Source organism: Mustela lutreola, chromosome 11 (genome assembly GCF_030435805.1).
Source record: "Mustela lutreola isolate mMusLut2 chromosome 11, mMusLut2.pri, whole genome shotgun sequence".
NCBI classification, from domain to species: Eukaryota; Metazoa; Chordata; class Mammalia; order Carnivora; family Mustelidae; genus Mustela; species Mustela lutreola.
Window position 1 is genome coordinate 68,111,512 of NC_081300.1, and position 69,749 is coordinate 68,181,260.

At 46.2% G+C, this 69,749-nt stretch overlaps 1 protein-coding gene and 1 pseudogene across 1 annotated transcript; one reads left to right on the plus strand and one right to left on the minus strand.

Moving 5' to 3' along the window:
- Window positions 1–32,714: 32,714 nt before the first annotated feature.
- Window positions 32,715–45,154, minus strand: YWHAH (tyrosine 3-monooxygenase/tryptophan 5-monooxygenase activation protein eta). The gene is made up of 2 exons (XM_059139754.1): window positions 44,847–45,154; window positions 32,715–34,188 (listed from the first exon to the last, which is right to left on the minus strand). The coding sequence occupies exons 1-2, from the start codon at window positions 44,931–44,933 to the stop codon at window positions 33,535–33,537; spliced, it is 741 nt and encodes a 246-aa protein (XP_058995737.1). The 5' UTR covers window positions 44,934–45,154; the 3' UTR covers window positions 32,715–33,534.
- Window positions 45,155–46,322: 1,168 nt separating this feature from the next.
- On the plus strand, window positions 46,323–53,251 carry LOC131810990 (putative uncharacterized protein YWHAH-AS1; annotated as a pseudogene).
- The last annotated feature ends 16,498 nt before the right edge of the window (window positions 53,252–69,749 follow it).

A 69,749-nucleotide genomic window follows, 5' to 3' on the forward strand; every position in this document is an offset into this window, starting at 1 on the left:
GAATAAACAGCAGACATGACCAGGAGTCAGGAGGCCCTGTTCTGGGGCTCCCTTGAAGTACTTAGAGGCCTTCCTTCTTCCTAACATACTTCTGGCAAGATCAGAACAATGATCAGAAAACCTGAAAGACTTTTTTGAAATGGGGACAGACAGAAGAATAGCATAATGCCAATGACATCCTTTTATGGTACAGTGAGGTATATTGATTATCTATGAGCTTCAGACCCTCTTGAAAAATAACTTAATCTTTTTTCTATAAATAACTGACTGATAACAGAAGCAAGGATTACCAGCTACAGATGGCCAATAGTCTCAAATGTCAACTTCAGCTACATGATGGCTATTAAGTAGGATTCTAAGGCAGAGTTTGAATTCAGTGGAAAGAAGGCCACTAATGATTAATATCTGTCTCATTTATGGGAAGGAGGAATAATAACATACCTATTCTAGGTAAGGTTCTATTGCTATAGATCTCTACATAGCTCTAACTTCTCTGAATCTCAGTTTTTCTCATTATAAAATGAGGATAATTTATGCTTTCTAGGCCTACTTCACAAAAAGAAAGGTCTTGAAACATCTAAAACTATATGAGATAGTACAAGTATTTCTGCTAACTTGTCTGGATGAACAAGAAAGCTAATGATTCCAGAGTTGCTAGTTGGCTTCCCAACCTAAAACTGAAGGAACTAAAGGACATTGTTTGAAAAATGTTAGGGTCTTGACCAAAAAAATTGGGTAAGCTGGAATCTAAAGAATTTAAATCATTAGCTGGGAGGCTGGTGCTGCAGTTTATTCGGGGCAAGAGAATGGAATGAATTGAAAGCAAACAGCATCATTGAAGGACACTTATAATAATCCACCCAATAATTACTTATTAGGTTCCACTTAATAAATTCATTTGCTGATTTTACAGATATTCATTGAACATCTACAGATATTTATTGAACACCTATTATGTGCCAGTTCTGTGTTGAGGCTAGAGATACTGTTGAGAATAAAACAGTTAGTTATCTGTTCATATGAAGTTCAAAGCCTAGTAGGAAATGCTGTAGTAAGAGCTACTGGGTGGCTCAGTCAGTTAAGCATCTGCCTTTGGCTCAGGTCATGATCTCAGGGTCCTGGGATGAAGCCCCACGTTGGGCTCTCTGCTCAGAGGGGAGTCTGCTTCTCCCTCTTCCTCTGCCCCTTCCTCCTGCTCACTCTCTCTCTCTCTCTCTCAAATAAATAAATAACAAGAAGAAAAAAAGAAAGAAAGAAAGAAGGAAGGAAGGAATAAAGGAAGAAAACGAACAAAGGTTGTAGTAAACAAGTAATTACCATAAAATGGTAAGTGTTATGAAAGGAGAATGTGGGGCGCCAGGAGAGCCTTGGGAAGAGGCTTTATATATCTATAGGCCAGAGATTGCAAACTCATGGTGCCTGGGACAAATTCAACCACAGATAATTTTTTTAACTAGTGCCATGTTTTAAAAGTACCTGAATAGGGGTGCCTGAGTGGCTCAGTCATTAAGCGTCTGCCTTTGGCTCAGGTCATGATCCAGGATCCTGGGATCGAGCCCAACATCAGGCTCCCTGATCCATGGGAAGCCTGTTCTCCCTCTCCCTCTCCCGCTGCTTGTGTTCCCTCTCTTGCTGTGTCTCTCTGTGTCAAAAAAAATAAAAATAAAATCTTAAAAAAAAAGGAACTGAATAGCTTCAATGGGACATGCACTCTCCAGTTTTCCACAGTCCTCACCACTTTATACTGTGTTCTGCTCACTATTCTTACACATTGAGGAAGCCTGGACCCTGAAAAACATGCCCTGAAGGACTGAGCCAGGTAAGTGGTGTAGGAAATGGGGTGAGGGAGTGTTCCAGGTGAGCAAATGCCCACAGAGATTATGGTGTGTCTGGGGAGTGGGAAGGTCCACATGACCAACGCAAGGAAGAGACCAGAGGGTTAAACTCTCCTCTGTTATATATAAGGAAACTAATGCTCAGAGAGAAGGGACTTTGCTCAAGTCACACATCTACCAAAGCAAGCAACAGTGTCGGGACTAAATCCATTCCTCCTTCTCTCCAATAACCTATTCTTTCCTTGTAACCCTTTCCTCTTACCCATTAGGCCTACTAAGTGAAGTCCCAGGGAATGTCCAGGAATCCAGGCCCATTCACACCAGCGGCTCACAGGGGTTCAGACCAATCAAGCACAAGTCCTTGCTCTACAAGATTGCTCCACAGCGTCCTCCACCACTTCCTTGAGTATGAGTCAGGGCTGAAATTAGGAGCTGGCAAGTTTCAGGGGCTGGGTTCAGGACCCAGCTTATCTGTACTTTCCCAGGTGGTTTGTTGACATAGAAATACCTCTCCCAGCAACAAAAGGAAACCTAGCATTCCACAATCGGCCCTTCCTTCCTCTGGCTTAAGGTTCTCTTCTGCTTTAAATGCAAATGCTCTTGGAAAAATAATACCATCACCTTTTGATGTATGGCGTCCAATCTGGAATGCTAAAATTGGAACAAAACCTAAAAATTAGCCAAGCCAAACTTCTTATAATACTAATGAGGAACATGGGCATGCTGATGAGAGTGGCCCATCATTATCCTGTGTCAAAGCCAGGATGAAACCCTGGTCTCCTGATTCCTGGCTCAGGGCTCTTTCTACTGTTTCTACTCATTAGGTCCTGCTCTAAGAATGTTTTCCTGGAGGAAGAGAGGAGGGAAAGAAAAGGTGGCATCACACAAGTGGAGAAAGGAATCAGAAAAAAAAAATAGAAGGAAACCTGGCTTGATTTTATAATTTTTCAACTCCAGTTTAGTTCATTCTTTGATTCAAAAAATATTTCTTGAGGGTCTTCCATGTTCCAGGCACTGTGTTAGAAGCTGAAGGTAAGACAGTGTACTCCCTGACCTTGAGAACTTCCACACTAGTGCCTCTGGCTGACCTACTTGCTCAGATCCTGTATACACACAACCTCCAGCTCCTTTGCTAATCCAATCAGCAAAATCATAATAATCACTTAACTTGATGCCTTTTTCTTTTACAGGGTACTCTACATTCATTGCTTCATTAATTTTCACACACCCACACAAACACACACACAACATGACAAAACATTCCCACCTATTTTACAGATGAGGACACTGAAGCTCAGTTTTTCCTTGGTTCAAGTTCCCTTGCTTCTTACTTGAACCATGTTCCCCCAAACTGCTGGGCATTTTGTAAAAAGGAGAGGAGAAAATAACTCACCACCTTCTCCCCTAAGATTCTCCCCTCCTCCAGCCCACAAACAAGTATGAGCCAAGAGGGATAATCTATCATCTCATATGTTTTCTAGGAAAATTTGGAGCCTGGGGCTTGAGACTGGGTGCCCTCAGTGGATAAAATTGGAGATATCAGAGAAAAAGCCATCTATTTGGTTAACAGACTTGGTTCCTACAGAAACACAATATTCTACATGTGTACAGGAAAACTCCTTTTGCATCTCCAATTTCTTTTTTTGTATTCTTTGTTTTTTATTTTATTCTGCTTTATTTTATTTTATTTATTTTATTTTATTTTTTCAGTTTTCCAAAATTCACTGTTTATGTACCATACATCTCCAATTTCATCTTGGTCCTCACAACAGTCCCTGTGGCAGTGTCCTCTGTAGATGGAAACCAGAGCTCAATGACAGGAAATGTCAGAGATCACACAGTGAGGAAGGAGGGAGCCAGACAGAAGCCCTCCTCTTCTGTTGCTATTTTCATTACATCACAATGACTTCTTTGTGACTCCAGGCAACCTCCAGCAAGAGTCAAATTCTTGACCAGACCCTCCCAATTAATAACAGAAGCCTATCAGAGTTGGAACAAGGAGTAGCACAGAGGTTGTTTGGGGCAAAGTCTTCAAGCCAGAGATCCAGGGGAAAACCTGGATATCCATCTTGTGATCATCCTTACTCATGAACACCTTCCCCAAACCTCTTAAATCCCTTTTTCTAACCGGTTCAGGAATGCTCAGCCATGCTGTATCTGAACCCACACTGAATCTGTTTGATTTTCTGACTATAGCATCACTTTAAGATAATGTTCTCTCTGTGAACTCTTTGCCCAGTAAAAGAAGACATCTTTCTGGCTTTTGATTTATCTTAAAGCTCTTCCTTCTAATTCTGTTATATGCTACCATATAAGGGAATCTTGAAAATATTCAACATTATGTGAGGTACCCAGAATAAGTAACTTTGTAGAGAAAGAAAATAGAAAAGTGTTTACCAAAGGGTTTGGGAAGAGGAGTAACAGGGCGTTTAATTGCTTACTGGGTGCAGACTTTCTGTCTGGGGTGATAAAAATTTGTGGAAACACAAAATGCTGATGGTTGCACAACTTCATGACTGTCCTTAATACCATTGAATTACACACTTTAAAAAGATTTAATACAAGGCACCTGAGTGGTACAGTTGGTTAAGCAACAGGCTCTTCGTTTCTGCTGCGGTTGTGATCTCAGGGTTATAAGATCCAGTTCTTCTGCACCAGGCTCCATGCTCAGAAAGGAATCTACTTAGGACTCTCTCCCTCTCCCTCCACCCCTACATGTTGTGCATGCTCTCAATCTCTCTCTCTCTCTCTCTCTCTCTCTAATAAATAAATAAATAAATCTTTAAAGAAGTGATTTAACAGGTAAATTGTACATTCTATATATTTTGCCACAGTTTTTGTTTTGTTTTGTTTTGTTTAAGTAGCAGCTCCTTCTTTGGAGAACAGTGTGGAGATTCCTTAAGAAACTAAAAATAGAGCTTCCCTATGACCCTGCAATTGTACTACTGGGTATTTACCCCAAAGATACAGATGTAGTGAAAAGAAGGGCCATCTGTACCCAATGTTTATAGCATAAATGGCCACGGTCACCAAACTGTGGAAAGAACCAAGATGCCCTTCAATGGATGAATGGATAAGGAAGATGTGTCCATATGCACTATGGAGTATTATGCCTCCATCAGAAAGGATGAATACCCAACTTTTGTATCAACATGGATGGGACTGGAAGAGATTATGCTGAGTGAAATAAGTCAAACAGAGAGAGTCAATTATCATATGGTTTCACTTATTTGCGGAGCATAACAAAAAACACGGAGGACATGGGGAGATGGAGAGGAGAAGGGAGTTGAGGGAAATTGGAGGGGGGAGATGAACCATGAGAGACTATGGACTCTGAAAAATAATCTGAGGGTTATGAAGGGGTCAGGGGTGGGAGGCTGGGGGAACCTGGTGGTGGGTATTATGGAGGGCACGCATTGCATGGAGCACTGGGTGTGGTACAAAAACAATGAATTCTGTTAGGCTAAAAATTTTTTAAAATAAAACGAAAAAAAAGTAGCAGCTCCTTCTAAGGTGAAGATGATGTCTCATGCTGCTATGCAGTAAAAATTAAAGCCATGTTTCTTCTTTCTGTCCCTGTCATTGAAATACAGACAGATAAGATCTTAGTGGTTATGAACAAAGATTTTGTAGTCAGAACACAGCTGCATTCAGGGTTTGCATCTATGATTTACTAGTTTTCTGACCTCAAGTAACCTATGCAACTTTGTTGTGCATACAAACCCCTGGGCCATCTAACCATTTCCAGAGCCTCAGACTCCTGTGGAAAACAAGGGGATCCTCATAGCTATGGCCAGCCCTCTTGACCATGCCCTTGTTGTGGAGATTAGGTAAGACAGTATATATAAAATGCTTAACTTGGGGCGCCTGGGTGGCTCAGTGGGTTAAGCCACTGCCTTCGGCTCAGGTCATGATCTCAGGGTCCTGGGATCGAGTCCCGCATCGGGCTCTCTGCTCAGCAGGGAGCCTGCTTCCCCCTCTCTCTCTCTGCCTGCCTCTCCATCTACTTGTGATTTCTCTCTGTCAAATAAATTTAAAAAAAAAAAATCTTTAAAAAAAATAAAAAAATAAAATAAAATGCTTAACTCAATCCCCAGCACTCAGCAAGCACACAAAACGATCGGAAATTAATATTCTTATTTTTCTACCTAATCACTGTCTTTCCAAGCTAGAGAGTCATCTCTGGGTTTGTGTGTGTCTGTCTGTCTGTGTGGTTGTTTTATTTTTTGCTATGTGTGCACAATTGGATAGATAGGAGCTCTTGCACATGCAGCAAATTCCTTGGAAGATTATGTTCCCAGGAGAATGTGGACACACGTCCTGGGAGGCACGTGTTTACAGCTGAGCAGTATATACATGTGTATTTGTGTATATATAAAACACTGTTTCCTTATAAGACTTTCTTGTCAATCAACAATTCAAAAGTCATTTCCTGTTACTTGTCATGATATCAACTGAGGTTAATGACTGGAAAGATAATTAGATTGATTGGTCAAAGGGAAAGATCATGTTTTAGTTAAAATCTCTTATCCAAACCAAAGTTTCAGGTATTTGAGAGAAATGTGATGACTATTTATAAACATTCTGATCTCTAGGTTGGTAAAGCTATAAATGCCACAAGGTGTCAAGTCCCCTGCCCAGCCTTCCAGTCAGAGGTATGAAGACTGATCTTGGGGGCACCTGGGTGGCTCAGTGGGTTAAAGCCTCTGCTTTCAGCTCAGGTCATGATCCCAGCATCCTGGGATCGAGCCCTGCATTGGGCTCTCTGCTCAGCGGGATCCCTTCCTGTCTCTCTCTCTGCCTCTCTGCCTACTTGTGATCTCTCTCTGTCAAATAAATAAATAAAATCTTAAAAAAAAAAAAAACCTGATCTTGGAGTGTCCCTTGTGTTGAGATAGTCTTTCTATTGCCCTTCTACAGAGGCCCTCTACAGGCACAAGATAGCTAACATCTAGGAAGCAGAACCCCTGAGTTCTGATCAGCTTCTGCAGCCAGCTCCCTTGACCATGCCAGAATTTCAGGGTCACCCTATATGGTGGGGCAGTATATGTAATGGTTACATGTATGTAATGTATACATATACATATATAATGATTAACGCACCTGCATTAAAGTCAAATAAACCTCGGCTTAAGTCCCAGTGCCTCAACTACCCAACAGGTAAATGTGTGATTCAGTAATTTTCTCTTTCTGAGTCTCCATTTCTTCAACTATGGAAACTATTTTTTAAAAGTAAGATTCCCATTTCACCAGGTTATTAGAGAAATTCATTAAGAACTTGCATTGAACGTCTTGAGCATAGTGCCGGATATAAGGTAATGTCCACTTAATAATAACAGCTACTATTTATTGAACACTTACTCTGTCCCTATCTACATAGGCATCACCTCATTTAATCCTCACAACAACCCAGAAAGTTAGGTACCCTTATTATCCCCAAAGGAAACCAAAGGAAACCAAAACAATGTCCCAAGGTCATATAACTAGTAAGAGAAGAATTTGAACCCAAGCACTCTGATACTGTTATTTTTAATATTTTTGTCATTAACAAAAATAATAACCCAGAAAGGATTCCATTGTCTCTCCTCCATCTGTGGAGGGAATAGCTCTGACCTCAGATTCCTCAAAGATTTCTTTAATATTAATGTGCCTCCTTTCCCTCTATTTCATTCCCTGACTTTAGCTATGGTTCACTTATTCATTTAACAGACAATCATTAAGCAGCTACTGTGTGCCATACTCTGTGCCTGCCTCTGGGGATATGGCACTGAACAGAACAGTTGATGTCCCTGTCTTCATGGAGTTGAGGAGCCAGCTGAGAATGAGAAGCTGAAGAATGAGAGGAGCCAGCCACGCAGAAAACCAAAGAGTGAAATGAAGGCAGGGAGGCAGGAATGAGTTTGGCTAGTATGATTTAAGAAGTGAGAGGAGGAAAGTATGGCTGAAGCAGTGACGAGGAAATGACATAAGATGGTCCCTGCCCCTCTCTGGAGCTCCAGACCTACAATTCGCAAGCTGACTGCACAGACATGTCTGGGTGGTCCTCAGACCTCCTAATGCAAAATGTCTTAAGACAAAAGTCATTACTTTCTCCAGCCAAACTCCCCTCCTCTTCCCTGGCCAGACACTGCACAACCCAAAACCCAGTGGCCCAAACTAAAGATTTGTTAAATATCTCCTGAATTTGTCCTCTCTCTAACATCATAACCCTTGCTTTGGTTCAGTCCTCATCATCACTGGCTGAGTTGTTGGACTGGTCCCTAACTGTTTACCCTGCCTCCAACATCTTCACCTCCAGTACCAGTACCTCTGACAGGCTGCTGTCAGAGAGATCCCCCAAAACAAACATGTAAATATATAACTTCTTCAGTGTAAAACCTCTCGTGGTTCTTCCTTTGTCTCAGGATGAAGTCTAAACTACATAGCCTGGCAAATAATATCCTTCATGTTGTGGTCTGAAGCCATATTTTCAGTCTTGTCTCCCACTGGTCATCCACAAATCTTAGAGCACCACCATATCAAATTACTCTTTCATAATACCAGGAGCAGCACAAGTTGTTCCCTCTACTTAGAATTCCTCTTCTTGCCCTCTCTTCTTGTAGAACTACTATTCAACCTTTAAGATCGAGTTCATTTCCTCACTAAAACCTTCTCTGACGCCAGGCAGAATCATCCACCTAACTCTCTTAAGGACCCACAGCACATGACATTTACAACATAGCTACAGTACTCATCAAATGTGTTTCTGATTATATCATTATATATTCGCCTCCCCACCAGACTGAGTTCAGAAAGTCTGTGATCATGTCCCATTGAATGCAATGGGTAGTGTACAACAGATGCACAATAAGTGCTTGATAGACTGATTATTTAATTAATGCAAAATTGATAAAGCACAAAAAAACTCAATGAGTCCCTCAAAAACCAGATTCCCAACCTTGATCTCATTAGCACAAACCAAAGGTCTGTAAGAGAGCATAGAAGCTGAGACCTAACCAAAAACTAACCCTTATCTTGCTACCTGGGAATCAGAGATTGCCAGAAATAACCAAACACCAGGGAGATACTAAGGTCTCAAGATAGTGATTTATCCAAGATCCCTAGGTCAGATATCAACACACCAGAACTAGAAGCCAAAACTGCTGCCTCCTAGTTCTCGAAGCTCCTATCTAGGACAGCTTCTGTCAAAAGTTGAAAGACAAAAGAAGCAAGGTCTTCTTGTATACAGGGCTTCCAAGAAGATGCCCATTGGCTCTTGCCAAATACATAGTCCAGCTTTGCTCTGGGTTGAACTGTGTCCTCTCCAAAATTCATATGTTGAAGTCCTAACACCTAGTAGCTCAGAATGTTATCTTATTTGGAGATAAGGTCTTTGTAGAAGTAATCAAGTTAAAATGAAGCCAGTAGGGTAGGCCCTAATCTAATATGACCGGTGTCCTTATAAAAAGGAGGAGTCCAGACATAAAGACACATATACAAGGAAAATGTCATGACATCATGAAGACAGCTGTCTATAAACCAAGGAGAGAGGCCTGGAGCAAATCTTTTCTACATAGCTTTCAGAAAGAACCAACCATGCTGACACCTTGATTTCAGACTTCTAGTCTCCAGAACTGTGAAATGATAAATTTCTTTTCTTTAAGACACCCAGTTTGTATGGCAGTCAGAGAAAACTAACAGAAGCCTTCTAGAGCAGTGGATCTCAAAGTATGGTCCCTGGAAAACCAGGTCAGTATCACCTGAGATTTGTTAGACAGGTAAGACCTACCAGTCAAACTCTGGGGAGGGGATCCAGTAATTTGTGTCCCAATAAAGCCCTCCAGGTGATTCTGATGCATACTACATTTGAGAACCACTCTTTAAAGCTGGTTTATTTAGTGTTCCCTGAAATTTCACAAATACCCAAAACCTCAGAATGTGACCTTATTTGGGAATAGAGTCTTTGCAGATGTAATTAGTTTAGCTCATAGTTGATTAGGGTGAACCTTAAGTCCAATGACTAGTATCAGTATAAACTGAGAAAACAGAGAAGCAGAGACAATACTTAGGGAGAACACTATGTGACAACAAAGGTGGAGATGCATCTACAAGGTGAGGAGTGCCAAGGTTTAGAGGAGTTACCAGAACCTCACAGAGAAGCAAGAAAGGATTTTTCTCTAGAACCTTCAGAAGAAGTAAGACTCTGCTAACATCCTAACTTTACACTTCTAGTCTCCAGAACTGTGAGAAAATAAATTCCTGTTGTTTTAACCCACTCAGTTTGCGGCAATTTGTTACAGCAGCCCTCAGAAAACAATACTCTGTCCAACAAAAGTCTTAGACACATGTAGCTATTTAAATTTAAATTAGTCAAATTAAATAAAACTGAAAATTCAGTTCTTCAGTTGCAATGGTCACATTTCAAGTGCTCGGCACATGAGGTTCATGACTACTATATTAACATAGAATATTTCCATCAGAGCAAAAATTCTATTGGATACAACTATCCTAGCTAGAGGCCCATGGGCTAAATTCAGTCCATCTCCTGTTTGGTATGGCCCACAAGCTAAGAATGACTTCTACATTTTTAAGTGGTTGAAAAGTTAAAAGAAGAGAATTTTGTAATGCAAAAATTATATGAAAGACAAATTTGTGTCTCTAAATAAAGTATTATTGAAACACAGCTGTACCCATTTGTTTACATATTGTCCATGACTGATTTTATGCTACCACGGTGGAGTCAAGTACTTGTGACAGAGACCATATGGCCCACAAAACAAGGTATTTACTCTCTGACCTTCTACAGAAGAAGTTTGCCAACCCCTTGCTCTAGAGGATAATGAAAAGTGACAAGGAGAGGATATTAGAACAAACTGGCAACATGGTTAAACACAAAGACATCTGTTTTGAGATGCTGATAGGCATGTACTTCCCAGATCACAGTGAAATCAAGGCAAGTATGTATTATCTCTAATTGATATGAACACAGTATACATATACAGATGATCCTTGAAAAACACAGGTTTGAACTGTGTGCATCTACTTACACACAGATTTTTTTTTCAATAAATACAGTACAGTATTGTAAATGTATTATCTCTTCCTCGTGATTTTCCTTTTTTTAAGATTTTATTTATTTATTTGACACAGAGAGAGAAAGAGAGAAATTGCACACACGAGCAGGGGGAGTGGCAGAGGGAGATGGAGAAGCAGGCTCCCTCTGGGGAGCCTGGGGCTTCATCCCAGGATCTGAGATCATGACCTGAGCCAAAGGCAGGTGCTTTTTTTTTTTAATTAACATATACTATATTATTTGTTTCAGGGGTACAGGTCTGTGATTCATCAGTCTTACACAATTCACAGCTCTCACCATAACACATACCCTCCCTGACGTCCATCACCAAACCACCCCATCTCTCCCAGTGCCCTCCACTCCAGCAAACTTCAGTTTGTTTCCTGAGATTAAGAGTCTCTGATAGTTTGTCTCCCTCTTTGGTTTTGCCTTGTTTCATTTTTTTCCTCTCTTCCCCTATGATCCTCTGCCTTGTTTCTCAAATTCCACATATCAGTGAGATCATGTGATAATTGTCTTTCTCTGACTGATTTATTTCACTTAGCTTAATACCCTTAATACCCAAATGGCAAGATTTCTTTTTTTGTTGTTGGTTCAAAGGCAGATGATTAACTGACTGAGCCTTCGGGGTGTCCCCCCTTATGATTTTCTTAATAAGATTTTCTATTCTCTAGCTTACTTTATTGTAAGAAAATGGTATATAATAAATATAACACAAAAAAACATGTGTTAGCTGACTGTCTATGTTATCAGTAATGCTTCTGGTCAACAGTAGGCAATCAGTAGTTAAGTTTGGGGGGAATCAAACGTTATACATGGACTTTCAACAGTGCAGGGGTTTGGTGCCCCAACCCTGGCATCATTCGAGAATCAATTACAAATAATATCCACATATATACACCCAGAAGATCCATAGAGAAGGGAATGGAGGGACATATACCTAGGTATTAATGATGATCACCTAAGAGGGAACGGGTAAATGAGGCTGGAGTTTATGCCTTCTGCTATTATTGCCCTCCATGTTTTCTAATTCTTCTGTAGTAAGGGGATACTGCTTTTTTAATTTAAAAAAAAAAAAAAAAAACCTGCCTGATTGTAAAACAAAGCTTCTAACCTCTAGATTGTGAGGGCTGGGGGCACCTGGGTGGCTCAGTGGGTTAAAGCCTCTGCCTTCAGCTCAGGTCATGATCCCAGGGTCCTGGGATCGAGCCCTGCATTGGGCTCTCTGCCCAATAAAAATCTGTAGATTGTGAGGGCTGAGTCCTCCAGGCTGCCCTTATCTTTATGTAGCTCTGAATACCTTAATGGTTTCTTTCCCCACCGTTATTGGCTCTCAGGAAAGGATCTGCTCACCCCATTTACACTGAGATATTGTCAACTGACTCACAGATTATTGTGTATGTTCTTCCTCCCAGATCCGAAAAGCCTTTCAAAGAATTAAAGCCTAGCGCTATAGACATAAAGGTCTACCAGTGGAAGGTTAGCTTTCAGTTAACGAGGTAGGAATACAGAGAGCCTTTTGGTCATCCCTGAAATTCCCAAGCACAAGAAACAGTCTACCCCAGTTACTTTCACGGGCCTAGCCAGTGTGCAGTCTTGGATTCTGTACCCAGAAACAATTAACAAATACATACAGCTACACTTACAAACCAGGATCCAAACTTGCAGGCTGAAACAAAACTTGGTAAAAGCCTCCCAAACCCAACCCATTTTTAAGATCTAGGTGATGATGACTTAGACTCAGAGATCTAAATTCACTGACCCCCTAGGAAACCTCAGTCCCTCTTTTTGTCATCTCCTGGCCTCAGTTTTGTCCCAGGAAAGGGAGTAAGGCTTGGACAGAGTGACTTCCAAATTCACCCTCAGCTTTGCTCTGGGCCACACTGGATTCTCCAGTTGTATTATGTATGCCTGGGACAGGGTCCAGGTAATTCCTAAAGCGTCAAATGATTAACCATTGAGCTGGGCCAGTTCCAGAAAGGACTCAAAAATTAACCTGGTTACTCCTGTTTTCCTTTTTAATCTTTACCATTAGTAACTCTGGTGAGGCATTATCTCTCTCTAGCCTCAGTGGCCCGTGTGCCATCCCCAGACCCTCTACCCAGAGTGTTCCATTCCCTTCTCCCAACTTTCCTCTCTTGCTGACTAAACTCTGCCAACAGTCACTTCATTCATGAGACCTTTTCTGATTCCCCAAGGCCCAATGACCACAACATCCACTGACTACCTCACTGTACTATACTATATCCTAGTATAAAGCACCAACTGTCATGGGTTTTAGTGACCTTTCCTATGGATACTTATTCCTACTTGGCTACTCCCCTTAGGAGTAGAAATTATGCTTATTTAAGGTTTTATACAGGGGATCCAGTGTCTAGATCAATGCTAAAATTCATGAATGCACAGGTTCATTGGTTGAGGATGCTGAAACTCTTGAAATGCATTTTACCAATCTCAGAAATAGCCCTGACCACTAAGAAATGTTTTTAACTCTTCAAAGCACCTGTAAGCTCTCTTAGCTCCTTGGATCCTCACAAGAACCCTGTGAGGAGGGAGACCACTAAAGTGGAGTATAAAACACTTAACATGGAAGTGAAGCAATCTCCTAAGGCTAGCTGGCAAGTAAGAGATAGAGCCTGAACCACACACCTGAGTTCTTGCCCTACATTCCTGGACTTTTGAGTATATGGCATGCAGTGAAATCAAAGCCTCACCCTCTTTCTAAGAAACTGCAGTCTGTTGCCACCTCCATATCAACACATGAACATGCATACATTTATGTTTTATAAATACTTTCATGCTAGCTCCACATTTATAAATCTAGGACTGTTTTTCTCCCATCATTTATCATCATTCTTAAGGGGAAAACAGCCCAGTACAGGACCCAGTCAGATCAATATTTTTCTCAAAGAGATTAAAAGGAGCCAGAAGACACTGAACTTGATCCTACTTGCTCTAGGATGCTCCACTCAGGCCCTTCCCTCCTCCCGCTGTGTTCCAGAGGAGAAAAGACCTGTGAAAGCTGTTAGTGTGGCCAATCATCCCAATACATAACCTGGAGATGGGCTTCCCAGCCAGAATATAATCTTTTCCTGTCCAGCATCTGCGGAACCATATTCTCTCATCATAGCCACCTTTGCTGCTCAGCAGGGTCAGTCACAAACCTGTAAATATATGCACAAATTAATGTGCAAATGACTATTAGGTGCAGGTATATATGGAAGTGTGTTTATGCTATTGTGGTGTGTGTGTGTGTGTGTGTGTGTGTGCGCGCACGCTCATGTGTGTGTTGTTCTGATATAATGTGAACCACCACATGTATCTGTAGGTACTCTTCTGGAAAATGTGTATATGTGCAGATGAGTATGTGACCGGGCATAAATATTTGCTCACTCACCAGTCACCAATCAGTTCTACAAAGGTGTACTAATATTGCAGACACTGTGCAAGTTTCTGGGCATGCACAAGACACAGAATGGAGGGGTATACATCACAATGCATGAGTGGTAGATGTTTTTTTCAGTACTATGTAGCTGTCTATGAAATCACTATATATATGTATGTGTATATCAGGGCCCACATCAAGCTAGGGAAGTTCCTGATCATATAAGTGAGGACACATCATCTGTTGTTGCTGAAAAATGCTGTTGTGTTCTCTCCCCAAGCCCCAGGGATCAGATTAAACAGGACTCACCTGACCCTTGGGCCATGGAGGCATCCTCTATACTCTGCCAGGGTGGAAGTCTGAAGTATTGCCTCCCCTCATCATTACAGTCACTCCACTTTCCACCCCCTTAGGGAGGGAAGGCAGAACCTGATAACAGGGCAACAAGAGTCCAGCCCGCTGGAAGCCACCTGAGCTTCACATGTATTTATGGTTTCACAGTTAATGTTTGGCCCTGGGTTATTTTTACTTTAGGAGGTAAGCCGGAAAAGGCAAGGGAGATAAGATGCCAGGTCACCTGCAGCAGGCACCTGCTCAGACAGCCACCACTGGCACCGTAGTGTTCCAGGTCCTACCAAAGGAGGAAGCCACCCAAATAGAAGGCAAAGGCTTTTGGGAACAGGAGTAGAAAAAGAGAGCCCTTGCAAAATGTCCCTTAGGAGCCCAGAATCTCCTCTGCAGCTTTCTAAGGGGTACAAGAAGCCTCTCTACTAACAAATCAGCCAGTCTCTACTTACACACCTCTAGGACATGAGGATCTCCCTACCTCCAAGATGCTCTCTTAAGAATTTCACTTTTATACTAAGACAAAAATATACCTCCTGGCAACTTCCATTCATTGGTCCCACTTTCCCTTTCAAAAAAGATTAATCTTCCTGGGAATAACTGTCTTTGATTAATGCCTCCAGAAGGTCCCTGTTTTAATTGTTAATAACATAACTGAAAAAAATATAGTATTATTTTTTAGTTTATTTGAATACCTTTCTCTCCTATTTGAAGTGTGTAAACTCCTTAAGAGTAGGGAGGTTTTATATGTGTGTGTGTGCGTGCTCACACTGTGTACATATTATATATGTACATTCTACAAGTGTATATATAATACACTGTATATGTATATACTGTATATATCACCATTTAATCCATGTTTGCCATATCAGACACCATGCTCAGTGTGCTTACTATCTTACTTAATCTCTACAACACTATAAAGAACTATTATTCCTATTTTACTCAAGAGAAAATTGAGAGCTTAAATACCTTAAGTGAGGTCTCCCAACTGTGGATAAAATTCAAATTCAAACTCGGGTCATTCTAATTTTAGTCCTGCCTATTAAGCACAACACTGTAATCACTTGTATGCCTTGCATATAATAAACCAAAATAAATACTAGAAGAATGTATTATTTATTTAATTGATAAGGCCATCCATTTCCAGTAACACTTAGAATGAGTGAGTTTCTCACATCGGTTGGCTGTGTATAGAGTGGGTGGGACATAGGACAATTTACATGGAAGCCCCAGAGATGGTCTGAAACCTGGGCCACTTCTTTGGAAGACAGGGTCTCTTTTTTTTTTTTTTTTTTAATTTTTATTTATTTGACAGAGAGAGAGAGATCACAAGTAGGCAGAGAGTCAGGCAGAGAGGGGTTGGGGAAAGCAGACCCCCTGCTGAGCCGAGAGCCTGGGCTCAATCCCAGGACCCTGAGAGCATGACCCCAGCCGAAGGCAGAGGCTTAACCCACTGAGCCACCCAGGCACCCCAAGACAGGGTCTCTTGACTTCAAGGTTTGCCCAGTACAGCTGAAGAGAGACACACAAAAAAAGAAATTCTGTGGGCTTCTGAGCTTCCCCCAGAATCATTCTTGATATGAATCTATGCAAAGAATCCTTGAGTCGTTTACCTAGAATGTCTTTCTCCCCTATATCAGCCTCTCCTCCTTCAGGGCCTAGCACAAATGTCACATTTTCCCTGAAGCTTAAGCTACCCATTCTTTTTCTTTTTCTTTTTTTTTTTTTTAAAGATTTTATTTATTTATTTGACAGAGAGAGATCACAAGTAGACAGAGAGGCAGGCAGAGAGAGAGAGAGAGAGGGAAGCAGGCTCCCTGCTGAGCAGAGAGCCCGATGCGGGCCTCGATCCCAGGACCCTGAGATCATGACCTGAGCCGAAGGCAGCGGCTTAACCCACTGAGCCACCCAGGCGCCCTACCCATTCTTTTTCTTAAGGCCGAAGTATTCTTCCTTCAACTGTGTTCCCACTGTACTTCACACACACCTCAATTATAACACACATCACATCATACTGTATTTATAACTACCTCCCTAACTATGAGGTCCTCAAATGCTGAGCTTTCTAGTCTCTGGGCCTAGCAGAGATGGCACTCAGTAAACATGTTAAGAATGAGTGAGAGATAAGAGAACATGAAAGCCATCCTGCAGAAAGAAGGAACCCCTGTACCCAAAACAAAAAACCCCACAAATGTTACCCCTTGAGGTTGATACAGCATCCGATGCCTAAGACAAGGACTCAAATGAGGCCACATAGAGACGGGGTAATCAGAACACAGGAAGGACACTTAAACTGCACATCTAATGTCTAAGTCTCACTATTCCCTTTAGGGAGCCCTTTAGGGAACTCCCACAGGGCAAGGTTTTCATGTAAGACCTGGGAGGGAATTTACCAAGCTTCTACCAAAAGAATCCCAAACTGTGCCACAGACAGATCTAAGAAACTCCTCTGGATGATACAGTTCTATCCATCAAGGCTTGACTCAGCTCAAGATAAGAGTGGAACAAATGATGACAAGCACCATGAAAAAATGCTCAACATCACTAGTCATTAGGAAAACACAAATCAAAACTACAATGAGTTACCATTTCACACCCACTGGGATAGCTATAATCAATCAATCAATAACAAGTGTTGGTGAGGATGTGGAGAAATCAAACTCTTGCACGTTACTAGTAAAAATGTAAAATGGTACAGCCAGTGCGTAAAAACAATTTGGTGGCTCCTCAAAAAGTTAAATACAGAATTACCATATGATCCAGCAATTCTACTCCTAGCTTTATACCCAAAGAGTTGAAAACATTCATACACACAAAAACTTGTACACAAATGTTCATAGCAGCCCTATTCACAACAGCCAAAAGACGAAAACAACCCTATGTCCATCAATTGACAAAAGAATAAGCTAAATGGGGGCTCCTGGGTGGCTCAGTGGGTTAAAGCCTCTGCTTTCAGCTCAGGTCATGATCCCAGGGTCCTGGGATCAAGCTCCATATCGGGCTCTCTGCTTAGCAGAGATCCTGCTTCTTTCTCTCTCTCTGCCTGCCTCTCTGCCTATTTGTGATCTCTGTCTGTCAAATAAATAAATAAATAATCTTTAAAAAAAAAAAAAAGAATAAGCTAAATGTGGTATATGATGGAATATTATTCAGCTACAAAAAGAAATGAAGTATTGGGGCATCTGGGTAGCTCAGGTGGTTAAGCACCACACTCCTGATTTCAGCTGGGGTCATGGTCTCAGGGTCATGAAACTGAGCCCTGCATTGGACTCCACACTCAGCAGGGAGTCTGCTTGAGATTCTCTTTCTCTCTCTCCCTCCCCCACTTCCACAGACACACTCTCTCTTTCTCTCAAATAAATAAATAAATCTTAAAAACGGAAAGAAATTAAGTACTGATACAACATGAATGCACCTTGAAAACATTGTGCTGAGTGAAAGAAGCCAGACACAAAAGGCCACATATTTATGATTCCATGTATATGAAATGTCCAGAACAGGCAAATCCATAAAGACAGAAAGTAGATTCATGGTTGTCACAGACTCAGGAGAGAGGAGAATGAGAGTGACTGTTAACAGGTACTAGATTCCCTTTATGAGTGATAGAAGTGTTCTGGAATTAGATAGCAGTGATGTTTGCACAACATTTTGGATATACTAAAAACCAACAAAATGTACATTTCAACTGATCGATTTTATTTTATATAAATTATATCTCATTTTTTAAAAGATTTTATTTATTTATTTGACAGACAGAGATCACAAGTAGTCAGAGAGGCAGGCAGAGAGAGAGGAGGAAGCAGACTCCCTACCGAGCAGAGAGCCCGATGCAGGGCTCAATCCCAGGACCCAGGAATGACCTGAGCCTAAGGCAGAGGCTTTAACCCACTGAGCCCCCCAGGCGCCCCAATATCTCAATTTTTAAAAAGAAAAATTAATTGTGGTTATGGTTGTATGACTCTACAAATATATCAAACACCATCAAATTGTGTATTTTAAATGAGTGAATTGTGTGGTATATGAATTATATCTCAATAAAGCCACTTACAAAAAAAAATTTCAAGACAGTGGTTCAAATCAAGGTCTTTCTTTTTTTTTTTTTTTTTTTTTTTAGCAGATGGGGAATTTAATTTTTTTTAGTTGTTTTTTTTTTTTAAGCTTTTGATGTAGTGTTTAACTATTCATTAGTTGTGTATAACACCCAATCCAGGTCCAAAGACCAATGCTTTTAACCACTATACCACACTGCCTTATTTTCAGGGTAATCCCAGAAGGGCCCTTCAGCTCTCCTCACACAAGCTCTCTTTGCCTTGTGTACTCTGAGAGACAAAAGCTCCAGGCAAGTGGTTTCCTCTTCCCAGTGTTGTCCCACCTCAATAACTCCCAAGTGCCTATAATCTAAAGCCACATCTCCTTAATCTGAAAATCAAGGCCTCTCAAGATCTGCAATCAACTTTCTTTTCCTAGGATCTGCTCCACATGCCCAACATCCTAACCAAATATTTCTCCCTGCCTTTTCCTGAATCATGTCCTCTCCTGCTGTCCAATGTGCCTGGAAAATCCTCTCTCCACCCCTCCACATCATGGCCAAATCCTGCCCATATGCTCTGATATACCTGGCACCATCTTTGAGTTCAAAGTTACACACACACACACACACACACACACACACACACACACGGACCTTAATTTTGCTTTTTGCTTCCTCTGAGCTCTTGTGCATCTCTATTTCTCCATGCATTTATCCCTATACAGAGGTATTTTGGACATATATTCTTTAAGGACGATGTAGAGAGACAGAAGCAGAAGCCAACACCCCGCTAAGCAGGGAACCCAACACGGGGCTCGATCCCAGGACCCTGGGATCATGACACAAGCTGAAGGAAGATGCTTAACTGACTAAGCCTAAAGGGCAGAGTATTAAACAACCTGAAGCACCCAGCACAGCATCTGACACACAGTAGTACTCACAAAATCACATCAAATTAACTGAAGTGAATTCAATCTCTCATCATCTCACAGCTCTTTTCCACTAATGGTAATTATCCTGCCAGCTAGAAACACTACAGGCACAGTTTGAACAAGGTGTTTAGAATGTTAATGGATGAAAATGGGTTGCAGCCACATTTATTTCATAAAAATTATGATTGAGTTTTATGGCCTCGGTTCCCTTGACTACCCAGCTGTTGGTTGGCATACCCTGCTCAGCCCAGGGGGTGGAAATATTCCCCTGGCAGAGTGATATTAGGCAGGGGTGATATGAAGAGGAAGAGAATTCAGCATTTGAGGTACCAGTACCTACTGAGTCCTTCATACTGTAACCATATTAGGACCCCATCGGCCCCTTCCTCAACTCTGAGATAGCAAAGGGGTTGGGAAGTCCAGAGGGGTGTGCTGCAGTTCTGCTCTGGCAGGGTCCCAGGAAGAGGGGCAAAGGAGAACCAGGCCAATAGGCCCTATGCTGGCTTTTATGTAGGATTGCTTTCTATGGTGATGCCCACCAATTTCCTAACCACTACAGCTCCCTGGTACCCTGACTAGCCATAGCCTACAATGTCCCACCAGCCCTACCCTCTTAGAGGAGCACAGCCCAGCAGAAATATAATGCGAGACACAAGTGTAATTTCAAATGCCCTGGTAACCACATTCAAAAGGGTAAAAAGAAGCAGGTGAAAATAATTTTAATAATATATTTTATTTAGCCCAATAGGCCCACAATATTAGCATTTTAACATGTAATCAAGAAAAAAATATTTTTAGGATCTTATTTGTTTATTTGTCAGAGAGAGACAGAACAAGCAGGGGGAGCTGCAGGCAGAGGAAGAAGCAGACTCTCAGCTGAGCAAGGAGCCTGATGCAGGACTCAATCCCAGCACTCTGGGATCATGACCTGAGCTGAAGGTAGACACTTAACTAACTGATATACATATGTATATATATATATATATATATATATATATATATATATATACTAATGAGATACTCTCGATCCTTTTTCCATACTAAATCTTCTAAATCGGGTGTGTATTTTACACATGCGAGACATTTCAGTTCAGACAAATCCTATGTCAAGTGCCCAGCAGCCACATATGGCTAGTAGCCACTATACAGCACAGCTTAGCTCTAATTCCTTGAACAGCACTGCCCCTGCTGGCCTGACCAGCACTGTCCTGTGCCCCAAACCTAATACTACCTGTAGACCAGTCCTCTTCCCTGAGCTCCAGGCTCTTGCCAGCTGCCTGCTTGTCATCTCTACTTGCCTAACAGAAATCTTTGTGAGTTCCCCAAAACTGTATTCCCTTTTTCCACCCCAAAACCTATCCCTACAACCCACTCCAATTTAGTCAATGGCATCACTGTCAATCCAGTTGCTGGAATTAAAATCCAAGAAATCATCCTTTTCCTTCACCTCTGCCTCACATCCAAACAGTCAGCAAATCCTTTCAATCCAGCCCATGGATTTATCTGTTCACTTGCCTCCAGCTCCATGGCTACTAGCCTAGTCTAGGCCAACATTATCTTGCCTGGACTATTAGAGTAGTTTCTTAACTGCTTCCATTCCTACCCTCCCACCCCCTCACTCCACACCCACACAGAGCAGCCAGAGGGCTCAGATCTCTCCCCCCACCCACATCCCTCCACCAGCTTCCCAATGCCTTCTAATAAATCCAAACACCTAACCTAACTTTGCATGTCCTTCATTACCTGCTCCCTCCACCCACAGCCCATCACTCTCCCACCAGCCCTATGTTTCAAACCTGCTAAATTCATTCCCACTTCCCGCTCCCTCTGTTTAGTATGTTCCTCCTCCAGACCTTCACATAGCTGGCTCTTTCTCACCATTCAGTCTCTGAGTAGCCTTCCCTTACCACCCTATCTGTCATAATCCTCTCATAGTCATTTTCTATTACCTAAACTTGTTTTCATTTTCTTCAGAGCATTCATCACTCCCCAAAATTATTTTCTGTCTCCTTCCACTATAACATAAGCTCTATGAGAGAAAGGATTTCTCTTCTACTGTTCATCTCTCTTCCTCTAGCAACTGGAAAAATACGTGGCATATAGCAACAAATGAATGAATGAATGAATGAAGGGTGGTATTCACTCAGTCTGGAACACTCTCTCCATTCCATGGTTGGCTCCTTCTCTCTCAAGTCTTATAGTAAGTGTCACCTTCTCATTTTCTGCCTCAGCGTCCTCTTTGCTACCCCCAAATTTTACAATTTTAACTACAGCTAATTTATTGACTTTTTCTCTTCTTTTTTGTCTTCCTTTGACTGATCTGAACACCATTCTATACACTTCATAAACAGGGGCAACAACATTCCTGCCATCCACTGCTTAGCACAAAGCCCGGCACATGATACCTGTTGAATGATACCAGCTCTTCCTGGTGGTCCCAGTCATGCCCAGGTAAGCGACCTAGTAGGGGTGTCCTACCAGATCCCTACAAGAAGCCTGCCTTGCCTGGTCTCCTCCCGCTTCCAGGAACTACATCTCCCACCTCACTGGACCACTGAGGAGGCTCAGGCATGATGTGATCTAGGTACCCAGTTTTGAAATAAGGGAGAGACTAGAGCAGAAAGAAGGAAGACCACTGTCCCCCAGGTATGGCTGAGGCTTGACTATTTCCTTCCCTTCCTCCCCCAGGGTCAACAAGGCTCTCAAAAGCTCATCCATGTTGGGCTGAGGGAAGGTTTTTGACTCCTGAAACCCAGCTACCACATTCCCCAGTAGCTACTCTCAACCTTTGCTGCGCACAGGGCCAGACACCAGGACACCGGTGACAAGGACACCGTGATGGCCCACTCACCTCCCAGCGAGACATTCACTCACCGCTGAGGGAGTGAAGGAGAAACTGGCTGTGGCTGTGGGTCTTGACTCTCTGCTGATGGACACACCCGACTGCCATACAGGACAGCGCATGGGACCGACGGACTGACAGCCTGACGGACAGGCCAGTTGTACTGGCTGAAAGGATAGCCAACAAGAATGACTGACAGGCTGGTTGCACTGGCTGACAGGACAACTGATGGGATTGACGGACTCACAGGGCTGACAGGCTGACTGGCTGGTTGTACGGGCTGAAAGGACAGGGAATAGGATTGACAGGCTGGTTGCACTGGCTGACAGGATGGTGGACGGGAATTGACTAGCGGGCTGGTTGACTGGCTGACAGGCTGGCTGTACTGACGCTCCCGCCAACTTGACTGGCAGGTTGGCGGCTGCGAGTGTTGCGGGCAGCCGCCAGACTCTCAGCCTCGCCCTCCACCTCCAGTTCACTCCACGTCAGCTCACCCCGCCGCTCCTCCCGCCACCCCTCCCGCCACCAACCAGTCCCTACGCGTCTCGCTACAGGGATCGAGCTGAACCCCCTGAGCGGCATGTGGCGCCCCCTGGTGGCCGTTCCTGGAAGGAAGGGGCGGGGAGGGGCAGGGAGAGGGGCGGGGAGAGGGGCGGGGAGAGGGGCGGGGCGCGGGTGGAGAGTCTGGAGCCGCGGGAACCCGCGTCTGTCACCCGGCGCATCAGTACCCACTTTTCTGTATTTCGCCCCTCTTATCCGCCGCCTTCATTCCCCTGTTGGGTCTCCTTGTCCTCCTTTCCAGTCGGAATGGGCGGACCCCCCTCTGGACCCTGTGTCGCCCTGAGGACCTGTCCAGTGACCTGATGGGGTGAGAAAAGTTCACGGCTGCCCCTCAGATCCTCTAGAAGCCTGGGCATCCCGACGGCTTTAGAGCCTAACTGGGGTGAGGGACAGCGGGACCCTTCCGGGGCCAGGCGGGCAGCAGAGCACGTCAAGGGTTGAAATCTCATACTCCCCCCTGGGGGGCCCCAGAAATCTTTGAGGATTCAGCGGGCCTGGGGGCACTGAGTGAGGAGGTGGGGGCAAGAGCCAGTGGAATTTGCGATGTCTGTGTTTATTGGACCCAGAATTGCTCCTCTCCTCCACGTGCCCCCTCCTCCCATCCCGGAGACCTCCACAGCCTCTACGCACGTCACCCACCTTCCAGAGGGCGACTTCTGGAGAATGGCTAACACTGTTAAGCCCCTAGGTGGCAGCAAAGGCCTGAGAAAGTGGTCCCAAAAATGGTACCTCCATTTCGCAAGAATACTAGAAAAGCTGGGAAGGATCGAGTCACTTCAGAGAGGAAGAAACTGAAGTCCAGACCGTCAGGAACATGCTCACATCACGAAGCGATTTGAACTCCAACTTCTTACCCCCAAGAGAAGAGGAAACAAGGCAGAGAAAGGAGAGGCTAACAGGGAAAGTCTGTAGAAAGTGATGACTCGAAGCACAGAAGCACTCTGACTTGACGTCCAACGGTGTGACCGTGGCAGGCTCCTCACCTGTCTGAAGCTCCATTTCCTTTCCTGTAAATTTAGGAACAAAAAGGGCCCCCGCTTCTTGGTTTGTTTTGAGGATTCACTGAGATGCATGGAAATCACAGCACCAGTCCTGACACCTGGTAAGCACTCAGTAAATAGTCAATAAATGAATGCAGTAAAGCAGTGTTCCACAGGCCACCCAGGACAACACCTAGCTGGTATCTGAGTGTGATGCTCTTTTTTAATGTGTCAGCTTGGCCACACTACACTCCTGTTAGTCCATCAAACACTAATCTAGATGTTCAGGTGAGGTATTTTGTAGATGCAGTTAAATAAATTCACTTTAAAGGAGATTATCCCAGATAATCTTGGTGGGGCTGACTCAGTCAGTTGAAAGACCTTAAGATCAGAGCTGGGGTTTCCCTGAGGAAGAAGTTCTGCCTGTGGACAGTAGCTTCTGCCCTTGGCAAGAGTTCCAGCCTGTACCCAATGATTTCAGACTTGCCTAGCCAGCCCCACAATAGCATGAGCTAAATTTATTTTTTAAATTTTTTAAAGGCTTTGTTTATTTATTTGACAGAGAGATCACAAGTAGACAGAGGCAGGCAGAGAGAGAGCGGGAAGCAGGCTCCCCGCTGAGTAGAGAGCCCGATGCAGGGCTCACTCCCAGGACTCTGAGATCATGATCTGAGCCGAAGGCAGAGGCTTAACCCACTGAGCCACCCAGGTGTCCCCCTTGCAATAAATTTCTTAATATGTACCTCCTACTAGTACCATTTCTCTGGCTGAACCCTGAGTAATACCCAGAGTAAGTGAGGGATGTGTGTGTATGTGTGTGTATACTGGGATCACAGAGACCAGTCCTCATGTTTATTTACTCCTTGTTAAGCCCAGGGTGGTTTGTGCCTTTGAGTCCTGTGGTTGGAGGCTATAGCAAAACCTTGGTTGTATAATGTTGGGTCTAAGATAAGTCTAGGAAGTGAGGTAGGGGGGTGGGAATGCAAGGCCCAGGTGTAGCACCCTTACTCCCGTCCACCAGCCATGTCCCAGGTTTCAGCTTCATGGATGCCACCTGCTTGCTCCTGGGCTTTCTCTATAGTCCCCTTTTCCCAGGGGTGACCAGACTCATCCTCCTCCCCCTGCAGCAGGTGTGCGATTAGGAACAGGGGGTACAACCATGCTGTCTCCCTGAGAGCCAGCTGGTGAGGAGGAGGCTTCTCCCTTAGCAACAAACTGGTCCACATGTCGCTGTACCCTGCCTCTCCCGCCTCCATCCACAGACCGTGTGTGTCATACACACATCCACACTTCTGCCCTCCTGCCCTGATTCTAACAGCCACTAACATTCATCGATTACGATCTATGTTGGAGCACCATGCCAGCCAATTTCCTCATCTCATTTAACCTCAGCACAAACGTTTGGGATGGTAATTAACGTTGTCATTGTCCCCATTTTTGCAGAGGAGGAGGCTGAGGCATAGAGCATGGTCTCAGCCTCCCACCTGTTCCTCCTCCTAGGGAGACCTGCCCAAGACAAAACCTTAAAGGTCAACTGAGAACAGCTGTGGTGGAGAGAAAGCGACTCTGATGGTGAAGCTCCACTGTGCTGCAGGGTCCCATCGCTCCTCAGACACTTTGCTCCCTAGCACAAATGGTGGGCGAAGATAAAGGAGGTGGGCCGCCTGAAAACAGTTGGTTTTCCCCCTCCCCTCCTTCCCTCCCTCCCTTCTTTCCTTCCCCCCTTCTACCAGGAAACTGGAGCTGGAGAGGCTAGGAAACACGGTCTGGTGGAAAGAGGATGGGCTTAGGGGTCAGCAAGCCTGAGTCTGAGATTGGGTGGAGCTACTTGTAAACTGCAAGGCCTTCAGCAAATTTCGGCAGCCTGAGCCTCAGTTTCCTCATCTGTAAGGTGGGCCGGTGAGGAGCTCCCTCACTGGACTCCTGTGGGGACAGTAAAGCAGCTGGCATGCATTGGCAGTCAGTTCTCAGACCTACAGCCTGCCCTCTCCACAATTATTAGGGGGTTGGTGAAAATGAAGGCTGAGTGCCACAATAGCACCCTACCCCCTAAAAAACAACAAAACAAACACTTCTCCTTCCAGGGCTCAGCAGTTAAGGAGGCACTCCTTTTGAAGGCTGTCCCTGACTCCGCCTGCCTCCTTAAATGCTGCACCCTGCGTTCCCCTTTTTCCTGCTCTGCTTCCTTATTTGAAAGAAAGCAGTCACACCCCTATCCCAAGTCACTCACGCTATCCCAAGTACCATCCCAAGTCCTTCCTCACCCTCATGGTTTGTTTAAGATTTTATTTATTTGAGAGAGAGAAAGAGAGATCACACAAGCAGGGAAGGAAGGGGCAAAGAGAGAGAAGCAAACTTCCCACTCAGCTGGGAGCCCACTGTGGAGCTCTATCCCAGGACCCCAGGATCATGACCTGAGCCAAAGTCAGACACTTAACTGACTGAGCCTCCTGGGGTGCACCACCCTCACGTTTTATCTAGTCCTTCAGCAAATCCTGTCAGCTCTACCCACTGTGTCTCTCCATCTCATTGCCACCACCCAGGTCCCCACCACCCAATCTCCCTCTTTGGCAAACCACTTTCCCACTCTGCCCCCACACAATAGCAAGCAAGATTTTTTTAATGCAAACAGGATCATGTCTCTCATTCCTCAAAACACTTCTATGGGGCTTTCCAATACTTCAAGGTCCTATGAGGCCTGGTCCTTGACATCCTCTCTGTTGACCCAGCTCCCTCCAATGCCACATTGACCATTGCCTTTCAGTTTCTGGTGTTCTGCATGCTTCCTTTGCTTATGATGTTCCATCTGCCAGAACATCTCCCCACCCCATCCCAACCACACTTAGTGAACTCCCCTCCTGCCCAGGCTGCTTTACATACTTTTGTTAAACAGGTCTCTAGTGTTCTACACCTTCCCTTCCCATTCACTGGGTAACTGCAGGATTAGCCCCAGCCCCAGCACACACACCTACCTCTGTGAGCTCCATTAGGCCAGGGACCCTGCTGGTTTTCTCACTGTGGTTTCACTGGTGCCCCACACAGAGTTGAATCAATGCTTGTTCGATGAACAAAAGTTGAGGGAGTAAGGCACCTGCCTGATTATGGGTAAGGGCCATACTCCCTGGTTTACTTGGAGAGGCTCAGTGTTCACATGTCATTCCAGTGTAATAATAATAATGGTGCCCATGTTCCTTCTCAAGTATCCCAGTTTGGCAATACATTATATGTATCTAGTTATTAGAAAGGAGAAGAGGTTTACTCTAGAGCTTCTTTCCCAACCCCACACTGGTTTCCCATTTTCCCCCTACAAGCCCAAAGTTTTTTCTTCTTGCTCCTGAAATATTTCTCTTCTTTTAATATTCTCCCTGCATTGCCCCAACCTCCAGATATACATAAGAATTCTGTTTGCCCAGGGGCACCTGAGTGGCTCAGTGGGTTAAGCCTCTACCTTTGGCTCAGGTCATGATCTCAGGGTCCTCGGATCGGGCTCTCTGCTCAGCGGGGAGCCTGCTTCCCCCCCGCCCATCTGCCTGCCTCTCTGCCTACTTGTGATCTCTCTCTCTCTGCCAAATAAATAAATAAAATCTTTTAAAAAATTAAAATTTAATAAAAAAAAAAAAAAGAATTCTGTTTGCCCATTTCACTGCAGGACTGTCCTCCCAGGGGTTGCCATGGTGATTGAATGATGTCACTGCCATGGAAACAGTTGCCTAAGAGATGAGTGATGTCATTTCCAGGAGGGGGTTGCCATGGTAACCATCTCAGTGAAACTAGGGGGTGGCCAGGAAAGTGAAGGGGGTGGAGGGCGGATGCAGAAGGGACAGATGTGAAGGGCGGAAGGAAAGGGGGGGAGCCACAGGAAAAAAGGCCAGGAAGAGGACGCGGACCATCCCAGAGCACTTGAAAATAACAGAATTTCAGAAGTGAAAAAACACACAGACCACCCAAAGCACTCACCTCGTTTTTAGAGGCTGCTGAGAGGCCAGGACTTGCTCAAGGTCACACCACCAATTTATGAGTGAGGCATCATGACCCTCTGTTTCTTATGTGGCCCATTGATAGACTTGGGCAGTGAAATAAAGGATTCCTTTTGGTTGTTTCTCTTTAAAATTTCTGGTTCAAATTGATCAATTGTTCATGAATTCAACAAATTCTTGTGTGCTGTGTGCTAGGCCCTGTAAAGAACCTGAGTGACATTTTCATAATTATTATAATACATATTTTTATTATATATATATATATAAAATATTATATGTATATATTATGTGTTTTTTCTCCCCCACTAGAGTGTTAGATCCATGAGGACAGGCAATACACCCTGCCCAATGTCTACCATCTAGTAGGAGCTCAATGTGTTGAATGGATGAAGATGTAGTGACAGTGACGTTGTGTAGTACAGACCCATAGTACAGGAACCCAGAGAGAGGGTTCTAAGTCAGGGAGGCTCATAGATACGATTTGAATAGGTCAAGAGAAGAAAGCCATTCCAGAAGGGAAGAGTAATGGCTTGAGCCAACTGGAAAGCAGGTTAAACAGGCTGGCTGGATCCACCTGTGTAGAGCTTTCACCTAGTGGTGCTTTGATTTACCTCTTGAGTAATACTGTGGCTGTAGCACCTAAAGGAATCCCCCCTTCTGGAAGAAGGAATGACAAGGATTAGGAGGAAGAAAGGCATTAAAGTCCCTGTTGCTGGATATTCCTGGAGTCCTGGAGGTAGGGTTGGGGCCGGGACTAATTTGAAGAGGCAAATGTAAAGAAGATATAACTGAAAGCAGTCTGACTGACAAGGACAGAAGGGTCCCATCAAGGAAGACCTGGAATGTCAGGCTTCCAGTCTCTGCCTGAAGGCAACATGCTCCTGAAAAGAACAAGGACTTTGGAATCCTGCACAGGACATGCTCTGCCACTTCTCAGCTGTGTGATCACATGAAAGTCTGTTTCCTCTCTGAGTCTCTCAGTTGCAGCTATAACCTCTTTCTCAGGATCGTTGGCTTTGCTTTTTAAAATGCACGTAAAGCCCCGTTTAGCAGGGTGACTAAGTCACCCACAGAAGGCAGTCAGCAAATGTTATTTTTCCCTCTCCTCCCTGCTACAGTGTCTGCCTTCCAAAACGGCATTGGAGATATACTTAAGGAAAATGAACTTGACAGTGGATTCCACCATTCTTTAGCTCACCCAATCTTTTGGAGCCCTAGCTTTGCCAGGCATAATAGGGCCATATAGCCCAGTAGAGGTGAAGAAATGTACACAGTAATTTAGAATAATAATGCAAAGACTGATCCAAAGTCACCTGGCAGAAGGCTCCCAGACAGATGAGAGGTTTCATAATAGACAGCATTTCATTAGACCTGAAAAGGAGGATTCGATTTGAGGGGGATGTTGGATGGACTGGAGGAAGGAGGAAAGAAACCAGAGAGGCAGGAAGGCAAGCTATTGTACTTTCCTAGGACTCCTATTCTCTAGATGGGGATAAAAAAAAAAAAAAAAAAAACCTATGGTTTAGTGGTAAGAGCCTTAGAGGGCTGCCCCAGTTGTGATCTCGGTGTTATTCTTACTAGCTCATTCTACCCCATACCTGGTTTCCTATTCTGTTAAAAAGAGTATCAAAATAATTAAATAAACTACCTTCCAGGGGTGCTGTAAAGATCCAGAGACCTCATACCTGAGGTGTACAGAACATAGTAGGTATTTGAAACAGTTGTTTTCATCAGCCTAATGACTGAATTTCATAATGGAAGATGATCTGTTAAGTCCTAGCTAGCTGTGAATCACTGTTTGTGCTTCTCTGGAGGGTCTCCTGAAAACTGAGGGCCCTCTTGGTCTCTTGAATGACAGGCAGTCTGTAGGAGTGTATAGGAGGGTGTGAAGGGCCCAACAGTTCGAATGCAGCCTAGTTCACACAGCTAAGAGACATCTAGGACTCCCCACTCTCAAAACATTTAAGATGACCAAGCATTTACCCAACAATAGCTCCATTAGCAAGAATCCTGTACCTTGAACAAGCAGCTCAAATGTCCATCGATTGATGAATGGATAAAGAAAATGTGGTATGTGTACACACACACACACGGTGGAATATTAATCAGCCATAAAAAAGCAATGGAATCTTGCCATTTGCAACATGGATGGGGCTAGGCATCATGCTAAGTGAAATAAACCAGTCAAAGAAAGCCAAATACTGTATTCCACTCATATGTGGAATTTAAGAAACAAAACAACAAGCAAAGGGGAAAAGAGATAAACCAAGAAACAGACTCAACTATAGAGAAAAAACTGATGGTTACTAGAAGGAAAGTTGGGGGAGGAGAGGTGTTAAATAGGTGATAGGAGTACACTTCTTGTGATGAGCACTAGATGATTAAAATAAAAACTTAGAAAAGAACCCAATACCCTTTGCTCCAACTGAAAAAAATGGATTTTCAAAACATTTTTTATTTATTTAATTTTATTTTTACTATTTAACTTTTTTATTTTATTTATTTGAGAGAGAGATTGACAGATCAAGTAGGAGGAGAGGCAGAGCAGAGAGCCCGCTGCGGGGCTTGATCCCAGCACCCTGGGACCATGACCTGAGCCAAAGGCAGATGCTTAACCGACTGAGCCACCCAAGCACCCAGAAACAAATGGATTTTTGAGCAGAATTTGAGGAGTTATTGAAAATTTGAAGTAGTAGTACCAACAAACTTAAACATCCCTTGCCAAGTAGAATTCGTTCAACTCTAAATGAAAATATTAAAAGCTCTGAAAGTGTCCCCAGAATGGGATGAATGCCACAACCCATTTTTTCTTCTCAATCCCAAGAGCATAGTAAAGAACCATGAAACAAAGATTTAAAGAATCTAAATGTTACTCTAGGTTGTATTACCAATTTTCCAGTGTGACTCTGGAAAAGCCATTTCATTTCTCTGTAGTTTAGTTTCCCCTGCAGTAACACAGAAAGAACCCTATTATTTCATAAATTTATCTTGACAAGTTTTAAAACATGAATGTGCAAAACGGGAAGGTAAACTTTGAGATGGTGCAGTAGAAAAGCCTTCCCAGTGTATGGCACATGCACTTTATAGTTCCCTCTGGTGCTCTCAAAGAATCCCATTTATCACTTACGGGGGCTAAAGTGTAATTATGTGTCCTCACATCCCCACACTCCATTCCCAGACCAAATAAGATGCCTTACACAGAGTACTTTGAGTTGAATGAAAACATATTACAAATACTACACTTACTAGAAAATGAGACATAAATTTCTAAAGGTTGTGTGACTTGTCAAGGCTGCCTGCCTGGAACATGGCACTGCCAGAACCCCAGCCATTTGGAACTCTGGATTAGGAGCCTTAAATTGTTCTCTGCAGCTTAACCAGCTGTGGGAATCCGAGGTCCACGTCTGTACCTCAGCTTTCCTGATTCACAAGGTGGGGACCGAACCTTTCATTAGACACCTAGGAAATGAAGACACAAATTATTTTCCTAAAGCTCTTCCTGTGAAGGGCATTTCAAAATCTAAGTTTTAATGTCTACATGTTTATCCCAACCAAGTTATCTTTTCTACATAAAGCTGGTAGCTTTAAAATACCTGACCTACTAACTGAAGTGAAACTTAATAACCACTTTAGCTAGCAATTAGGTCAACCTGAAACAGGCTTCCTAAGGAGTATTTTAGCAGCACAGGGGTCAGACCTCTACTTCAGAATCAGTAAACAGGTTACACTTCTGAGCTTAACAGGTCTGTGCTCCACCACGTTAAGTTCAAGGATAGAGACCATTGTCATTCCCAGCAGTCTAGTGCCAAGCTTTAGTCAAGATTAAGGGATTTTAAGACCTTCGTGTAACTAAACCACTTAACAAGCACGTTTGGTTCCTGGGCAACAAGCTGCAGGTGATAAAAACTGTGAGGGGCTCTAGTCCCTATCACCAGAGAATGAAGTCTAGATGGGAACCCTAAGCCTCAAGAGAAGCCCTGGGGTGAAGGCAGATGGGAGAAAGCTTAAGGTGTCAGGCCTTTCCCTTTTTTAAACACAGAGGGAGGCTTTTGTTTTAAAGAATACTCAAAGCTTTCTTAGTAATAATCACTAAAGATTATTTCAGGGATGTTTTATTGTATCTAATACAGAAAGGATATGAAGAAAACAAGGACGTGTACAAGCTCAGTTATCTACCTTGAGTGTTAAGTATCAACGAACATTCCAGCAGGGTGGGTCAAGCCACACCCTCCCAAGTTAAGCAGAGGCTTGACCTTTCACTGGTCAGGCGCTATATACTGCGGAAGACTGGCGCACTTTCATCTGCTCAGCTCCCATACCAGCACCAGTTACCAGGAAGAGTGGATCAGAGAGGCTTTGTGGACTAGGGTCACAGAAAACAAATGAAAATTCACGAGTCTAATGTGTATACTGCAAAATGTGTAATGGAATTTGAGAGTAAGAAAACTTACTATGCCAAAGATGCTTGAGTTTGGGGCGACTGGGTGGCTCAGTGGGTTAAGCCTCTGCTTTCGGCTCAGGTCATGATCTCAGGGTCCTGGGATCAAGCCCCACGTTGGGCTCTCTGCTCAGCAGGGAGCCTGCTTCCCCCTCTCTCCGCCTGCCTCTCTACTTGTGATCTTTCTCTCTGTCAAATAAATAAAATCTTAAAAAAAAAAAAAAATGCTTGCGTTTGAGAGACTAAAACCAGGATTCAAAATGGTCATCTGTTAGAGAGCTCCTTTGTGGGGGGGAGGGGGATGGGGATGAAAACCACACACATAGACATAATATCCCCAAAGCAGCATTTATTTACCCACTGAATTCCAAAACATTTAATTTAGAAGTCTGGCATTTCATATCACGCATCTTGATTGATGTGGGCTGACACACGTGGTGCTGTCAGGATACACAAGGACAATAGCCAAAGAGTTACAAAAAATAAATCCATGATTCTTAAACAATCGCAACCAAAAAAAAAAAAAAAAAAAAGTTACAGGTATCAAAACTTTAGATGCATTGCATTGAAAAAGAAGGTCTGTGCACATAATTTAAAGAGGCAAAACAAGGCGCTACTGAAACTTCACGTTAAACAGTTTATTATAAAGCTGATGGAAAGGAGGAGTGGTCTCTTTGTAATCAGCTTCCCTTAATAGTTTTCCATTAGCTGAAGAAAGAGGTGGGAGGGGTGAATTCATTTTTTGCATGCACAAGATGTATACTGCTTAACAAAACACTATTGGCTTTTTTTAAATGGATCATTTAAATATCAATCGTAGCCTGTGTTGGCTAATTCTTCTTTCTAAACTTCCCCATTGCTTTTGCTTGTATTTCACATAGATCAATAGGCATAGTAGAATGCCTCATTCAGAACGCCCCTGTCTGCACAATTCGAAAAGAGAGCCCCTATGGGCTTAAAGCAACCATCAATCCAGCAATGCCCATGAAGATTTATCTGAAACTGCTTCCCAAGGGGCAGGAGAGCAGATCTGAGTAGCTGTGCTGCCAATACAGATAGGTTTAGCACTAGATATTTAGTGATTGTGGCAAGGAAGAATCAAGTGATGATGGGGGGTGGTGGGTGAAGGGAAGGCCCAGGGCCCCGAAGACTCTTCAGTTGCCTTCTCCTGCTTCTTCATCCTGCTGGTCGCTCGTCCAGAGGGTGAGGTTGTCTCGCAGCAACTGCATGATAAGCGTGGAGTCCTTATAGGAATCCTCGTTTAGTGTGTCCAGCTCAGCTATGGCATCATCGAAGGCTTGTTTGGCTAAGAGGCAGGCCTGCTCGGGTGCATTCTGGATCTCATAGTAGAACACGGAGAAGTTGAGGGCCAGACCCAGCCGGATGGGGTGTGTTGGCTGCATGTGCTCTTTGCTGATTTCAAATGCTTCTTTGTAGGCAGCCTCAGAAGCTTCCACCACACTGTTTTTCTTCTCCCCGGAAGCTACCTCTGCCAAGTAGCGGTAGTAATCACCTTTCATTTTCAGGTAAAATACCTTGCTCTCATACTGGAAATCATTGCAGTTCTTGATGAGGAACTTGTCAAGCAGAGCCAGGACATCATTGCACACTGTTTCCAGCTCCTTCTCAATCTTCTCCCGGTAAGCTTTAACTTTCTCCAACTTCTTTTCATTTCCATCAGCCATGGTTTTCTGCTCAATGCTGCTGATGACCCTCCAGGAAGATCGCCTGGCACCAACCACGTTCTTGTAGGCCACAGAGAGGAGATTTCGATCTTCATTGGAAAGAGGTTCATTGAGCTCTGTCACCTGCAAAATCCCCAAAAGATAAACACTGAGATCCAAATCCAAAACTCTTAGAAAGAAATCTGCCTTTGAACCTAATCAACAACCCTTCTCAAGCCAGCATGGACAAGCTGGAGAAAAAACAGACATGGATCCTGTCTGAAGGAAGACTGTAGTCTAAAAAGAAGAAATAAATACTTGAAACAAAATATTCAGGGGCGCCTGGGTGGCTCAGTGGGTTAAAGCCTCTGCCTTTGGCTCAGGTCATGATCCCAGGGTCCTGGGATGGAGCCCCGCATCGGGCTCTCTGCTCAGCAGGGAACCTGCTTCCCTTCCTCTCTCTCTGCCTGCCTCTATGCCTACTTGTGATCTCTGTCTGTTAAATAAATAAATAAATAATCTTTTTTTTTTTTTTTTTTTTTTTAATATTCAGTGATGGGGCACCTGGGTGGCTCAGTGGGTTAAGCCTCCGCCTTCGGCTCGGGTCATGATCTCAAGGTCCTAGGATCGAGCCCCGCACTGGGCTCTCTGCTCGGCAGGGAGCCTGCTTCCTCCTCTCTCTCTCTGTCTACTTGTGATCTCTGTCTGTCAAATAAATAAAATCTTAAAAAAAATATATTCAGTGATAAGGGATTTCAGAAATTCTTAATTCAGGCCTTTTAAGATGTTGCCTTCATCTTGGCAGAGGTACAGGGATAAATATAATCATCTAAAGATTGGTACGTAGTAGTGAATGAAAAAGCCCTGAGGTTCAGCTATTCTGCAAAAGGTATTGTCAACAAATGTTCAAAGACTAGAGACTGGGAAGTACATTACAGATTCTACTTCTAACTTTATATTCTAGAAAGAACCAATCATACCTCCCTCAAATATATATTAATAGATAAGAGATTCACAGATGAGATCAAACACAGGTCAAGTGGCCACAGTTTTGCCCTGAGTTGGTTACACAAGAAAATCCCAGCTTACACTGAGACCTCCCCCAATCCAAATGGATACATTAGTGACAAGAACGTGCCACCAGCCTCTCCTAAAAGCAGAGGCTGGGGGCATGTTGGAACTCTCCAGTTCTCAATGTTTACCTCTTACTCAGCAGTAAGCTCTACTTAGCTCTACCTGACTGACTGGGCATCAAGATAGAAGCACCAATTACTTTAAGGAGCAATGTTAAATTTCCTAAGCTGTAACTTTAGGTAGTTCATGATGCCAACAACAAGTGAGCCAGCTATGTAGTTAGTAAAAAGGGTGCTGGACTTTGCTGTGTTGTTTAATTGTGTCACCCAAAGTTACAATGAAGTCCTAACCTCAGGACCTGTGAATGTGACCTTATTGGGAAACAGGACCTCTACAGATATCAAGTCAAGATGAAGTCATCCTGTATTAGGGTGGATCCTAAATCCAGGGACTGGTGCCCTTATAAGGAGTGGGAGATTTGGAGACACACAAACACAGGGAGAATGCCATGTAATGATGGAGGCTGAGACTGGAGAGATGGGTCTACCAGCCAAAGAACACCAAGGATTACCAAGAGCCACCAGAAGCCAAGGCAGAGGCAAAGAAGGATTTTTCCCTAAAGCCTTCAGAAGGAGCACAGCCCTGCTGACACCTTGATCTTGGACCTCTAACCCTCCCAAATGCAATAATATAATTTGCTATTTAAGCTACCCAACTTGTGGTACTTTGTTTGGCAGCCCAAGGGGACTAACACAGACTCGGAATCAGAAAAACCCGGGTCTGGGTCCCAGCAAAGCCACTAATTTTCTAAATTGGCATCTATCTTTATAAGGTAGGGGGATTCCTTAATTACATGACTGACTGGTAAAAGTCTTTAATTTTCAGGAGAAGAAAAAGAAAAATATTTAGGAAACCATAAAACACTCAACAGAGAAAAATATTACTTAAACTGTAAGGACAGAAACTCCTACAACTGAGGGGAAAGGGGTAAAGGCCAGGTTCGGTGGAGAAAGTTATTAACAGCATATTAAAACAGACATGCATTAACGTGGATTGAAAAGACTGAGCAGCAGAGAATCAGAAACGCTTTTAAACTTTTTTAAAGATCCAAAAAATTAACTCAAGGACATAAGCAACAAATACAATCATTATGTGTAAAATTAGAAAACTTGTGCTAAGTTCTTGTCTACTAGCAATCTCCTCCCCAATAAAAATACCAAAATTACCCCATTTCTCTGTCCCCAGCACCCCTACTTCTTTGCTACAAATCCCTAGCCTAGGATTGTCTCTCCACCTCTGCCTACTCAATCAACCCAATCCCACTTTCTTCTTCAGTGTGATCTTTGGCTACTGGCTGCTTCTGCCCATCCCGTGGGAGGGCTGCCTGCAAACCAGGTTCCTCATTCCTCCTCACACAGAGATTGAGTAGTCTCCACACTTCTCTCCATGATTTGCCCCAGTCCCAGGCAATCTCTCTACTAACCCCAAATCCATGCTCCCTTCAAATCCAGGTGAAGACCTGTAACCCCACTTGTTTCCTCCTCCAGTGAGTTCCTTCAACACATACTCATATTTATTTATTAGAAAAATAAAGAGACTTTATAGATATTTGTGAATTTGATCTTTTAAGGAAGCAATCCTTATAAATCAAAATTCCATCTTGAATACCCTGGCAAATCTCAGACTGTTGAATCCTCTCAAATGACTCACTTTTCCAGTGACAATATTCAGTAAAACATGAGGCAAGCACAGAATCACAGAGCTCCTTAGATCCTGCAGTAAATCACTTGACGTTAAAAGGCAAAGGTTATCCATAAGGAGTCAATAAGATTTCACCCTGTGGCTAATAAAGCTGCTAGCTAGACTCATAGACACACCAAAGTAACTCCCCAGAGTATATCTTTAAAATTGCGTGCATAGGGGCACCTGGGTGGCTCAGTGGGTTAAAGCCTCTGCCTTCGGCTCAGGTCATGGTCCCAGAGTCCTGGGATCAAGCCCCGCATCAGGCTCTCTGCTCAGCGTTGAGCCTGCTTCTCTCCTTCTCTCTGCCTGCCTCTCTGCCTACTTGTGATCTCTGTCAAGTAAGTAAAAAATAAAATCTTTAAAAAAAAATAAAATAAAATTGCATGCATATGTGAATACAGAACACCCTTAACGGTGTTTGTACAATAGACATTATCATAACTAAAAAACAAACAAACAAACAACACAAAAAACCCCGTAAGAAATACAGAGTCTAGCCTGAGCTAGCTATGTGACCTTGTCTGAGGATCAAAAGCAAAACAAGGGGCACTGGTCTAAATTATTTCCAAGGACCTCTTCAGCTCTAATATTCTAGGATTCTGTTTTTCCTGAGCAATAACAAAAGGTGTGGAAAGGCAGGAGGTTGATATTGGTGTAAATGAAATTTGGTTGTATCTGTCGGTTTCAGGAATTCATGCAGCCCTTCTCCATCAGGAATAAACTGCCCAAAAAGTCTGCTGGGCAATATTTATAATGACACCTTCCCAAGAAAAATCATTTACTAGGAGTATTAGTGTTTATGTAACTATCTAGTTTCCTGCCAGTCTGAATGAATCACTATCAGCATCAGCTGAGTGTGACTAACAGCTAAGCAAGCATTGTTCTTAGAACCCCAGCCAGGGCCTAACTAGGAAATAACTGGATACATTTAAATATAGTATTTTTAAGACTCCTGGGTTACAACTCAGTTAAGAAAGGGAAACTTATGGAAGGAAGATCATTTTATCACTTGATTGGATAACTAAAGTAAAGGGAGCTTTCCCCAGATTGGAAAAGTATAGACCGAAGTGAAATCAGACAGGCTACTAAAACAAACAAAATTTATAGCCAGTCTTGATTTGTTAGCACCAGTTCCCAGTATTTCAAATTCCAAACTACTGGAGGCAGGAAAGTCTGGTCACACATCAAGAGAAGTAGACATTGGGAGGCAATGTAGTACAAGAAAAAGGAAAACCTAACTACTAGTCCCAACCCGGCGCTAAGCAGTGGCGTGGTCCTCCGCATGCATAGTCTACGGAGATGATTTACTGGAGCTTTATTTACCATTAGAAGTTTCCAAATGGTTTCTAACTGGGAACGTGAAGCAAAGCCTAGACACAGAATTTCCGGGATACAGAGCCCTGCCCATTGGTTCTCAACCTGGTCTCTACTCCAGCCAGTTTCAATAGCCTCATTTCTGCCACACATCGGCTACCCTCAGGGCAGCCATTCCAGACACATCTTCATGGGGCAGCACCACCTCTGACGGTCTCCTCACCTCTGTTCAGTCTCTCCGCCTTCCTGTTCGCCATTCCCCCACCTAGTCCAATTTGCCCTCTTTCTGAAAACCTGGAGTTGGTGGACCATTCCCATTTATAAAGGCCCCTCTTTCCACCTCCCTTAAGGATTGGGCTCCAGGCCAGACATTCAACTTGTGTCCTGACGGAGGTCCTTACCATACCACCACCTTTGGCTGCACCAACTCCCCTGGCGGGGGTGGGGGTGTGGAGGCGGTGGGAATCACTTCACCCCTTTCCTTGGCTCTAGGACTAGACAGCAGTACTAAAGTTACAAGCAACCTTAGAGGCCACTAACTCATTTATCTTCCTATGACACCATTCGTTTACCCAAAAATCCCTAAGGGCCTCCTCCCACTAACTGGCCAGGCAATAAACTATGTGTTTGTGGGTAAAAATAGACCCAATGCCAAAAATAGCCCAGGGACTATTTGGGAAAACTTAAAAGTTCTTAATCTGGGAAACATCCAACCTCAAAAGTAACACTGAGCAAACAAAAAATGTCCCCCAGGATGGATTGCCAGGCCACATTGCCAAAGTCAAGGTAAAGGTTACTTCTCCTAAAGGACACTTCCATCCTTCAGGGCTACACACACCCACTACCATCCCACCTTTTATAGTTACCCACACCCACTTGCTACTAACAAGCTTGCATTTGATATAAAAGTTGGCAAAAGGAGAAAACAATTCTCATGAACGATGAGGTAAACATGCCACATCATAAAATCTTTAGGATTCATTGGCAGAGTCCTGTATGTATTAAAGAGGAGGGGGGAAAAATAAAGAAAAAAATGGTGAGTCAGGGAATGAGAGCTTTTTTAACGATTTCTCCCCAATTTACTACCCTCCAAGTAAAGATTTTGCCTAGTCCCAAGCTGGCAAACTACCCATCTGTCACCACTTGCCCAGGCCTGGATAGATCACTCCCTGTCCTCAGAACAAGGCTGCAGTTCTAGAAAGCCAAAAGGAAGCTAAACTTCAAGCTTAGCTTGGTAAGTTCAGGTAGTTAATATCCACTCAAAGCCTAACATTAGTCAAAGAGCCACCTTTGTATCATGGAGAGACTGCCTTTTCTTACTCTTAACATAACTGAGCACTTCTGTAGGACTGGCAAGGATTAAATCCAACGCATCTGAATGGCATTACTGCGTGCTACTGTCCCTGGAGGTACCAGCACTGAAAGCTTCAGAAGTTATGCCAGGTTCCGATCACAGGCAATGGCCACCACCCACAATGGGGAAAGTCACTGCAAGAAGTGGGAAGAGCACCCAATGGTGGGGCAGTGGACAGGCAGCCTCAACCTGGACGCTAGGAGGAATTCTACCAATAACCCAGACAATGAAATATTAAGGCCTATCAGCTTATAAAATATATTTTTAAAAAAATGTGGAGAAACAACTGGTGCCAAGTACATGAAACAATTCCCTAAAATAGGAGTATAATTTAACATAGTTCTGTACTTCCTAATTCATAGCAGGAATTCAAATTCAATTAAAACTTTGCTTCTTAAGCTAAAAAAAAACTCTTGGTCTTCAGAACAAGCAAAATCCAAATGTGTGAGTCTACCTTTTACACTCCTCTGCTATAGCTAAGAACCATACGTGGTAGATTGTTTTTAATCAAACTTGGCAAAAATGACTTACATCTGATACGTGAAATTACTTCTTCACTAAGCCCACTTGTGTAAAGGGCCTGCAAGTTAGTCACCAATAATGACTAATATACCAGAATGTATACTAGAACTATTATCCCTTTCAAGATCCCAGGGTCCTGGGATCGAGCCCCGCAGGGAGCCTACTTCTCCCTCTCCCCACCCCTCCTCCCACTCATGCTCTCTCACGAACTCTCTCTTTCACACTCAAATAAATATCTTTATAAATATTTTATAATTTTATATAATTTTTTATGTGTGTGTGTGTGTGTGTGTGTATATATATATATATATATATATATATATATATATAAAAAGTCCCTTAGCCTCATGGGCCATTATTACATAGCGGCTAAAGTGAGAGTTCTAAATTTAAGAATTCAAATTTTGGCTTTACAACTTGATCTCAAAAAAATCAACCTCTTAGGGGAACCTGGGTGGCTCAGTGGTTGGGTATCTGCCTTCGGCTCAGGTCATGATCCCAAGGCCCTGGGCTTGAGCCCTGCATTGGGCTCCCCGCTCAGCAGGAAGCCTGCTTCTCCCTCCCCCATTCCCCCCGGCTCGTGTTCCCTCTCTCACTGTCTGTCAAATAAATAAACAGAATCTTAAAAAAAAAGATTTAACCTCTTTAACCTCATTTGTAAAATGAAGTTAACTATTCATAGTCAGTTCATCCAAAGTTGTTGTGAAAATTAAATGAGAATGTACACATGGGAGTAACAGCTACCATTTACTGAATACCTAATAAGTAAAATATAAGTTCCATAAATTTGATGAACTGTAACACAGAAAACGTATTTGCGGTATCTCCTTCCAAACCATTTCTGTAAGTGTGACACTGCATTCTACCACTAATATGAAATTTCAAAGCTCTGTGACCTATTCACCATCTGAAATCCTTTTAATTGAAGCTACTCCAAGAACCCAGAACCTTCCTTCTTTCCTTCCTCAGCCAATGTATGGCAAAGCAATACTTACATTACAAATTACCACCCAGTGGGAAATCATGCTCTCTAGTTTATACATATTTCAAACTACAGCACTGATGTGGCTTTAAGATTTCACACTAACCACAATTTTGGTCCACCTCAAAATCAGACTTAGTTTTAATATCTGCAACACGGGTTATGTCTTACCCTGAGCGACTCAGTCGAGCTCTCCTTTTATATACCACCTGCTCACTTCCCCACTTCTCATAATCTCACAGCTGTTGGAATAAGAGCCTTTTGCCACTGGTGGGGCCAAGTGCCTCTTCCTCTCAAACTGCTTAAGTTGAAGCTTTATTTCTTGCACTCAACATTTGTACAGCTATTCTTCAAGTCCTTCAGATATATTTCTCTGTCCTTTGTTAATTTTGTAATCAACTGTTATTAACAGTGTTAAAACACACCATGCTATCCCAAATAATCTTTGATGTTTAACAGATTCACATTTACAATCTGTTTTACTATAAAATAGATGATTTAAGGCAATTAAGAGACATGAATGAATGATGTCCACCCATGAATATTCACCAGAAATCTGGTTATTTGCCCTCTTTCCTTAAATCACTAAGTCTAATGCACACTGTTATCCCCCTTTATAGGTTTATTTTGGTTTATTTCACTTTCTCATAAGATGGTATGATACCCATGTTTCAGAGGTTACAATTTGGGTAAGGTCATTCCAAGACCAGCCGAGAAGGAACTGGGTTCTTAGAATCTTTCACAATGCCTCTCTTCCCACTGTTTCACCTTTTCAAGTTGCTAGGTATGAGATGAGGAGATCGTGAAGATACTCCTTTAGTTCACTTCAGAAGCATTTCTTGCCTCTTCAAATTATGGGGTGAGGCAGGGAACTGCAGTACTCAAATGAGTTGAGGCAACAGTATTGTTTCCAAAATGCACGGTTTTTCTTAAAGCTTACCAACACCATCCTCCAGGTGACGCTGGCAGCATAAGGAACATCAATGATTATAGGCAGGCATTATTAGGTGACCATTTGAATTATAAAGAAAACAGAAAACAAGTTAGAAGAATAAAGACTGAAAAATGACTTGATAGCAACACCTGCACTTCTAGTTTTACACTTCAAAGGACTCAAAGCCCAGAGATGTTAGGTCCAAGGTTACAGCGTGGTGACATTGGAACATCTCCTCACTCAGGTGTGCTAAGTCTACGCTAGAGCAGTCTACTTACCTGCCCTTCCACCACCCCAAAGAAAACCCACATAAATCCAGATTACCAGATAACCCACGTTACCAGAATCCCCTCTTTCCAAAAGCTCTACGTTAAGCCTACAATATTAACAAAGTGGGGACTGAGACTTCCCAGTAACATTAAGAATTTAATGTACAGGGGTGCCCGGGGTGGCTCAGTGGATTAAGCTGCTGCCTGGGTGGTTCAGTGGGTTAAAGCCTCTGCCTTTGGCTCAGGTCATGATCTCAGGGTCCTGGGATCAAGCCCTGCACGGGGCTCTCTGCTCAGCAGGGGGCCTGCTTCCCACCCACCCCATCCCACCCCTCCCCCGCCACCCCAACCTGACTCTCTGCCACTTTTGATCTGTCAAATAAATAAATAAAATCTTAAAAAAAAAATTTAATGTACAAATATCAACTTAGTAAGTAGAACAGAAACTGTCTTCCACTGAACCCTGCCATGTCCTTTCCAATGAATATATTCCATTAATTTAGGTGACAAAAAACTTGACTTTTTAAAAGGAGTTACAATGAAGGAATCGTTTTATCACAATTCTCAGATGACATAACTGGAGCTTGGATTGATTTTTCAATGCTGGATGGCTTATCCAACCCATCAATCATTTCAGAGAGATACTACAGATTCTCAACACACAGGAGGGTTCATTAGTTGCAAAATGCCACCTTTTGGCCTCAGGGAAAAAAAATGTGTGAACACAAGTTTCTAGCTACAGAATAGCATTATTCAAGCCTGCTTATGAACACTAGAATGCCAGTTTTGTTCTCTCCCCAACCTGAATTTCATTCTGGTTACATCTCTCAAACCCTTCCTTACTTCCCATTTCAAGTTGCTTCAGGTTTCCTAGAGCTCCAGAATGTCCTTTCTTGTCGTTTTCTCTTAACCTCAAGTCATCTTTCTTCAAGCCCCACTCACAGGGTGAACGAGGGCCTCAGGAAAATGTCTGGAGAGGCCTCAGCCTGCACAATCTCAGTACCACTCCGTTAGTGTGACTTGCTGTGTGAAGAGAAGTGGCTCTTATCCCAAAGAAAATTAAGCTCAGAACCCCGTCAGAGAAAATGTATTCACAGTAGATTCTGTAAAATTTGCAAAATTAATACATTTCACATTTGTGTCCTTAAAGAGGGCCCCCTGAATTACAAAGCTTTAGATCCCAGACCTAGATTGTCCCTGGTTTAGACAATCTAACCCCTGAAAGCATGCCAGGGCTCAAATCAGCACCACCAATTTATCAACAAATGAGTGGTAATGCTGGTTTCCAAACACACCTAGTGCAATATTTAACAAGGACACCACTGGAAAGATATCTCTTGAAATGTCTTTCTTAGCTGGAAAATCCTCAATACTAACTTCAGCAACGTATTTCATTTGATATTAATATCAAAAGCATTAAAAGCAGTTTTTCACATGATTCTGAAATTTTAGGGAGATTTGTAGATTATAAGAAATCTCACAAGACCATCAAAAGGACAATCGAGCCATTAATTCGGGACAGTAACTGTCAGGCTTCAGCCCCCTAAAAATTGCCATGAGGGATGTTAGGGTGCAGATTTCTGAGTCCCGACCCCAGAGATGCAGAATCTTTAGGTCTAAGGTGGCCCAGGCGGATGCTCCCAGGTCTCCAGAGGATATACGCTGGTTAAACATAGCAGGTTGGTGGCCGTCAGCTGTAGCTCTACCACTGTGTGACCTTGACGCAGAGAAGTAATGTTCATTTAGAGAAAAGGTAAAATAAAGGTAAGAAGAGCAGTAAGAGGATAACAGGAACTCTTAGTCTCATATATGCAGGTGGTGTCTAATCCACGGTATGTGCTAGGGTGTGGCTAGGCACGAGTCCTTCACCGGAAATCAAGCTGCAAAATCAATCTATGAAGATCTCGGGAACGCAAACGCACACAGCCCTGTCTTGCCAAGAAGGCACGTCTCATTTTAATGTCCAAGCATTTGCTCCCTCCATCGGACCTAGGCGTGGGGCCCCACACCCGCCGCCCGCCGCCCTCCAGCTCGCGTCCACGTCTAGACTGCAGGATGGGGGTCTTCGCACACAAAGCCAGACCCGGGCGTGGGAAGATGGAACAGAGAGCGATTCCGTAGAGTAGAGCATAACAGATTGGAATCAAAACAGACTTCAGGTCGTGTGGCAAAGAGAACCAGGAGACAGGGTGCCACTCACTAGATGATTCTTTATTACAATTTGGGGTATGGAGGAAGGAGAGAGGGACGTGAGCCCCCACGCTGGGCAGAACGGTCTAGAACGAGGAATGTGGTTCTCTCACGTTTCCTCAGGCACCGCTTCCCGCCCCCCACGGCTCCGAGCTGGGATGCCGCGACCCCCGCCCACCTGAAAGGGGCCACTATCACCCACCCATCCTCGTGGGGCTACATTCCTCCCCCGAGACCCCACCCGGGCCCGGTCGCAGGAAATGGCGGGGCGGGCCCGGGAAGCGCGGGCTGCTGGCGGGCGGCCGCGCCCAGCGAGGTCGCGGGGTCGCTCTGGGCCGGGAGGGAGATGCCGCCCGACCGCCCATCCTTTCCCTACGCCGGGATCCCCAGCCGGCCAACCGGGCCTCCCGGCGCGCTCACCGCCTTCATGGCGGAGGCCATGTCGTCGTAGCGCTCCGCCTGCTCGGCCAGCCGCGCCCGCTGCAGCAGCTGCTCTCGGTCCCCCATGTCGCTCGTGGCTCGGCCTCGCCTCGCGCCCGCACCGCTCGCCTGCCTGCTCGCTCGCCCTGCGTCCGCTCCCTGGTCGCCGCGGAAGCCGCCGCCGCGCACGCGCACTGGCTCGCCGGCCGGCCCAAGGCTGCAGACTGCAGGCTCTGCCGCCGCTCCCGCCCTCTCGCTGGCTCGCCCCGCACGCTGTGGCTCGCGCCGCCGACGCCGCGGAGGGAGGAGAGGCGGCGGCGCGGGGGGATGGGAGGATGGAGGACGCCTGCGCAGTGGGAGCAGCCGGGCCTGGCGGCGGGGAGCGACCGGAGTGGGAGGGGGGAAGGGCGGGCCGGCCCTAACGGTCTATTTCAAGGTGACGTCACCTGCTATAAATAGCTGCCGCCGCCACCGCCGCTGCTGCCCCGCCCGAGAACTGCGCAGGCGCCCTGTCAGTGCTGCATTTTACCGCCGCATAGGTGGAGGTGGGAGAAGGAAAAGTGGGGTGGGGACTGCGGATCCCCAGGAGCGGGCGTGGTGATGGCGATTGCGTAGGTAGCTCAGTGGCACAACTCCTCCTTGAAGCGCATCTCTGAGGTCAGTTTGGAGGTCTGGCTCCAGATGGACCCAAAAATCAAATAACCCTTCTGTTTGGAGAAGCCAGGAGGCCGTGTGCCCCGGGGGGCGGGCCGGGGCCGCCCTCGCCGTCCTGCCAGCTTCGACCCCAATCTGGCCCATGCGCTTCTTGGGGACGCACTCTGCGCTAGGATCCGTATTGGCCAGGGCATTATCCGTCCGAACTTTGGGGACAGCACCCCACCTCTAATCCCAAACACGAATTTTCACACCCTCTGCAGAGCTGTGCTCCAACCCCGACAATGGACTTTGGGCATACTGTGCCTTCCACGAGAGGAGGGACAGGTTGGCCTGACTGGGATGAGTAACATAAGTACTAGGAGCCAGTCCAGCGCTAGGCTTGTATAGGCATAAACATAATTAATCCTCACAACCCACCCTGCAGGTGGGCACAGCTGGTCTCCCCATTTTTCAAAGCCAGATTAGTGACTTACTCAAGGTTACTTGAGTAACCCCTAAGTGGTGGAGCCAGGATCTGAGTTCAAACCCAAGCTGAACTTCCTTCTGTGGCAAGGGGTGGCGGGTGGATGGGCTGACTGGTCACTAAGCCCATCCAGCTGTCGCATTCTATGCTAAGGGTCCCTCATACCAGGCCTTGAGCTGGGCCTCAGATAAACTAGGAAAATCCCAAGGACTGAAACATAGCCCCACTTGAGTACAACATACCAAGGGAAAGACCTTAGGCTCTTTGAGAATTTTATTGCATGCTCAGCACTGGGGGAAGGAGTAGCTACAGAATAATTAAGATATATTCTCTTGTCTCATAAGCCAGATCTAAATATGCAAGTGCAGGTAAGCTAGACTTTGAGGGAGATGAAAGTCAGGGAAAAGATAAAAGGGAGTGGGGTCCGGAACAGACAAAGACTTAGCAGTGAGGACAGAAACAAAACCTGAGAGACAGTGCGAAGAAAGGCAGTGGGAAATGAGGTTGGGCAAAACAAGATAATGGAGTGTTTTAAATGCTAACTTGAAGATTTGAGTCATTATCCTTAACTGGGAACCAGAAGAGGAGTGGAAGTCCCATTTCAAGCCAGGAATCTTGCTCGGGAGAGTAAGATGCATTTGAAGGGAGAAGAGAGGGACTGGACCATAGTTTTACCATCCAACAATTGGAGTACTGTTAAATGCACCGTAGAATAGAAATCCGGAAACGTCCAAGGTGGCAGGACAATTAGAGTCACTGTCATCCAACCTATTATCCCGTATAAGGAGAAACCAAGATCTGAGGAGGAGGAGAGGCTAGCCCCAGTTTGTACAGTGAGTGAGCAGAGCTGGGGTCTCCATACTAGGTCTCCTGTCTCTTGGCCTTTTTCTCCCTGCTTTGAGGCTAAAATGAGGACCTCATTACCTGTGAAACGGGATTTTAGTGTGAGTCTGAGAGGAGGCCCCCGCCGCAGTTTTCACCATGCTTTGAAGGGTCACCTTTGCTAACTACAAATGGAATTGAGGTTAACAAACCAGGCTGATCTATCCCCTGGTGGATATCTTTAAAGAGCATGATAGATGATAATTAATTGTCCACCCCGCCTCTATGAAAATGGGGTTCCAGTGAGAGGTGGGAGGAGGCGGGCCAGTGCTGGGGGAGATTTTTACGGTTCCTTCCAGCCCTTAGAGAGATTAGAACCCTTCTAGCTTGTCTGATCATGTGGGACTTAGACTGATTTCAAAACAGTGAAAACTGGGGCACCTGGGTGGCTCAGTGGGTTAAGCCTCTGCCTTCGGCTCAGGTCATGGTCTCAGGGTCCTGGGATCGAGTCCCATATTGGGCTCTCTGCTCAGCAGGGAGCCTGCTTCCCCCCCTTCTCTCTCTCTGCCTCTCTGCCTACTTGTGATTTCTCTCTCTGTTAAATGAATAAATAAAATCTGATAAAATAAATAAAAAGAAAGTTAGTTATAGTTAGTATACTAACTAAAAAAAATCGGTGAAAATTAGGTAGATCAGGGCATTTGAATTCTAATAAATGTCAATGGGGGACACTTTGGATCTCCCATGAAGCTTTTCTTTCCTTCTTACCAAAGTTCATTGTCTCTACTTCCTCACATCCCACCCACTTCTCAGTCCAGTGTACTCTGGGTCTGTCTGCCCCTAGTCCTTCACCTAGACAGCTCTCACTGTGGCCACCAGTAGTAAGTAGCCTCCTGTTGTCAGTCCAAGGTCATTTCATAGTTCTCACCTTCCTGGCCCTCTTGACTACACTGGGCACAACTGCTCTCCCTTCCTAGACAGAATCTCCTCTAAGATTTCATGACACTGCACCCTCCTGGCTTGCTATTCCCCTTCTCTGGTCTCCGTGTGGGCTTGTCTTCTTGGCCTACCCTGAAATACTGGGGTTCTTCCCCAGGCCCTCTGCTTTTCTTGCTCTGTCCTATCCTGGGTGACTCCATCCACATCCACTCTTGAGGGAACATATCCCATATTCCCAGCTCTGGGCAAGGAGTTTTGCAGAAATGGGTATATTTTTTTCCCCTCAAAATTCCCCCCTGCAAGGTAAGTACAGTGTCCATTCCCATCTTACGATAGGGAAACTGGCTCAAAAATGTTCCATGATTTGGGGTGTTATACACAACTAATGAATTTTTGACCACTACATCAAAAATTAATGACGTAGGGCGCCTGGGTGGTTCAGTGGGTTAAAGCCTCTGCCTTTGGCTCAGGTCATGATCTCAGGGTCCTGGGATCGAGCCCCGCATTGGGCTCTCTGCTCAGCAGGGACCCTGCTTCCTCCTCTCTCTCTGCCTGCCACTCTGCCTCCTTGTGATCTCTTTCTGTCAAATAAATAAATAAAATCTTGGGGGAAAAAAATTAATGATGTACTATATGTTGGCTAACTGAATGTAATAAAAAATAAATTTTTTAAAAATGTTTCATGATTTGACTAGTCAAGAGCTGGTAACAGATTCCCAAACCTGATGGTCCAACACTGCCTTTGGTGTTAGCTGAGATGGGCTCACAGTGTGACTCCCCTCTGGAGTCATTTAGATTGTAAACAGTACAAACAAGCCTTCCTACCTGGAGTCTACACTCTCTGACCGGCACCCATCTTTACCCTTCGGAAAGGGCTGCCAACTCAAGCCCCAGGAGAGCTACCTTGGATGGGAGGGACATCTACTCCCAGGGCCCTAAGTCCCATCAATAAAGTTGTTCTCTTTGAACAACTTCAGAGAGAGGCCCTGAACCAGATCAAGATGTTACTCAGAGCTCAGAGCAAAACCTCAGTGCGTTTCTGTCCTGTACAGAATCTCATCAGGGAACACAGCAACCTGCCCCTGACCACCTGAGGACACATGAGTGGTGTAATGGGGAAGAAGGATCTGAACTTAGTTTCAAATTCTACTCTGCCCTTTACCAGATGAATCTCTCTGGGCAAGTCCCTAAAATAGGACCAACCACACCTATTTCTTTGGGTTGGGGACCGGCCAAAGCACAGATGTTCCTCACCTGCATGGAGGCGGCACATGGGAGGCACCAGCCATCATGACCGAAGAAAGAATAATTCCTTGCTGTATCCCACTCTGAGCCAGGGGGAACGACTGTTTCTCTTGCAGGACTGGATTTCAGAAGCAATGCCAGAACCTACCACTAGAGCCGAGTGAATAGGTGACCCAGAAAAGGCACGTCCTGTTTCCCCCACCCCCTTGTGTACTCTGGGACACTCTGAGGTCCCTGAGAAGTCTGGTCACCAAGAGACATACTACAGAGGAGACCTGGTATTATTCCAGAAAGATGGCTTTCACACTGTTGGCATGGTGGTAACCATGAGCAGGAGAGGCTGCCTGCCCACAGATTAGTGTCACCCAGATAGGATTTTAGGGTTTTCCCCCCAAATGCAGGCCTCCTGCTGCCCAAATAATCCTTGCTGAAGCAATGATAACACTACCACCAATAGCAGCAGCAGCAGCTGGCCAAGGGTCAACACTTTCCCCCCTAATATTATCCCACCAGATTCTTAAAACTCGTGGAAGGAGGTTCTCCCCTTCATATGGATGAGGAAAATGAAACAGAAAGGTCAACGCACAGCCTCCCACTCATGCCCACATTCTGCCACTTGCTGTGGCCCCAGTGTCCTTTTGCTCATACTAAATTGCACCCCACTCTGAGACCGGCCTGTGCCCACAGATTTCAGGACCATGCAGAGCCCTCCACCACTTTGTCAAAGCCTACTTGGGGAGCAGATCGGCTCCTCAAGGCAGCTTTTGGTATTCCAAAGTGTGAAAATGTCCTGGTAGCTACAATCTGTGAACCAGTGGAGCTCAGAGCCCATTCTCGGCACCCGCCCCCTGCAAGCTGGTTCAGAGGAGTTCAGCTCTGAGAGAAGACTGGCGAAGCTGCCCCCCATGGAACCACAGTGAGAGTAAGGGCAAAAAAGCAGGGGGAGGGCTTTTTTTTTTGCTTCAGTTCTGCAGATGGTTGAGGACCTTGTGTTTCTTTGACAGAATTTTCTAGATCCTTTGCTTGGAACCTTCTGGGTAATTGTCTCAAGCTTCTGTGCGATTCCCACTGAGGTGGAACCAGGTGGAAGGGGCTGTGTGGCACATTCGAGGGCTGTGACTTCCCCTCTCTGAGGCTTGGACTTCTTGCCTGTGAAATGGGAGTCTGCACTGACAGATGGTAGAGTCCAATCTTTCTTCCAACCCCGAAGGTCTACGGTATTTCACTGTTGGAGGTTCAGCAAACAACGGCACGACAACTCAAGAGGATGAAACGGGGATGCTTCAAAGGACCAGTGTTTGGACCCCCAGTTGAAACATGGAGTAGAGGAAGGTAACGAGACCTACTCCATAGCAGGCCAGGGATGGGGGTGGGGGCACAGTCTGCCCTGTGCATGCCCACTCAGTTAAGGTAAGGTCAGTATTGTCCTTCTGATTTTACAGATGAGGAGACTGAAGCCTGGGGAGGTAAAGTGTCCTGCTCAACTTCCGCAGAGACAGCAGGGGGCCAGAGCCAGCACTTGCACTCCACCTTCCCCATTCTTTCCACTGCTGCTCTGACCTCCTGAGAGCCTTTTGGTTGTTGAGCTGTGAGCACAGCCATCCTCCACTGCTGCTTAAACCACACCCTGGGAAGTAAGTGAGAGAGGGTAGCTGTGTTTCCCCCAAGGTTTCCTGCCAGGCAACTGTACTTTAAAAAAAAAAAAAAAAAAAAAAAAAATCTTTTCCTACCTAGCATGTTAGTAGGAGGTGAGCAGATTGCAACAGAAGCCTTCTCTCTTCTTCCAGACAAGAGCAGCAGGCTGGCCCCCACTCAGGAAACGAAGAGATGTGGGAGGACCAAAGCCATAGGAGAAGGCTGACCCCAGGGGTCTGGCCTATGCAGACGAGGGAGACACAGACACACAGCAGAACCACTGGAGGCATAGGTAAGACCCTTTCCCACTTACAAGATATAAGCTCCTCCCTCCTGGCCTTTCATCATGTAGCCCTGGGCCGTCTTTCCAAGCTTGCCACCTGAGCATCCTATGTTCACCACATTACATTCCCAGACTCTGCCCAAAGTTTCTACCAACTAGAATGTCCTTTCCCAACCTGCTGCCTCTTCCTCTGCTTTGAAGTCCTTTAATGCCCAGCTGAGACCTCACCTCCTCTAGAGAGCCTTTCAGATTCTCCATTAGGAAGCACTGTCCCCTCTGCCCACTCCCCCAGGGACTCTGGTATCCACCATGTGCGTAGAGTTATTTTGGTAAGGCTGATGTGTACTGGACAGCTGTTAGGCACTGGGCATGATGCTATGCAGCTTCACATATGACCTCATTTAATCCTCCTGACAACGATGAGGTGGGGATTCCTCTTATACCCACTCAAGGGGGTGGGGAAAGTGAAGCTCACTTACCCACAGTCATGGAGCTACTAGGGGCAGTCAGGATGCACACCCAGGTCTGACTGTCAAGCTCACGCTCTTTGTCACTTACACCACCTGCTTCCCACTTTCCAAGGAAGTCGTCATTTCCCTTGCAGAATGTAAGCACTGGGGAATCATTCCTCATCTGAGCCCCCACTCCTGGACGTACCTCTCCATGAGTGCTGAATTGAATCTGATCACACCTCACGCACACTGCAGAAATTCATCACTAGAGTCCTCTTTGTGAGTGGCAAGGGCTTTCAGGAGGCGTAGCACTTCTAACTGGTTGACAGCTAACTGACTAATTGACAGCAGGGGAGGAAGATAAGCTAAGGGAGGAAGCAAGGGGGAAGAAGGCGAGATTGCAGGTCGGAGGAGACTGAAAGGCTCCTCAGAGGAGGGCTCCTCAGTTGAAAGGGGCAGTTACTCAGAGCCTCCTCAAACCCTGGCTCTTCCACAGTAGCTGGGGAAGCCGGGGCAAGGGGTTGCACCTCTCTGAGCTTGTTTCCTCCTCCATAACATGGGCCTGTTGCAACAGTGCTTGCTGTTCACCCTAAACACCCAGGGCTTCTGCCAGGAGGAATGAGGTTGTGCTAAGGGAGAGAGTGAGTGCTGCCTCCTGGGACAGTTGGAGGATCAGCCCAGCATGAAATGCCCTCCCCATGAAATCAGTGGGCCCTAAAGGTCTGAGAGCATCCAGGAACTCACAGGATCACAGACTTATAGTAAGGGTCTTAGAGACAACTCAGGTTGGCTTTCTCACTCTCAGAGACAGCAAATGAGCCTGGTTCCAAATCCAGCCTCCACTTGCTCTGTGGCCTCGTACATGTTACTTTGCCTGTCTCAGACTGGTTCCTCAATTTTAATATGGAATTAAACATAATTCCTTTGCCATAGTTCTGTTGAGAGGATCAGAGACCCAGGCAGTGAGTCAGTATTAACTATAGGGCACTGAGGCTCAGAGAGGGAAAGTAATTCACTCACAGTCACACAGCAGGTTAGCAACAGAAACAGGTCTATGCCAGGTCCCCCCAAAGCCAAGAACTGGGCTTATCCTTAAGACAAGGCAGTCTTACCTCAAAGGCCGAGATGGACATTGGAAATGCAGCTGAGGAACTCACTGGGATCATTGGTGAGTGATCCCACTGAACTGAGACAACTGCTTGCATGGCTGGCAAATGGCAAAAAGCCCAAGTCAGAGCCTGGGGTCCTATGTTTAGCCTGCAGTCTAATCCACAATATAACTCCAGGCCGTCGCCCCTCTGAACGGCAGTTTCCCTACTCCCCAAGGATTCCTGGCAGGACAAAGAGATTACATGAAGACACAGGGCTGTTTTCCTAACAGCTACCCTGAGCTCTCGCAATGCCCCAAGCCCTGTGCTATCACCAGCCATGGCTGCATTTAGTCTTCATAGCAACTCTGTGAGGTAATCTGCAGATAAATGGCTAGGAATGGTTGGAACAAGGATCTGAGCTCTGATCCGGTTCCCTCTGCCTGGAACACTTACCCCCCTTTTTCTGTGCCTAACTCGGGGGGCTCCTCAGGTTTTTGGCTCCCCTGGAAGAATCCCTCAACCTCAGGCTGGGGTGGGCACCTGGTCTGGTCCTCTGCACTGAGACTTTTTCTCCCTTCCTCCACCAGCCAGCAGGGGAGTTCCAAAAGGCAAGGACTTTGTCGCACTTACAGAGGTAGCCCCAGAGCCTAGCACTGTGCTTGGCATATAGCAGGTGCTCAGTCAATACTTGCCAAATGACTGAAGGCATCATGTCAGCATCAGGATGCCACCCAGACCCTGAGGAGCTGGGGAGAGGGGAGGAAGACTTTTGGACTCCTGCCATGCCTTACATTAGCAGCATCATTTCTGAGTCCTGACAGTCAACCCCCTGGGATGCCATTTGAGCTGGCTGAATTCCGGTCACTGTTTCACCTTGGAAAGGCAGCCACAGCCCTTACCCAGCAGCCCAGTAACTGATGTCACAGCAGCACCAGGAGCTGTCCTATTAATATTAAATGTGGACTCCACTGCGGCAGAGCTGCAGGCTAGAAGAGCTGGAGGGGGCCTTGCCACGTCTCCATGGAGTTGTAGGCAGGGCACAGATGGAAAAGGGGTGCGCAAACCGGAAAGACCCCAGCAGAGGAGCATTACACTGGCCCATTTTAGTCCCTGGCTTAACTCAGAAAGAGCCAGGGCAGCGTGTGCCTGCAAGGGAACAAGGAAACTACTGACTGAGCCCAAGTGGTAAACCTATGGGGGATTAGGGGCTCCCAGGGAGATTTCCTGGATACAGTGGGAAGGTGAGCACTGGCGCCAGCTGGACCTAGACTCCACTCCAGGTTTGCACTGTGCAGCTGTGTGAGCGGGGAGCAACTGCACCATCGAGCCTCCGTTCTCCAACCTATGAAATGGGCATGGTACTTTCCTTGAAGTGCTGTTGTGAGAGGATTAAATAAAGCAAGTGATCTAGATAGAGGACCCCTCTCAGCACATACTAGGACCTCGGTAAATACTTCTCCCAAACCAGGTGCAGGGCCTGAGGCTGGAGTGAGGAGAACTGAAGATGCTTCACACATTCACTGGCCAGCATGGCCAGAAGAGAGGGACACTTGTGGACCCTCCTTTCTGATGGCCTAACCCCTTCACCAGATAGACGAGGATGCTGAGGGCCCAGGAGGGAGCAGAGGCTCACACAGCAGAGCTGGGGTCTGACCTGGTCTGTAGTTGTCTGCCTGCCTTCCCCACCAGTAATGTTGAGGATATGCCCCCATTCCCTGATGGGTACTGGACAAAGCAGGACCTTCATCCTCCACTCCCTCCTGGTCTCCTTCCCATATGTTTCCCTGCAAATCCTGGGAGCTTCCCAAAGCATAAATCCAACCAAGACATCCCCTGCTTAAAACTCTTCTGTGGTCCCACACTTAGGGTTGCCAGAGAAAATACAGGAGGCCTGGTTAAAACTGAATTTCAGATAAAGAACAAATTATTTTTCAGTATACGAATGTTCCAAGTATCACCCACACATGATTACACTAAAAAAATTCTTCATTGTTTGGGGCGCCTGGGTGGCTCAGTCAGTTAAGCGTCTACCTTCAGCTTAGGTCATGATCCCAGGGTCCTGGGATCGATCCCCACATTCCCTCTCCACCCCCCACCTTGTGCTCTCTCTCTCAAATACATAAAATCTTTTTAAAAAATTCTTCATTGTTTATCTGAAATTCCAAGTTAACAGGACAACCTGTATTTTCATTTGCTAAATCTGGCAATCTGACACAAACAGCCTTCAGAAAAAAGATCAGAGTCTTTCACTGGCCCATGAGGCCCATTGTAGCCCCAAGCTCATCCTTTCCCTCTCTTGCACATGAACTCTCTGCTTCAGAAACAGCTTGTTGGCTTTTCTGGAGAATCTCGAGCTCTCCCTCTCTTCTGCCTTTGTAGATGCTATCCTTTCCACTGGGACCTTCTCTATACCTCTTCCTCCTGTCACTGCCCCACTGTGCTTTATCTGACCCATCCGCGGGCTTCTGAAGCTTTGCTGTTTTCTCCTGGAAGGCTTCTTGGCTCTCCAAGCCTACATGGTACCTCCCCTGGGTTCCCACTGTGCCTGGGGAAGGTCCTCTGCCTGTCTCATTCACTTGGTGCAGAGGAGAGGCTCATTAAACACTTATTATATTGGATTGCTAAATTCCACAGGCCCTCGCACCTACATCTATCAGCTAAATCCTACATGCCACCCAAGACCCTATTGAAATCTAACCTCCTCGAGGCCTCCTCAGGACCTGATCCTGCCAGTTCAGTCATTCTCCAGTGTAGCGAGCAATCTTTTTATCCCATAAACTCAGCAAAAGCAGCACCCCTCAGACTCTCCTGTGACCTGCAGTGCCCAGTACGGTACCTTCCTACCAGAGGATAGTCAAAAAATGCCAGTGAGTTTGGAGGATACCAAACCAAGCTCCTATGTCTGATTCTCCCCCTACTCAGAGGTCAGGAACCAAATCCTAACCCCTCCCTGTAGCAAAGCCTCCTGCATCCTCTATGCCTATAAAGGAGACAGGGAAGCATCTTTCATTCCCACCTGACAGAACAGCAAACAAAGGAAGTGGTGGAACCAAATGTTTGTGGTTCAGGTCTCTGGACTCCATCCTACCTCAGGGCCTTTTCACCTACTCTTCCCTCTGCCCAAAGCACTCTTCCCAAAAGATCTTCCCTTGGTTCTTCTGGGAAGATAGGAGATTAAAGATGACCACAAATACTTTGCCACTCGCCCCATTAAAAGGTGGTGTCTCTCCCGAGCACTTGAATCCAGGCTGGCCCTGTGACTTGCTTTGACAACAGAATGTGGCAGAAGAGACATTTTATGAGTTCAGAGCCTAAGCCTAAAGAGACAGTGCAGCTTTCGCCTTCCCCCTCTTAGAATGCTGCCCCTCAATCACCATGTAAGGCCAACTGCAGGATTAGAGCCTGTGCAACAGGGAGCTGAGGTGCCCCATCCAAAAACCAATACCAACTGCTAGAAGGCTGAGTGAGGCGTTCTTGGACCTTACAGCCCAGCTGTGCCTCCAGCTACATGCAGGAGAAACAGGCAGAGAAACCACCCAGGCCAAAGATAGACTCATGAGAAATAATAAATGGTTGTTATAAGCCACTAAGTTTGGGGGTTTGTCACACAGTTCGTGTTTGTAACGTGGACATCCATAACATGCTCGTCTTCGTTCAAGTACCTGCTCAGAGGTCACCTCCTCTGAGAGTCCTTTCCCGATCATCCTGGCTAAAACAGCACACTCCCCCCACCGGTTGCTCTCTACTCCATTATCCTGTTTCATCCTGTCCTGGGCATGTGTCACCATCTGAAATCATGATATATTCACTCACGGACTTGTTCTTCTCCTCCATGCGACAGCAGTTTCCATGAGGCCAGGGGCCATAATGGTTTGTTCCCTGCCATCTCCCTAGCACTTGTGTGGGGTGTGACACAAGGAAGATGCCCCCAGTTGGTGATGGTGGTGAAATCATGTGCCTGCCCCTTGCTGGTGTGGCACTTCAGGGGCAGAGTTGTAGGTGTGAGCTCCCACTTGGCTGCGTCCTCCAAAACCAATGCCCCTGGGAGGTCAGGAAGGTAAGGCCAGGTGTCCAGGCTTCTCTCATGGGCAAGAGCTTCAGGGAGCCCAAGCTGAGCAGGAATGAAAGGAAATTGCCAAAAGCTGAGGATCTAGGCAATGGCAGACAGTGTCGGGGACACTGAGTCACTCCTCAGAGGCCCAAGGATTTCCGAGTCCCTAACACAAAGCAGATCCTCCGAGCCTGCTTTCTCCAGTGCCTAAAACTGGGTAAAGCCACAACCTCAGCTGAGGGAAAACTGCACAGCCAAGAGCAATAGAATCTGCTATCAGAGGTCTCTTCAAGCTACCATGCGGCGTTCTGTGGGGGCGGAGCGCGCATCGCCACGGTCCAAACCAGGCAGCTCTCCAGCCGGGTGGGCTCCTGTTGAAATTCTGGCTGCACTGCTGGGTAGCTGTGTGACTTTGGTGCGCTACCTAACCTCGCTGAGCACCAGCTTCTGCATCTGCAGATGGCGCACAATGAAAACCGAAAGTCTAAAGTTGTGCTGGTTGTCGGAGGGAGGGGTGGTCGATGAGATTGCGCGTGCGCAGCACGGCGCCGAGCAACAGAACTGATCAACGGTTCAGTTCTCTAAGTATTTCCTTACCTCTCCATATGCTGTTGGGGGTTGGGGTGGGGGGCGAGGTGTGTGGAGAGCAAGATTTGAGTAAGACTCAGACCATTCCTGGGGATTGGAGCCACATTTAGGAGCTGCCTGTCAGGGACTCGGTTTACACTGGGAACCCGTTGGTCCATATTGGAAACACTGGAATGCCTGATTCTACTTAGCACTCTTAAGGCTTATGAGAGGACCCCTCAGAGCAGTCCTCCAACCCTCGTGGAGCACCCCCGGAATGGAAAAGGCAATGGTTTGGGGGTAGAGGCCTGGTAGGGATTCAGGAGGCCATGGTTGGAGGCCCAGGTCTAGCACTAATAAGCTGTGTGACATGGAATAAGTCACTTGCCCTCTCTGGGCTCTATCTGGTGTCCTCATCTATAAAATGGGTCATTCATCCCTGAATTACCAACTCATAGGGTGGTTGGAGGATCAGATAATGATTCAGATGCAAGAATGTTTTGGAAAGCATTAGCTGTCTGATGAAGAAAACTATTAAAACTGAAAGGACTATGGGAAATCTCTGTACCTTCTGTTCAGTTTTGCTGTGAACTTAAAACTGCTCTAAAAAATAAAGTCTATTTAAAAAGAAACAAACCTGGATTCTCTAGCAAAACAACAACAACAACAACTAAAGCTTTTAAATTAAGCAGTATAATACGAGGTCAAGTTCTAGATCGCAACTTGCATGATTCCAGGCAAATGAGTTAGTCTTTGTTACTGACAGGGGCTTGGTTTTTCTTCTGCAGGAGACAGGAGCCCTAGGGCAAGAGAAGGGCCAGGGAAGATACTGTCAGATACAAGACAGATGAGATAAAAAGATGAAGCCTACCAGCCTCCCAAACCCCTGGGCAACCCACGGAGGAGGTTCCCCACCCAACTGTGAGCTGAGGATGGGGCTACCTGTTTCCTTTGCATCCCCTGCGCCCCCTTTGGATCTCAACTCCACCCCAGGTAGATGGTGACTCAAGTTCTGCAGACTGGTCCCTCTGCCCTTGTTGCCATGGTGCTGCAGCACAACCTGGCCAATCAGGAAGGAGATGGGTATCTGAGCCTCTGTTGCTAAAGCTGGCAGCAGGACGACTGGCCAATGGGAAGAGCAGCAGAGTGGGGCCACCATGGAAACCTCAGCCCTGAGGTTCCAAATGCGTTTTATCTCCATGCCTCCTTTGCAGGGGGATGGGGAGGGGGTAGGCTGGGTTTTCTGCATTCCTTTTTGGCAAAGAGCATCTCACAACCCTGGGAGAACATTCAGGAGTCGCATTAGGGGTGCACGACAAGAGACATCTTCAAAGAGTGAGAAAGGACCCCAAGCTTAGCACAGCACAGCTTCAGACATTCCCTTCATTATGCTTCCATGATACACTCAGCATCACTTGTGTCTTTGATCTTAGCCCATCCCCACGGATCTACCTAGCTCCATCTGTCCTAAGAAATGACTGAAGACTGCAGAAAAATCCCCACCCCGCCCCAAAGTAAGAAAGGGAACACAGGGCTTATCCTCCAAAAAATGCTCTTCTGCCCTGTAGCTTTGTGGCTTGGCACAGACTGCAACACCTCTCCCCCCAGGGGCAGGGTACAAAGGGGGATCAAGATCAAGGTCAGACACAGGTGTTGCCCCTCTCTGTACAATTTGAAGACTGGGCAAATGGGCTCTGTGATTCCCTTCAGATCTCTCATTCTAGACTTAATGCTCGTTTAATCTTCAGGCTCTGGAAAAGCAGATCTACAAGGAATATTTTTCCCAGGGGGAGCCCTATAAATGGTGCCAGTGGACACAAATAAGACTCAGACTGCTTTGTGCCCTTAAAATGCCAGACCAGCAGGGCCATGAGTTTTAGGGCCTAGGCCCAGAGGGGTAAAGCTGCCCCCTCAAGGTCACTCAGGAAGATAGATGCAGAGCCAAGATTAGAAGCCCTAACTCCCGGGCTCAACTCTTCAGCCTGTAAGGTGCAACCTGCTTAAACCAGCCTTTTCACCTCCGTGCAGGCAATCAGAGAACTATGCACGCCCATCTTCTCATGCCCCTAATTTTGCAAACATGGGCATAATAACTTCAAGTTAAAATGTGTCCGTCCTGTTCCCCACTCTCTTCAGTCTTTTACTCTGTTGCCTGGCAACAGTTCTCTCCAGACGCCTAGGTGTCATCCCAGAGACCACTCCTTCATCCTCATCCTTCCCACCAAACCCACGGCCTGATCATTTCATCTCCTAAATGGCCTCTAAGTCTCCCACTACTCCCCTCCCCCCACCACTTTCCCCAGCTGAGGTTCCATCACGAACTTCCTGGACAACTGTTGGCTTCTCACGGGCTTCCTGTTTTTGCACTTGCTCATCCCATCCCCCGCTTCCATCTTCTATAACCGCAGCCAGACGGTGTCTTACAAATACAAATCTGATCCTGTTACCTGAGGCTTGCTTAGAGACTTTAAGTATAATAACCAAAATCCTTAACATGCCCCGGAGGCCTGCATTGTCAGTCCCATATCCCCAACTTCATCTTGCCCTTCCATGTGCTCTGCTCTAGCTGCCTGGAATATTCTCACCCCTACCATGTCCCCCAGTTCTTCTAGTTACTCCTACCCACCCTTTGGCTCTCTGTTCGATGGTCACTCTCTTGGGGAGGCTTTCTGGACCTCCTTGAATTGGTCAAATTGCCCTGTTTCAGGCTCTCCTGGCACTATAGACACCTTTCGTTTGTAGCAAATATCACAGTTGCTGTTTTACACTTATCCATGTAATTTTTTAATTCATATCTGCAACCCCTTCCCCACTTGATATAAGCTTCACGAGGGCAGTGGCTTTGTCTTGTTCTATGCCTTAAACATATGGATGAGTGGATGGATAGATGGATGGACAGACGAGTGGGTCTGTGTATGTATGTGGGTATTACTGGATGATAGGTAGGTGGGTATATGGTTATATGGATGGATGGAGACTCTCATTTTCCCCAGCTTAATTAGACCTCATCATATCTCCCTCTATTCTTGGCTAGTCTATCCACCCTTTATTCATTTAACATATACCAAGCATGTCTGATGTACCAGGAATGTGCCTACAGTGCTGTCAGAGCCCAGGGAAAGAGAGATCATCATGACCTTGGAGTTTATTTTATTTTTTTTAAAGAGTGTGTTTATTTATTTGAGATCACAAGTAGGCAGAGAGGCAGGCAGAGAGAGAGGGGTGGGGGAAGCAGACTCCCCACTGAGCAGAGAGCCCGATGCAGGGCTGGATCCCGGAACTCTAGAATCATGACCTGAGCCAAAGGTAGAGGCTTTCACCCACTGAGCCACCCAGATGCCCCTATTTTGTTTTTATTTATTTTTTGAGAGAGAGAGGGTGTGTGTGTGTGTGTGTGTGTGTGTGTGTGTGTGTGTGTTTGCAAGGCAGGAGAGGGTCAGAGGGAGAGGTTTCACAGCCAGCAGGGAGCCCAACATGGGGCTCAATCTCACAACCTCTAGATCATGACCTGGGCTAAAATCAAGAGTCAGATGCTTTTTTTTTTTTTTTTAAAGATTTTATTTATTTATTTGATAGATCACAAGTAAGCAGAGAGGCAGGCAGAGAGAGAGGAGGAAGCAGGCTCCCTGCTGAGCAGAGAGCCCGATGCGGGGCTCGATCCCAGGACCCTGAGATCATGACCTGAGCTGCAGGCAGAGGCCTTAACCCACTGAGCCACCCAGGTGCCCCAAGGGTCGGATGCTTAATGAACTGAGCCACCGAGACGCCCCTACCCTTGTAATTCAGATATTAACAGCTACATCCAGTTAACACTTACTACTGTGTGCCAGACATCACTGTATGCTCTCCTCCTGCAAAACATATTCCTTTCTACTTATCAGAGCCCAGCGGCATCTCAAGCGTCAATTCTTCCCCGGTTATCCAGCCTGTGCCTGATCTCCCATCCTCAGAACTGCCCAGCACATAAGACTGAGCCACTCTTGCTGGTCTTTGCTCATAAACTTCTTCATGTTATCCTTTCTCCTCGAGTCTTCCTCTCCACCATACTCTAAGTAAGCTCCCAGGGGACAGGATTCACGTCTTAGGGAAGGCCAATCTGTGGCATAGCAAACATACTCACTCATGTAATCTTTACAGGAGACTGAGGGAGGCATGATTACCCCTATTGTCAAGAGAAGGAAACTCTTTTTTTTTTTTTTAAAGATTTTATTTATTTATTTGACAGACAGAGATAACAAGTAGGCAGAGAGGCAAGCAGAGAGAGAGGGAAGCAGGCTCCCCGCTGAGCAGAGAGCCCAATGCGGGGCTCGATCCCAGGACCCTGGGATCATAACCTGAGCCAAAGGCAGAGGCTTAGCCCACTGAGCCACCCAGGCCCCCCAAGAGAAGGAAACTCCTGCCTGAGGTCACATAGTAAGTGGTAAAACTGGGTGCTGAAGCATGGCGGATTTGAATCTATGGTCCTTAATTGGCATTCACCACCAGTCTGAATATTTCCTCCAGCAGCCCTGGCTGCAGCCACTCCACCTGTGCCTGAATACTGCTGGTGTGGAGTGACCTAGCCTATTACTGAATACTTGCCTGTTAGGAACCTTATTCTAGGGGCATCTGGGTGGCTCAGTCGGTGAAGTGTCTGCCTTCGGCTCAGGTCATGGTCCCGGGGTCCTGGGATTGAGCTCCAAGTCAAGCACCCAGCTTGGCAAGGAGTCTGCTTCTGCCTCTTCCTCTCCTCATTCCTTGTGTGTTTTCTCTCTCTCTCAAAGAAATTAAAAGAGAGAGAGAGAAGAGAACTTTTATTCTGAACCAAAGTGAAGTTTGGGGTCACTGCGTTGCAGTTTCAGACAGGCACTTTTTGACTTTGCAACTGCTACCCAGTGACCCCATTTCTGCCCCCGTACAACCAGAACAAGCCCGTTCCCTCCTTCCACATGGCAGTTTGTCAATAATTTACAACCAGCTCTCATGTCTCCCCTACATCTTATCCTCTTGGGGTTGGGGGTGCTGCAGAGAGAGCACTAACCTTGAGATAGAGAGAGCCTGGGTTCTTATCCTGGCTCAGCCACTGTCCACAGACCACTACACTTCAAAACAAAATTAAGTAGGTAATTTGACAAACAAGGGCATTAAAAAAAAAAACAAAGAAAGAAAGAAACCTTTTCACCACCTCCCATCACCCTTGTTTCATAAAAGAAAGGGCATCCTGACACATAAAAAGTAGGGCAGACAATCTGAGATTTAATTCACCTTTACGACAACTCCCTACATTGTCCCCATTTCTCTCATTTCACCGTGTCCCGGCTCAGACCCTGTGGGGGACTGGCCCAGGTCTACAGCCTGCAAGGACCTCTGCTCCAACCAATTAAAGAAAATGCCATCAGCCGGAAAACCCAGAACAGAGTGCCCTGCCATCAGGACACTGTTTCGAGAGGGAAGGAAAAGGGGAACGTGTCTGGCTCCATGGGATAGCGGAGTTCAGGAAGCAAGACAGACTTCTCCATTGTGTCACAGCCTCCTGTCCAGTTTCTGTCCTGGCTTAGATGAGCAAAGTCTCTCCCTGCCCTCGTAACTCAGTGGGCACCCCTGAAGGCATGCGGCAGGCAGGAGCTTCCCAGGACCATATTGCTTAATGGTAGAACCGACTAGAAGTCAGGAGGACTGTTGCGGCTGGAAGGCCGGTACAAAGCCTGGTTGGTTCTGCAACGACGCAGATTCTCTCTTGGGGCAGTTCTGGGCTTGTTCTGCCGAAAGCCTCTGACCCAAGGCCTCCTTGCCACTCATTCATTCTCCTCTTTAATGTTTTAAAAAGGCCTACTGTATGCAAACACTGTGCTAACAATGGCAGTGCAAGGAATGACTTGGTCTCTGTCCTTGTGGAGCTCAGTTTATTAGGAAAGGCAGAAATTAACCCAATGTGGGGGGTGGGTGCAAACCTATGTGTGTGACAAGAGCTGGTGCAGAGACACATGCTGCCTGGATCGCATGAAAATAGGGGAATTCTGCTCCTCCGTGGTCATAGATGCTGGGGCGGTATTGACCAAGCTGAGATGGGAATGAAGAGCAAGTCTTGACTGATCCGGTGAAGAAGGAGGAAAAGCAACTTGCAGGCCAAGTGCCTGGGTGTTGGCATCCATCACAGGAAGAGCTAAAATGGAGCCGGTGTGACCACAGAGGGGGAAAGCACTGGAAAAGACATGCAAGAGGATGATGCTAGAGAGGTAGGTGGAGGGCTCACAGGCTACTTAAAAGCACTGGCTCTTTTTCTTAATTGAAATAGGAGACCACTGAATGGGACTGAGTAAGCAAAGTGGCACGAGAGCAAAGAGGAATCACCTGCCTCCTCCAGGAGGGAAACTGGGAATGGATGTTGACCAGGTTTCGTGCTGATCACTTTGCAACTTAGACATATGTCGAACCATTATGCTGGATGCCTGAACCTAACATGATGCATTATGTCAAGTATACATCAACTTAAAAAAGCAGCAATGCAGGGGCACCTGGCTGGCTCAGTCGGTTAAGTATCTGACTCTTCATCTCAGCTCGGGTGTTGAGCTCAGGGTCGTGAGTTCAAGCCCCATGTTGGGCTCCATGGTGTGTGGAAACTACTTTAATAAAAAAACAAACAGTGATGATGGTAGTAGTGGTGATAATAATATGGATAAAACTAATAACAGAGCTAGTGTTACTGAACACTATGTCCCATATGCTGCTTTCACTAAGCATTCTTTATGCATCCATTCATTCAGTCCTCACATTTCCGCTGTGAGGCGGGTACTATTAATATCCCCGCTTCACAACTGACAAAACTGAGGCACAGGAAGAGTACATAAATTGCCCAAGGTCACACAGCTTATAGGTGGTAGAGCTGACAGATAAGGGAGTGACCTCTGAGCACCTATAGACATTGGTCTCATAAAGAAGTCCTAGGACCAGAAAACTCTATCCCATACAAAAGACGTCTGGGGACAGCAACCTCTAATAAACTTGATGTGTAACTTGGGCCCTGAGTCCATGTGGTTTGAGCACCTACCGCATGCTATGTATGCACACTGAGGTGAGTACTGAGGATTTGGCAGGGCCAAAAAACAGTCCCAGAACTTACGTTCTAGTGTGGAGAAAAGACAACACACAAGTGGGCAAACAATGCAGATAATTGCAGGTGACGAAAAGAACTGTAAGGGAGAGATAACAGGGCAGGGTGTTGGGCAGTGACAGGTAGGGGAGGTAGGGGGTGGTGCCTCTGTATACAAGGAAGACCTCACTGAGAAGGCAGCAGGTGACACCAACAACGAGAAAACAACTGAGCCATGACGGCTCCAAGAAGAGAGAAGAGTCATCCAGGGCCCCAAGGCAGGGGCAACCATGGGGTGTTCATGGAACAGAGTGAAGAGATGTTGCATCATTCTGAGTGAGCAGGAAAAGTTGAGAATGGAGATAGACGGTTCCAGAAGCCCAGGCCCCATAGGGCCTTGTGGGCTGTGCAAGAAGTTGGGATTTCATCCTGAATAGATGGGAAGTCACTGGAGGGTTTCAGGCAGGGGAATGGCACAGCCTGTTCTATGTTTAAAAGAGAGCACGTTGGCTGCTGTGAAAATACGTTCTCCAAGGCAAAAGAGGACACAGGAGGACCAGCCAGGATGCTGCTGCATCAGACGAAGGTGGAGGTGGTGAAAAGGTCAGATTACAATATATTTTTGCTAATGGATTAGATGTGGGTGGGGCCGAGGGAAGGAAACAGGATAACCCAAGGCTTTCCGCCTGAAAAACCGGGTAGATGATGGTACAGAGACTAAAACGGGGAGGACTGTGGGAGGAGCAGGTTTGGGTAGGAGCCAGGAGGACACAGCTAAATCAAGTGTTGTGTTTTACACATATCCAGTTTGGCACCCTCTGAGATCACTCAGGAGAGGCTGAGAAGGCAGCTGGACTGACAGGCTGGAGTTCAGAAGTGGGGCTGGCGCTAGAGATCTCAGGTTGAGACACACAGGCCTGGTTAAGTAGCTGGTGATTAGAATCATGAGACTAGGGCGCCCAAGGAAGGAAATGCAGAACGTAGATCCAGGGCCCGCACAGCCTGGGATCCTCCAGTGTGTGGAGACTGTACAGAGCCGTGGAGGTCCGTAAGAGAGGGTAAGGAAAATGGCTGGAGAAGGGAGTCCGGAAAGAGAGTATGGCCTGGCCCAGCTCTCTGCTGAGCTACCTTGTCATCTCAGGCAAGTTGCTCCCCATCTCTAGGCCTCAGTTTCCTTTTTGTAAAATAGGAGCAGGAGGGGGGTGGCCCTACCCTTCACTGAGATGGCTCCCCCTGGATCGTTGTGTGATATTCCTATGGCCACTGGCCAAATGAAGAAATCAAAACTCGGGCCTGACCACTTCGTTTCCAGTTCTCCTATAACGGGCTTGCACTAGAAGAAATACAAAATACAACAAAACATAGCCCAAAGGCCCACCTCTGAGGGCCAGGGGACAGGGTAAGGTTATAGGACCTGGTGTAGAATCCAGATCTTGCCACATGCCAGCTGGGTGACTTTGGGTGACCCTGATCCTTACAGGTACTCCTCTGTAAGAGGCAGCCAGTAATGCCCACTACGAGGGGTTGTTGCTAGAAATAAACCAGGTGGCAAGCAAAAGCACCCCACACAGCTCCAGGCATGTGGTCAATGCTACTTCCTTCCTCCTTCAGGAAGATTTCTTCCCTGAATCAAAAGAAAAGGACTCCAGAGCAGCTCTACCCTTGGGGAACAAGGCAGCTCTGCTGCCACTCCGCCCTGGGGCTGCCAGCTCTGTGCCACCTCCGTCCCTCACCTGCATGGCAGGGAGAGTCTGCAAAGCCTGTCTGGTCAGGCAGCTGGGGCCATGTAGGGGCGGGGAGGCACAAAGGGGGGCATCCGCTTCTAGGGCCAGCCATAGCTATAAACTGAAGCCTTTTCCCAGGCTGGCAAAGTCGGGAGATGCTACAACAAGAAGCAGGTTGGGTGACCAGGCTCCGTGTCTCCTAGAAGTGGCTCTGGGATGAAAGTAGCCCCCAGAGAGTGGGAGCCGGGCCTGGAGCCTGGATTCCTGGTCTGGCTCTGTCGCGGTTAGACTAATGGCTACACTTACCAGGATCCTCCGTACTGCCAGACACTGAGCCAGTGCTTCAACTGAGGGTTCTTCAGCAACCCTGCACGCATGGTGAATATATTCCTATCGAAAAGAGGGGACTGAGGTCCAGAGAAGAGAAATTCTTGCCTAAAGTTACCGGGCCTTCCAGATATTTCTCTTTAAGATGTGTCAGACAGGGGGGACCCCCTTCAGTGGCCTGTAGCCTGCGTGTCCTCGTCTCTCTGCTTTCTCCAGCCACACCGCCTCTCCCCGGGGCTCACAAGCTTCATTTCCCTCTTAGGTTCTTCCTTTCCTCCCACCTCTGCCCTTTGCAAGCTCTGCCATCCATCAGATTTCCATGGAAATGCCTAGAAAGCCTTCCCTGAGTCCTAGACCAGGTTGGGGGCTCCTCTTTAACCTCTCACAGCGACCTCTCCTTGCCTTTGCTGCACTTTTCACAATGAATTATTTCACAGCCATAACACTAGTGAGCTATGTAACTTTTTGTTCACCATCATTCTCCCTCCTATATCCGCATGATGCCTGACACAAAGATGGCTCTCAATGTTTGCAGACGGGAGAATGACCAAACTTGTGAACATGAATGAGAGACTGAGCCACAAACGAATCTCCCTCTTGCAGAGACGAGCTGATTGCAATCCTGCCAGGAGACAGAATACTTGTATAAAGGGCCGTCTCCTTTGAGGTCTAAATCATAGAACCTGGGAGAAACAGCACCTTCCAATCACGCAGATGCTGTCCAAGGAGGCATGCGTGAGGAGATCCCAAGCCGTGTGAGTTGGGAATTGGACACCCAGCCCCCAGCATGGGTTAGGTCCCCAGACCAGGCTGGCTTCTCAGTGCCCCCCCAACCCCAATCTCAGACCCCAGCAGGGGCTGCCAGTCTCCTAGTTTCTGCAGGAGATGGTGGGAAGGGAGTGGTGGTGAGACTTGCCTCGTGTCGCAAGGGGAAGTGGACCCCGTTTCACTTCTGCTTTGAGGCGAGACACATCCTGTGTGTCCCACCACCCAGGAGTGCTCCTGTCCTAGCGCCAACCACCAGCTGCGGCCAGTGTGGAGATGAGGCACTGGAGAGCCTGGGAATGTGGCCCTCATTGCCATGTGGGGAACCCAGGCCCCAAGCCCTGACCTCCCTCCTTCCCGGACATGGCTGCCCCACCATGGAAGCTACCTTCAGTGGGCTTCTTGTTTCCATGCCCCCACCTCTTTCTCTCTAAGGGAAGAGCCCTGGGGGTGAAGGATCCCTGTGTTCAATCCCTCCCCTGCCACGTGGACACTCAGTAACCTTGGCTAAGTCGCTCTACTACCCTGAGACTCAGTTTCTCCTTGGCGGAGTGGGTACCACCACCTAGCCGCCTCCCTCAGGCTGTCCTCAGGCTACTAGCACTTGGCTCATGGGAACACACTTGCTTGGGATTCAGTGTTAAGAGCTCCTGCTATTACCTTTCTTCTGCTTTCTGTCACTCCCTTCCCAAGCTTCAGACCAGCTTGTGCTGGACCAGATTCCCGGCACATCTGCCAGCCACATCCAAAACAGTGTCTGGTCTCCATGAAGGGTGTATTTACAGCACAGCCTTAAAGTTATGGCATATTCTGTGTCCCATCCAGACCACCTCGCAAAGCTGATGGCATTAGGTCTCCAACTCCCAATTCCTTGAAAAAGGCAGAAGGAACATCATCCTTGCCCTGCCCCCAAGTTTGAAGTCCAGCCCATGGAACAGACTTGCTCAGGATCGCACAGGTCGTGAGCACTCAAGTCAGACAAGAACTGTAGGGAGTCCAGGTGGTTGTGCAAGTTCTTAAAATATTTCATAGCACACCCCCGGCCAGGGGTCTCACACCCATCCCCTAGACTCAGCATGATTCTGGGAGCTTGGACAGGCCAAAATTACGAGCAGGGTTTCCGGCTTACTGAAGAGAAAGGGGATAATCAAAGAGGCTCATTCTCTGCTGGCCCCATCAGGGATGTCGGCCCCCTCCTTGGAGCCTGGGTGTGTTTAGAGCTTGCTCTTCAGATCCACGACCAGAAAGGGCAAAGCCTGACAGGTGAGCAAGGTGTCGTGTCTCTGTCCCCTCCTCCCCAAGGTGGGACCCTGGGGCCCAGGCTGGCTCAGGGCTTCCTGACAGTGGACCATGTGTCACTCTGGTTTGTACCCTGGAACTTGACCACACTAAACTCCCTCTGGAAATCAGCTGTTGGAAGTGGGCGCTGAGTAGGGCGGGTTTGGAGAAATCGCTCTCCAGTTTCCTCCGTGTCGGGTTTTAGGCAGTCACGTTCTCGTTGGATCTGGTGCCCTCCAGAATCCCTTCCCTGGCTCGCCCTCCTCACCCGCCTGCCTTCACATCCCAGTCGAAATGCCCCTTTCTCCAGTCTTCCCAGTTCCCCCACATAGAATTAGGCCCCTCTCCTCTATTTCTGTCGTGCTTTACATCTGTGCCCTTCCACGGAGAGTGCAGGGCTGACATGGTCGAATGAATGAATTGAACCAATGCTAAATGAGCTGAGCCCCTATGCGTGACGGGTGCTCAACGTGGAGGACACAAGGATGAGCAAGATGTGCTCTCTGCCTTCCAGGAGATTATATGTTACTGGAGAGACAAGCTGTTTGTACAAGGAAAGAGAAACACAAAGACCATGGCACAGCATGTAAGCACTCAGTATGACCAGGATTCTAATCCTGGTTCTGTGCACAACTTGCGGTATGGCCCTAAGCAGGTCCCTTAGCCACTCTGGCCTTGGGACATAGCAAGAGTAATAGCTATAGGAGATTGGGGATGGGGTTGCCATCAGAAAAGGATTTAGAGCTCCATAATCAGGGCAAGTGGCATGTATCTTTTCCTCCAAAGTCACAGGAAGGAGGGGCCCGCCATCTGGGCCTCTTACCAGATCAGAATCTAGCTCAGGGTATCCTAACTTCGACTCTATTGATGTTTGGGGCTGAATAATTATTTGCTGTAGGGGTTGTTCTGTGCATTACAGGGTGTTTAAAAACACCCACAAGTGTAGCTGGTAGCACTTCCCACAGTTGTCTCCAGACATTGCCAAGTGTCCCTCAAAGGGGGGCCAAAATAGCCCCCAGTTGAGAACCCCTGGCTAGCTCCTGGTTCTCCTCCAGTGCTGTATCCAACCACCTGGAAAAGGGGTGGGGGGTTTGAGACAGCATCAGGACAGAAATGTCACAGGCTGTTCTCGGGCAGAGCCGCACCCGCCCTCTCAAGCTTGTGTCTGCTCAGCTTCTGAGGACACACAGGATGAGGCAGGACATTTCACCTTGTGAAGAGGTGCCTTTCCTAGGACAGTGCCTGGTCACACCTATCTGTTGCTCCCAGACTGTGGGGAGGAGAAGAACCCAGAATGTGAGCTACTAGTGTTGGATGAACAAAGACATTAAAAAGATGTTTCTCTCCCAGAATGCCCTGGGCTTAAAATAAAATTCTGTCTCTTTTTAAGAGACAACTGAGGATTAACGGGGAGAGACTGGGCCTGGATAAGCAATCTGGTAAAATCCACAGTGGACAGAGAGGAGGTAAGGGACTCAGCTCCCATCCAAGCTGCCACCAGCTGCCTCAGAAACTGAAAGAGATTCCTATTCCCT

Coding starts and splice junctions, on each gene's coding strand:
- YWHAH (XM_059139754.1), bottom strand. CDS start 44,933: ATGGGGGACCGAGAGCAGCTGCTGCAGCGGGCGCGGCTGGCCGAGCAG. Junction 34,189..44,846: donor TGGCCTCCGCCATGAAGGCG/GTGAGCGCGCCG, acceptor GGGATTTTGCAG/GTGACAGAGCTCAATGAACC.